The sequence below is a fragment of the Scyliorhinus canicula genome, chromosome 6 (genome assembly GCF_902713615.1).
Source record: "Scyliorhinus canicula chromosome 6, sScyCan1.1, whole genome shotgun sequence".
Lineage (NCBI taxonomy): Eukaryota > Metazoa > Chordata > Chondrichthyes > Carcharhiniformes > Scyliorhinidae > Scyliorhinus > Scyliorhinus canicula.
Genome location: NC_052151.1, coordinates 20,616,732 through 20,688,820, shown reverse-complemented (window position 1 = coordinate 20,688,820; position 72,089 = coordinate 20,616,732). Strand labels below are relative to the sequence as shown.

Genomic DNA, 72,089 nt, shown 5'->3' with positions numbered 1-72,089 from the left:
ACCAGCCCCCCACACAAACCACCCCCACACCCAAACCACCCCCACACCCAAACCACCCCCACAATCAAACCACCCCCACACCCAAACCAGCCTCACACCCAAACCAGCCTCACACCCAAACCAGCCTCACACCCAAACCACCCCCACACCCAAACCAGCCTCACACCCAAACCACACTCACACCCAAACCACCCTCACACCCAAACCACCCCCACACCCAACCACCCCCACACCCAAACCTCCCTAACACCCAACCAGCCCCACACCCAAACCACCCCCACACCCCAAACCAGCCTCACACCTAAATCAGCCCCACGCCCAAACCACCCCCACACCCAAACCACCCCCACACCCAAAACACCCCCACACCCAAACCACCCCACACCCAAACCAGCCTCACACCCAATTCTCCCTCACACCCAAACCAGCCCCACACCCAAACCACCCTCACACCCAAACCACCCCCACCCCAACCACCCCCACACCCAAACCTCCCTAACACCCAAACCAGCCCACACCCAAACCACACTCACACCCAAACCACCCTCACACCCCAAACCACCCCCACACCCAAACCACCCCCACACCCAAACCTCCCTAACACCCAAAACCAGCCCCCACACCCAAACCAGCCCCACACCCAAACCACACTCACACCCAAACCACCCTCACAACCAAACCACCCTCACACCCAAACCACCCTCACACCTAAACCAGCCCCACACCCAAACCACCCTCAAACACAAACCAGCCTCACACCCAAACCACCCTCACACCCAAACCACACTCACACCCAAACCACCCTCACACCCAAACAGCCTCACACCCAAACCAGCCTCACACCCAAACCTGCCTCACACCCAAACCAGCCTCACACCTAAATCAGCCCCACGCCCAAACCACCCCCACACCCAAACCACCCCCTCACCCAAAACACCCCCCACACCCAAACCACCCCCACCCAAAACCCACCCCCTCACCCAAAACACCCCCACACCCAAAACCACCCCACACCCAAACCACCCCCACACCCAAACCAGCCTCACACCCAAACCAGCCCCACTCCCAAACCACCCCCCCACCCCAAACCAGCCCCACACCCAAACCACCCCCACACCCAAACCAGCCTCACACCCAAACCACCCCCACACCCAAACCAGCCCCACACCCAAACCACCCCCACACCCCAAACCACCCTCACACCCAAACCAGCCTCACACCCAAACCTCCCTCACACCCAAACCACCCCCACACCCAAACCAGCCCCACACCCAAACCAGCCCCACACCCAAACCACCCTCACACCCAAACCAGCCTCACACCCAATTCTCCTCACACCCAAACCACCCCCACACCCAAACCAGCCCCACACCCAAACCACCCCCCACACCCAAACCACCCCCACATCCAAACCACCCCCACACCCAAACCAGACCCACCACCCAAACCAGCCCCACACCCAAACCACCCCCACATCCAAACCACCCCCACACCCAAACCAGACCCACACCCAAACCACCCTCTCACCCAAAACCTGCCCCACACCCAAACCACACCCCACACCCAAACAACCCCCACAATCAAACCACCCCCACAATCAAACCACCCCCACAAGCAAACCACCCTCAAACACAAACCAGCCTCACACCCAAACCAGCCACACACCCAAACCAGCCCCACACCCAAACCACACCCACACCCAAACAAACCCACACCCACAACAGCCCCACACGCACCACCCTCCCCCCCGCCACCCCCACACCCAAACCACCCTCTCACCCAAACCACCCTCTCACCAAAACCACCCGCACACCCAAACCAGCCCCACACCCAAACCACCCCCACACCCAAACCACCCCCACACCCAAACCACCCCCACACCCAAACCACACCCACACCCAAACCAGCCCCACACCCAAACCACCCTCACACCCAAACCACCCCCACACCCAAACCACCCCCACACCCAAACCACCCCCACACCCAAAACCACCCCCACACCCAAACCACCCCCACACCCAAACCACCCTCACACCCAAACCAGCCCCACACCCAAACCACCCTCACACCCAAACCACCCTCACACCCAAACCACCCTCACACCCAAACCAGCCCCACACCCAAACCAGCCCCACACCCAAACCACCCCCACACCCAAACCAGCCCCACACCCAAACCACCCCCACACCCAAACCAGCCCCACACCCAAACTACCCTCACACTTACCATAACCATCCCCACTCCACAGCCCCTCTCCACCAACATCCCGCTCCTCAAGACACCCCCACCACCCCCCTCCTCCCCGGCCCACGATGCAATCATACGTCTTTTCTTGTGTCTTGTCTTGAGCAGATGGAGTTGAGACAGGTCCTTCTGGTGACCCTGCCCGCGACCCCAACCACAACCACTTCCCAGGTTTCGACCGCTGACAAAGATGAGACCGACACAGATGGGAGCCATCGACTCGCATCCCGCGGCATCCCGGAGCTCGAGTCCGGGGAAGACACCAACATCCGACACAGCTGCCTCCAGCACCCTCCACTACCCAGAGACACTCACCTCGGTTGGGCACTTCAGTGAAGAGGCTCCTGGGACGCTATCTGGTGCGCACCACATACATGCTGCAGTCTAATAGGTGGAGGTAGGAACTCCTGAGGGGGCAGATGGTCGGAGGGAGGGCTGACCCCAGGGACCAGCTGCCATCCAGATGGGAGTTCGGACTTCTGGAACGGCCGGTCATCGATTGTACAGATGCAGTCACAGAGCCAGGGACTACATGACGGGTTGGCGGTGAGCATCCAGGTCCAGGTGCAGTTTGAGGAGTCCAGGAGCAGGTAATGCAGTCCATACGTGCCACCCAGGCCTATACCACTCGGGTGGCGTCCGCGGTGGAGGCCTTGGGGGGGTGGGGGGGGGAGGTGGGCAAGACTTTTCGGCTATGGATCAGAATGTCCAAGGTCTGGGGCATTCTGCCAAGGCACAGGATAAGCTGCCCAATCACAGGCAGTCATGTCCCAGAACCCCTGAACATCGCAGCTGCACTCCTGAGTGTGACCCAGTCACAGCGAGTCATGGCTGAGAAAGTCGATGGCATTTCCCAAGCACTGGCCAATGTAGCACAGACACAGAGAGAGCTTGCTCAGTCACAGAGGTGGATGGCGCAGTCACTGGCTGATGTGGTGTAGTCCCACATGGAGATGGACCACTCCCCGTGCTCCATGGCTGCGAGCATGGAGACCCTGGTGGAGATGAGAGAGGGCCTCCAGGACTGGCAGAGCAATGTGGTAGGGGGGGACTCAGGGGGTGGCTCCGCTCACACCCGCATCACATGGAGTAGCTCAGGGGCCATCGGGGACCCTGAGGGAGGAGGAGGTGATGGAGCCCGTGCCGGTGACTCCGGCAAGAGTGGTGCAGGAACACCAAAGCACATCGGATTCTACCCCCTCCTGTCCGCGCACATAACATAGCAGTGAGCAAAACACGGTGGCACCATGCCACCTGGAACACCCAAGCAGCCAGGGCCATCCAGGCTGAAGTGCTGAGGTGACCGTCCTTGATGGAGATGAGTGTGTCCAAGAATGCAACCGATTCTGGAGAGTAGTCCATGGTGAGTCTGATAGTGGGATGGAACTTATTGATGTCATCGTGTAGTCGTTTCAGTGATTCTTCACCATGGGTCCAATGGAAAAACATGTCATCGATGTATCTGGTGTACAACATCGGTTGAATGTCCTGTGCGGTGAAGAGGTCTTGTTCAAACTTGTGCATGAAGATGTTGGCAAATTGAGGTGAAGATTTGGTCCCCATGGTTGTTCCGTGTGCCTGGATGAAGAACTTGTTGTTGAAGGTGAAGACGTTGTGATCCAGAATGAAGTGCAGCCAGGCCCATCCAGATCTAGTCGTCCCAGAAAATGGCCGCCAACGGCGACCCAGATGACAGGGAGGGAATCACAGCAGGTAGCCACCACTCCTGATGTACCATCTAGGGATCCACCTAAACGTAGCGTTAGGACCCCTAAGCCCAGAAAGGTAAACACCAGTTAAGTTATGATGTGGAGATGCCGGCGTTGGACTGGGGTGAGCACAGTAAGAAGTCTTACAGCATCAGGTGAAAGTCCAACAGGTTTGTTTCAAATCACTAGCTTTCGGAGCACTGCTCCTTCCTCAGATAACGGAAGAGGTATGTTTGGCAATGTCTGCGGAACTTGGCTATAAGTTTCTGCTCGGCGATTCTGCGTTGTCGCGCATCCTGAGGGCTGCCTTGGAGAACGCTTACCCGGAGATCGGAGGCTGAATGCCCTTGACTGCTGAAGTGTTCCCAACTGGAAGGGAACATTCCTGCCTGGTGATTGTCGCGCGAAGCCCGTTCATTCGTTGTCACAGCGTCTGCATGGTCTCGCCAATGTACCACGCTTTGGGACATCCTTTCCTGCAGCGTATGAGGTAGACAACCTTGGCCGAGTCACGCGGTTCCAACGCACCACAGGAACAAAATGCACCGACCTCCTCAGAAGACAAACATGGCACACAACCGCCACAGTATCCTTTGTCGTCCAGTACTTCCCCGGAGCGGAGAAACTACGGCATCTTCTTCGCAGCCTTCAACACGTCATTGCTGAAGATGAACACCTTGCCAAGGTCATCCCCACACCCCCACTACTTGCCTTCAAGCAATCACTCAATTTCAAACAAACCATTGTTTGTAGCAAACTACCCAGCCTTCAAAACAGCAACCCCGACACCACACAAATCTGCCATGGCAATCTCTGCAAGACGTGCCAGAACATCAACATAGATACCACCATTACACGTGAGAACACCACCCACCAGGTATGTGGTACATAATGCGTGTGACTTGGCCAACGTTGTCTATCTCATAAGGAAAGGATGTCCTGAAGCGTGGTACATTGGTGAGACCATCCAGACGCTGCGACAACGAATGAACGGACATCGCGCGACAATCACCAGGCAGGAATGTTCCCTTCCAGTCGGGGAACACTTCAGCAGTTAAGGGCATTCAGCCTGTGGTCTCCGGGTAAGCGTTCTCCAAGGCAGCCCTCAGGACGCGCGACAACGCAAAATCGCCGAGCAGAAACTTATAGCCAAGTTCCGCAGATATTGCTGACATGCGTGCGGCCTCAACCGGGACCTTGGATTCATGCCACATTGCATTCACCCCTCACCATCAGGCCTGGGCTTGCGAAATCCTACCAACTGTCCTGGCTTGAGACAATTCACACCTCTTTAACCTGTGATTGTCCCTCTCTCCAGTTGCTCCATTTGGACCTGCAAAGACTTAATTACCTGCAAAGAATCGCATTCAAAGTATCGCCTTACATCATTGACTTTGTCTATAGATATGTTTCTGGAACCCACCTCTTCATTCACCTGAGGAAGGAGCAGTGCTCCAAAAGCTAGTGATTCGAAACATACCTGTTGGGCTTTAACCTGGTGTTGTCAGAGTTCAGTTGACATGGGTTCAGGGCACAAACCTATATATATTTGTTCACAGTAATAAATCTGTGCACAATGTCACAACCTGCCTCGGAGCTCTGACAGAAGGGTGTGAGGGCTGGGCTGGGCTGGCAGCAGAGGGAATGGGCTGATGTTATGGGTAGGCTTGGCTCAGGGACCACAATTCAGTCAGCACTTACAGCTCTGGGAGCTTGCAAGGGCGGGGGTGTGGTGCAGGAAGAGTGTTCATGGGAGAGTGGCCAGGGGTGGAGGGGGGGGGGGGGGGTGCCTTTGGTGTGGGGCAGGGATGTGATGTCTGAGCCTCTGGCCAGTCTCCCTTGTCGGTGAATGTGGAGGTGATCTTAGCGTCCTGTAGTCGTTGGCCCAGAGGCACACGTTGTGTGGCTTCCCATGTCCGGCCCTCCTCCCCCTCCCCCGCATCCTCCATGTTGGCTAAGGCCTGACATTCATCTTCTTCCTCCTGCAGCACATCTCCCCCTCTGTTGCACGATGTTGTGGAGGATGCAACAGGCCACCACGATGTGGGAGATCCTTCCAGCATTACACTAGAAAGCCTGAACCGCATCTTCAGGATGTCGAAGCAATGCTCGATCACACCACTGGTCGCACATTGGCATCGTTGTAGCGGGTTTCCATATCGGTCTGCGGCCTCTAAATAATTGTCATCAGCCACGGCAGCAGTGGTTAACCCCTGCCACCCAGGAGCCAATCCCCCGGCCGGTGTAGGCACCTTAAAGAGGCCAGGAACTGTTGAGTGTGCCAGGGTGAAGGTGTCGTGCACACTGCCTGGGTATCTGGCGTAGATGCGAATGATACACATCTGATGGTCACACACCAGCTGTATGCTCATTGAGTGGAACTCCTTTCAGTTGGTTAAGCCTGGCCTGTCATCTGCAGTTGCTCAAAGGGCGACATGGACGTTGATGGTGGCAAACCCTGTTGCGCAGTCATCCTAGTGGGCTCGGTCCACATTGAGCCACCTGCACACATAGGGCCTTTGTGACAGCTGCAGGTACACATGAGGCCTCATGTGGCGCTCCCTTTGCACATCCTCCTCCCACATCATCGGCCTGTTGGATGGCCGGCTCTCCATCCTCACCGGCTGCCTCCTGTTCCTCTGGGGCTGGCTCTGCTGCTGTATAGTCCTCCTCCTCAAGCAGCTCCAGTTCGTACAGCCTCAGTGCATCTCCCAGGGCTGCGGTGACTCGGAGAAAGGCCACCATTGCTGCTTGTATTCCAATATCCATTGTCAGCAGCTGGTGAACTACAGAAATGTTAGCGCGGTGCATACCCCTGTGCCCAACCAGGTCCAACAGGTTACCTGGTGGCCCCAGTTGGCACTGCGGGCTCTGCCACCGCATGTCCCCCCTCCTTCCCCCCCTCATCCACATCTCTGCACCACTGACCCTGTCAGTGCCCACTCGGCACCGTGGGAACCTCTGGACCTGGCACCCAGAAATACCGTCGGCTGGGGCTACCCATTCCAGCTGTTCACTCCATGCCCCCTCGACACCCCCCGTAGGAGCTACTGGGGCCATTACCCTTGGGTGGGGCACGTTATGCCCCACGGGGGTGGGGGGGTGTCGGCCGGTTGGGAGGGGGGTGGTATGGCAGGGGCTGCATACGGGTGTGTTGGGGTGGGCTCACCCATACGGCTGGTGTCACTCTGCACAACCAGGGGCCATGGTCGGTGGTCAATGGCGTGTGCAATAAGATGGCTACCTTGCAGCCTGCGGCAATGGCAGTCCGTGCCTGGACACCACAGTCACGTGGGGGTGGTCACCCTGGCCTCTTGACCCTTCCCGTGGTCACCCCTGGTTACCCCCCACTGCCCCCAGCCAGCCTAGCCAGTGTCAGGACCAGTAACCCACGGTCATGCCTCTTAATCTCCTACCTCCTCTGTCTTTATCATCATCCATGGTGCCTGCTTCCCGATTTTTAAAAGCTGGAGTGAACCTCATCATTGGGAATTCCCCCGGTGGAGGTGGAGGATCCCAGAGGCCACGGAGAATACCAGGGCAGGTCCGCCAATGATATGGCAACGGTGTTTACTGAACATGCGGAGTGGTACGCATTGATGCTGCTATTGAGGCATCGAAGAATTGCAAAGAGGCTTGAACCCAGTGCCCACCACGATTTTGGCGCCAAGTCTGATTCTCCGCCCCACCGTGTTTCGTGATTCCGGTGTCGGCCGACGGAGAATCCCACCCCTGGTGTCTGCAACTCATTGGAGCAGTTGAGGGTTAATGCCAGGGAAACATGAATTATTGGTTAATTCACTTATGTAGGGACTCCAGGATCTGTGGGACTGGAACTGACCGTGCACTCATCCAGAGTGTCATAACAATTGATCAAAATTAATAAGAAAAGAGATGAGAGTCAGAGGATGAGTAGAAACTGAATGTAACCCCTATATTTAAAACAGTTATTTTAATGTCGGCGAGGAAAGTCCCTGGAATCTCAGCAGGCGCCTCGCTGAAGTGGGTAGTGGGGTTCTGGTGTGATGGTTACAACCACATTAAGGATCTTGTGGTGATTAATGAAGTCCAGTGACAGGCAATGATTATTGACACTCGGTAAGCTGTTCCAATTACAAACATGTTGTTACCCTGAGCTCCATCTTCTGGTCACAAAGAAGGTTATTTCTTTCAGGAGGCAGAACTTTGTAAAAAATGAAGCATCAGGTTCTGACTTGGAAGGATCCTCTTGTTAATCCCTGTTTGTCCCTTGTTTATTCACTTTACTTTCTTTTGTTTTGACATTTATAATTTTTTTACCTGGAAAATTTCTGGGGCCTACACCTTTAAGATGGACTTCACCTTGAATTTTTTAATAAAGGAATCCAGCAGAATGTAATGCAATTTGGAAGGTGTAATGGAGGTAGGGAATATACAGTGAATGGTAGAACCCTCAAGAGTATTGAAAGTCAGAGAGATCTAGGTGTACAGGTCCACCGGTCAATGAAAGGGGCAACACAGATGGAGAAGGTAGTCAAGAAGGCATATGGCATGCTTGCCTTCATTGGCCTGTGCTGCACTTTTCTTTGTTCTTTGTTCTTTTGTGATGGCATCGTTGATGGCTCATCTTTATGGACTTGGCTGTCGGTCAATGTATTCGTTTACTTTGACGGGCTCTTGGCTGATGGTTTGTGCTGATTGGTGCTGACCGTTCCAGAATGTCGTGCCAGAGAGGGGAAGGTTTAAACTAGTTTTCAGTTTCAGTTTGATCAAGAGGCTGGAAGGCCACAGCCCTGATTTTACTCTCTCCTACCCAATGGACTCTGTACAAAGATTCAAAGTAAAGACCTTTCTGTCTAAACAATCAGATTGAGTTGCAAGGAGGTTCAGTTTAGCAACAGCTGCAGGCAGGGTCAGTTGTCTAAAAAAACCTCTTTAAAATCTCATAAGGGGAACTCAGCTTTTCCTCAGTAAGTCCAGAGGACATTTTGGAGGAGTTGGAAGCAAATAAAGATTACACAGGCCTGAGGCGGATCTTCTAAGTGAAGGCCCAAGTCAGTAAAAGTGAAACTGACTCCCCAGAGGAAAATGCACAGTCTGGGGATTTGAACTGAATGTTTCAGCCAGAAGATCCTTGTTGGCCATCCAACCGGTGGTTCTCAATCACTTTACATCCTGGAAGGACAGTCAGCTGAAAAACATATTTCAACAGCTGGGCACTCATTTTCCATCTCATTTGAATCTTCTTTTATTTTTCCCTTTCCCCTCCCTGTCCATGTGTATGTCTTGTGTGTGTTTAGGTAGAGGGTGGGAAGGTAAAAAGGTTTGGGAGGGGTGGGAGTAGTATATTAGCTGGCCAATATTCAAGTATAATTATTGCTGCCTTATCTCTAAATGGTTGTTGTGTTTGACTTACAAACCTGGTGCCTGTAAGTCATTGGAGTAGTCACGGGCAGAAGATCTCAGAAACTTTAAATTAATTATTGATTGATTTACTCGTGTTTGGACTCGGGGGCCTGTGGGGCTGCAATAGTCCTTGCGCTGGCCCAGGGTGTCAGAGCAGACTGAGAACCAACTTGTTCCTCTCCAGAAACACAGCCAGGTTTTGTGACCAAATTGTCTGACACATAAAATCGGGGGCACGGTTTGCGTTGTTACTCTGGTGAGGCGTGGCCTGATAAAGCCAGCAAACCCAGCTACACAGAGATCGGGGCGCCACCTTTAAAGGGTGCCCCAATCGGCGGAAAAACTAATATTTGGGTCAGAGTTTCTCAATAAATGCTGTGTGATTGGGTGAATAACCTGTTATAGTCTAGACAAAGGAAATTGTCATGTCAGAGCGTTGTTCGAAAAGCTGTTTCTGTGATTAAAACACCGAGACATGCGAGATGGTGGCACTAATGCTGTGATATGTTGGGGACCGGGTGGCTGGACAGGTGATTCATGATACACAGCAAGGCCAACAGCGTGGGTTCAATTCCCATAGCGGCTGAGGTTATTCATTGAGGCCCCGCCTCCTTAACCTTGCCCCTTGCCTGAGGTGGGGTGACTCTCAGGTTAAATCACCACCAGTCAGCTCTCCCTCTCAAAGGGGAAAGCAGCCTATGGTCATCTGGGACTGGCATTTTCATGTTACTTACGATATGCTGTACATGCACCCTTCTGGGTACGAATCTTAAATTACCGTTAATCATTATGACCACAACAGGATATGATGTGTAAGACCAATGACTTCATTTCAGTCTATAAGCAGCAGTGGTTGAGGGCAGTCATGTGCCTCACAGTTTCCCAGTGGAGACTTTCTTCAAGAGAATCCCAATCATCACCGCACTCTGAGTGAAGAAATGCCTCCGTATCTCTGTATTCAATGGCCATAAATGGCCAATCTGAGATTGTTCCCTGGTTTCAGTTTCCTCAATCTCTCCTGACAAGATTGACAGCAATCCCAATCAATGACATTACCCTGCTTTTGTCTCATTGATATCCCATTGACAGAGTTAGAAAGACTGTTCAGAGTGGAGTTTGACAGATTGAAGTGTCAGGCTGCACGGGGATGTGAGCTGTCACCTGACCAATATGGAGCTCACTCTCCAAGTGTCACATCTCTCAATAAATTACCCTCCATCTCTTCATTCTTATTCATTCTTTAATTTTACACCTCAATGTTTGAACAGAATTGTTTCACTGAAATGTGGAGAGTTTATCTAATATGAAACTAGTGATGTGATCTTTGACCCAGATTTATTTCTGAGGAAGAATCTAACACGAGACCAAATGTGTAAATGCATCACCCTCTTTATTTCACAGTGAGAATACATTCCCAGCAGTTTGAAAAACAAAAGACAAACAAAGACGAGAAGTCGATGGCTTATTTACTCCACAAGAGAAACCTGTGAATGGGACACCTGTTAACAGGAGTCAGATCTGAATAGATCATTTTCTCAATCACAGATTCAGTCTGTCGATATTCCCAATGTCAGCTCCCAGTGTGGGTTTGAGTAGATCTGAATTGAAACTTTATTCCATCTTCAGTCTCTGGATTCTAATTTTAGATTCTTTCTCCAGTTTAAGGACCAGTTTTAAGCTGCTTCACACCTGAGTCACAAAACTCCCACTTCACTTTCCTGACCTGGGCCCATCTGTTTCCTGAACCTGGACTGGTCTGAGTCAGACCAAACTGGATTGAGAAACAACCTTTTTAATCATCCCCAACACAATGTCCAGTGTTTGATTATCAGGAATGACAGGAACAGGGAATACTTTACTCCCCACACAGGGAGTCCCCATTAGCAGGTTTCTCCAGTGAGTGTTGTGTTCTTCCGACCATGTACAGTGTCTATTCCACACAGTCTGTTTAGAATTTAGAATTTAGAATATAGAACAGTACAGCACAGAACAGGCCCTTCGGCCCTCGATGTTGTGCCGAGCAATGATCACCCTACTCAAACTCACGTATCCATCCTATACCCGTAACCCAACAATTCCCCCTTAACCTTACTTTTTAGGACACTACGGGCAATTTAGCATGGCCAATCCACCTAACCCGCACATCTTTGGACTGTGGGAGGAAACCGGAGCACCCGGAGGAAACCCACGCACACACGGGGAGGACGTGCAGACTCCACACAGACAGTGACCCAGCCGGGAATCGAACCTGGGACCCTGGAGCTGTGAAGCATTGATGCTAACCACCATGCTACCGTGCTAACCACCATGCTACCATCTGTTATATGGTCCATTCCCATTATATTTCACAGCACAGGAGACAGGACTATTCAAACATTGAAGGAAATTCTTCCAGATTATTTGATGAAATCTCAGTATTTTACAAATGGTGAACACACTGTATCTTTACAGTTTAAACATTCCCTTGTAATTAAATAATTCCATCTGGAACTAACTCCGAGCGAGAGAGCCCAGGAACAATCCCACATCTGATCACTCCATGATTTCACATTTAACAGCTTCAATACTCTGTGCTCTGTTAAAAAATCCCAATTTCAATTCACTCGTTTCACATCAACTTTAAACAGTCTGGTCAGTATGATGGATAAACGTAAATATAATCCATCGCTGTGTGAAGATAGAAAATTCTGGAACTGTATCTGTCACTCGGACCATCTCAGTCTCAGTCTGTGCACAATTTATTTAAAGCAAGATGACAGAAAAAGCGAATTATTGCAGTGATTAATCCTCGTTACCCAACAGGGGGCCCACCATCCTGTACAATTGAGGTTAGCCCTGTATCTATGCACTGTGGTGACGTTTTCAGCAATGAATTTTAGACATTGAGGGGAAACATAATTCGAAACAATATTAAAGGAAAAAGAGCAGCCAGGTCTCAGGGACAATGAAATATGTCAGGGCTGGAGTCACATGGATGGATTACATGTGGCCAGGATTCTCCGATCCCGCACCTGGTCGGAGAATCGCCGGGAGGGCGGGGGCAAGAGAATCACGCCACGCCACTCCGACGCCGGGCTACCGATTCTCGGCGACTGGAGAATCAACGGCAATCGCGCCTGTGGGGTCGTGGCCACTCCGTTAAAAGCGCCCCCCACCCCGGCAATTTTCCACGCCTCGGCCTGGCCGAGTGCCTGCCGAATTCAGCCGAGTCCTGCCGGCGTGGGTTACATATGGTCCTACCGGGCGGGACCTTGGAGTCCTGGCTGCAGGGGCACACTGGTGGGGCGATGGGAGGACCCGACTCTGGAAGGGGGCCTCCACGGTGGCCAGGCCTGTGATCGGGGCCTACCGATTGGCGGGCGGGCTAATTCCAGTGGGAGCCTATGTTCCTAAGCGCCGGGCCCCTGTAGTGCTCTGCCATATTTCCCAGGGGCCGGCACGGAGACAGCAACCCGGCCCACGTGTTTGCTTCATATTTGGTTGGTTAAGTGAGTGGTTAAGAACATGGCAGGTAGATTATGATGTAGTGATGTTAGTTAAGGATGGATGAGCGAGTTTAGTGGGGGTGCTTTATCTGTTTATGAGACAGATTACACACTCAAGGGACAGTATGGGAAAGTGGACTTAAGGTCGAAGATCAGCCATGATCTTACTGAATGGTGAAGTGGACTTGAAGAGTCTCTGTTTTTAGTTAATTTTGGGAAATAAAAAAATTCTGCGATGAGAACCAAGATCTGTCAGTCACAGGATAATGTGGGGACAAACTGAAGTGGACAATGAGAAAAAAACATTGTTTTGAATCATTCAGCTAAACAATCAATGGGAACAGTGTATGTAACTGAAGAAGAAATGTTCACTGTTGATATTAATGTCGCTGAATAATTTTCAATCTAGAATAAATGCTGCAGTGTGTGCAGTTACTAACTGCCAGTAGAGGGCAATATTTATAAACAGGGTCACAGGGATTTGGAGATGGGACATTGGTGGGATTGTCCAAAATCCCAATGTTGACACATATACGTAATCTGTCCGATGAACAGACATTGCGTTCCTCAAAGGTAAATATATCCTTCATGGGGTAAAGAGATTAAAACTATGCTCAATATTCCAGATTAAACCCAATGGAAAGTTAAACAGTTTTAGAATAGAGTTAAGCACATCTCACTGTTCGATGTTTAGAAAGGTAACAGAACCTTCCAGAAAACATTCATTCTCCTATCTTTAGAAAAGCTATTCCCATTAACCCCTGTGTGTTAGTAAAAGCGATGGCAAAAATTTTTCTATTGAAGGGTTGATTGTCTTGTTCCAAGTCCTTCAGTAATTGAATCACACGTTCTTCAATTTGTTCATCATCAACTTTATTGTCAAAACCCCTGTAACAGAATTAAGAACAGAGGGATTTAATTTTTATTCCTCCTGACAAAACGTGTTTGGAAACCAAGTCGGTTGTCAGGACAACAGGAACAGGAATTGACCATTCAGCCCATTGAGCTGCCCCCACCATTCAGTTAGTCCACAGCTGTAGTGACATCAGAGAGAAGCTCGCCAAATGGACAGACAAGTGACAGAAAGAGTTTAATACAGAGAAATGTGAGGTGATGTATTTTGCAGAAAGGATGGAGAGATACAGACTTAATGACAGAGTTCCAGAGAGTGTGCGATAGCAGAGGGACCTCGGGGTGCCCAACATAACTGGAAGGAAACAAGAGACCGATGTAAACATCATTTCCATCCGGTAATGGATATAGAGGGAGAACTGAACCCCTCGGGTTAGATTCTCTGCCGTTCTGGCGGGAAAATACACCAGTGTGAGAAACATATTTCACAATGTAGTGTGCCAAAGCCGGGATGCGTGACGCTGCCTCCAGAGTTCAGGATGGAGACCACCCACAACCCTGGACCCTGGAACACCCCAGCAATGGGTTAGGGGAATATGTGAACTTGGACCTTCCAGATTTGGTGTCCTGGAGGGAGTCCATCTTCCGGCCTCATAATGTTCCTGGAGATCGATCTTCACTTTCAGGAGGTCCACCTTCTTTTCAATGGTGGAATATAGAGTTTAATTCTGGTCGCCACACTACCAGAAGGATGTAAAGGCTTTAGAGAGGGTGCAGAAGAGATTTACCAGAATGTTGCCTGGTATGGAGGGCATTAGCTACGAGACGAGAAGTGGTTGAATAAACTTGATTTGTTGTCACTGGGATGAAGACAGTTGAGGGGCGACCTGATAGAGGTCTACAAAATTATGAGGGGCATAGACAGAGTGAATCATCAGAGACTTTTTCCCAGGGTAGAGGGGTCAATTAATCGGGGGTTTAAGGTGCGAGGGGCAAGGTTTAAAGGAGATGTACAAGGTAAGTTTTTTACACAGAGGGTAGTGGGTGCCTGGAACTCGCTGCCGGAGGAGGTGGTGGAAGCAGGGACGATTGTGACTTTTAAGGGGCATCTTGACAAATACATGAATAGGATGGGAATAGGGGGATACGGACTCCGGAAGTGTAGAACATTTTAGTTTAGACGCAGACTTGGAGGGCCAAAGGGCCTGTTCCTGTGCTGTACATTTCTTTGTTCTTTGTTGTTGGACATCTTTCCAATATGACACCCGAACACAACGGCGGACTACACACCTTCCAGGCCTGACCCACTGTTGAAAACAGCGTAAAACACCCAGGTGAATAATTAATAAGGATGAGTGGGAATATTCGGAGTGTTTTACGACAAGCCGCCACAGCAGAAAACACTCCACGTTCCCGCCCACACCATGGCACTTAGTCTCAATATGGGAGAATTCTGTCCAGGTTGATACAAGAGCTGACAGAAAGAAACATCAATCACAGTATATCAGTCACTAAACTCACCTGGCATAGTACCAAACATGAGGTACATTTACTATTTTAACTGTCGGATCTTTTGGTTCAGGTGGATTCATGACTTCAGGAACAATCTCAACAAATACTCCGAATTCCTGTTGTATTTTGCCATTTTCAAAGTATCCAAAAACTCCCCAGGGGGAGGAGATAGGAATAATGGTACCTATATGTAATGATATGTAAACAGACAAGTTAGTGAAGGGTTAATCATTACATCTCAGTGAAATCAAACACCAGAGGGAGCCACCACTTCTCTGTATTTAAGTCAGACCCTGAGGGAATTCTGGGCATAGTGTAAGGAGTAGCTGAAGGAGGAAGCATAGTGACAGCAATTAGGAGAAGATTAGATTCGACAGAGTTAACACGAGGTTAGATCATCGTGTAGTTAGTGACTATTTAGATTATTGAGTACTGCTAGACAGATTCAATATTACTTAATTATTAACTGTAGCTCAGTGGAGTGTGTGAACTTCATTTAATCAATAGTTATGTAATAAATTTGTTTTGTTTCAATCTTTTGATCGGTGGATTTTTTGTCAACAATATATCAGATCATTCTGGAAGAAAACACAAATACAAATAACACAACAGATTACCATAACACTATAGACAGAGAAACACACTGTTACAGCATTTAACTAGGTGATCAACTGATGGGGAGTCAAAGGTTCCAGGTGAGGGGTCAGAGTGACTTTGCTGAGTTGTGGAAAATGTTGTGATATCACTTTAAGGGAATATGCAAATTAACAAGTAGCCAGGATGTAGAGCAGCATGTGACCAGCATAACACCATATTTAAATACCAGTCCAGCAGACTCATATCACTCTCTGCGGCCCACCTCTCTCCACCAGGCTGTGCGGCATGTTCACAACACAGTTGGAAAAGTCTAGCAGCCTCAAGAGAAAGTCTGTTCCTCAATTCAACCACCCTCTCCCCGAGCCCATCACCTGTGAGGTGCCCATGCCCCACATGGCTCTCCACCCACAGCCTCTGGCATCTTTGGGCATCGTCTTCCAGTAAATTGTGTGGTATCCCTTTGACCCCATTGTTTGTCAGCTTCTCAGGCAGCCTGGTCAGGCTTCAAGTTCCCTCCCCTTGGTCTTCCCTCCGCCTTCCAATGTTCATTTTCTTCATCCACCTCCTTTCCCCTCCGCCTGATATCCTCAGCCCTCCCCCTACCCCCCCCCCCATCTCTTGCACAACCCTCCTTCCCCTCTCGTCTTCGTCAAGCCATCAGAACACCCCCCCTGACCCCATAACTCACCTCGCTTCAGCCCTGGGCAAACCTTGTACCTTTGTTGCGTTGGCTGCATGAGTCCCGCAGCACAGAGCTGTCCAGATAGACACTGGTGTGTGGCACCGGCGGAAGTGGGGTAAGGAGAGAAGGAGACCCTGTACTCGCTAAGCCCAGGCACAGTACTGAACTGGAAATGGTGACACAGGAGTGCCGATGGGTCAGCAGCACGGTGCTGTCCATGGAGACCATGGAGATGGAGGGCAGGAACTGGTCTGACCCGGCAGAGTGGTGAACAGTGCAGTCAGGGGCAGTACAGACCTATGGCAGTGTTCCAGTCATCTCAAAATCTCTAGTGACCTGAGGGTCATCTTGAACCAGCCTTCATCACTCGGATTTGACATCAATGTGATTTCCCACTGATGTGACGCAAGATTGGAAAGCCTGATGGGATATCGGTGGCAGCTGTTTTAAGGAGCATTCATGAGATGCAAATGAGTGTATCTGAAATTTACGCCACCTGCCAGCGGGATGACCAAGCCGCCATTAACCCGCCATTGGGAGAATTACAACGTAATTTTACACCAGAGGGTGTTCGACCTTTTGGCTCCCTCCAGATTCACCGCATCCGCCCGGCACTAAGAGAATTGGGAGAATTGCACTCCAAGGTGGTGATCCACCGGCTCTCCCTTGAGTGCGATGCGGCGGGAGAATGCCGGATGAGCTCTCTCGCGGGCATTGTGACAGCCTTCACACTTTGCGGGATTCACCCAAGTTCCATGAGGCATCTATGTCCGAATCACAAGAGGCGGGACAAAGCAGTGCGCTGGCTTCGCCGAACCTATGCTGCATCCATCGGCCTCCCTCGATTCTCCGGCCACCTGAGTGAGTCCGAACAGGGCGCCGTTCAGCACTGGTACAGACAAACATGGATGGTCAGGGTCAGTGCACGGTGTCCCTCTGTCTATCCTCCTGGAATACGGGAACCTTGGATCTGCTGGAGTGACGCTTCTTCCTCTGAACATCAAGGCCATTCCCTATCATCTCCATCAGCTCTGGGAAACTCTATGCCAGGGGCGCAGCATCAGGCTGGGACCCAGCTGATCCAGGGATCCAGCAGACCTCCAACTGCTGTCTCACCAGATGTACATCAGTGGCAGTGTGGTGCTCACTCTGGCTGCACGGTGTTGGTCATTGACCTTTGACACTAGAGGCCAGTCCTCCTGGTCACACTGCCTGAGCTGACAGCCACCTCATCCCAGGCAGGACTGGCTGCCTTGTGACTCATACTCTGGGACCCTCGGGGGACATGCCTCCTGGCCTCCACTGCGTCCAGGAACCCCCCCCGAGGTCAGCATCCTCGAATCTTGGGGCCGGTCTCCTCGTCGCCAATGATGTGAGCTGGCTGGGGTTGGCTGAGCAAGTGCAGCCCATGTACTGCTCGACGTTGTGAGCAGGTGGCTGGCGAGCGCGGTGAATCAGCTGGCGAGCCGACATTCGGGGCGGGAAGCCCGTGAGGTCTCGTTAAGTGGACGAATTAACGTTGAATAGTGTTGCCGGCCTTGCCGGGCTGAGCGCCAGGATACTCCCGGCAGTTCCCGCTCACTACAGCAGTCGGAAATTTTGCTGGAGAATCGTGTCCCATGTGCCATTGAATAGCGGTGGGGCACGAACCTACGGCAGAACCGAAGGGCACTAATATCCTGGCAGGGAAATGTGCTACGGTTCTTCGGGGGGGGGTTTAAACTAATTTGTCAGGGGACTGGGAAAACGAGCTGTAGTCCAGAAGCCAGTGTTGAGAGTAGTGAGGTACTGAGGAGGATATCAAGGTCGCAGGAGTGTACCAGCAGGCAGGAAGGTGGGTTGAAGTGTGTCTACTTCAATGCAAGGAGCATCCGGAATAAGGTAGGTGAACTTGGAGCGTGGATTGGTACTTGGGACTACGATGTTGTGGCCATTACAGAGAGATGGTTAGAACAGGGACAGGAATGGTTGTTGGAAGTTCCGGGGTATAGATGTTCCAGTAAGAGTAGGGAAGGTGGTAAAAGAGGTGGAGGAGTAGCATTATTAATCAAGGATAGTTTAACGGCTGCTTAAAGGCAGTTCGAAGGGGATCTGCCGACTGAGGTAATATGGGCCAAAGTTAGAAATAGGAAAGAAGCGGTCACGTTGTTCGGAGTTTTCTATAGGCCCCCAAATAGTAATACAGATGTGGAGGAAGAAATTGTCCTGTCTGTACAGGCCCCACCCTCCCCAGAATGTGCTCCAATTATCCACGTACCTGAAACCCTCCCTCCTACACCATCCCTGCAGCCACGTGTTTATCTGCAGTCTCTCCCTGTTCCTCAACTCGCTAGCACATGGCACCGGCAACAAACCAGAGATCACAACATGGTTTGTCCTGGCTCTCAGCTTCCACCCTAGCTCCCTAAATTGCTGTTTTAAATCCCTGTCCCTTCTCTTACCTATGTCATTGGTACCAATGTGTATCACGACTTGTGACTATTCCCCCTCCCCCTTAAGGATTCTGAAAACACGGTCCGAGACGTCACGGACCCTGGCACCCGAGAGGCAACACACCATCCGTGAGTCTCTTTTGTTGCCACAGAACCGTCTATATGTCCCTCTAACTATCGAGTCCCCAATAACTATTGCTCTCCTGCTCTCCCTCCTTCCCTTCTGAGCCACAGGGACGGACTCAGTGCTGGAGATCCGTTCACCGTGGCTTACCCCTGGTAGGTCGTCCCCCTCAACAGTATCCAAAACGGTATACTTGTTACTGAGGGAAACAACCACAGAGGATCCCCTGCACTGGCTGCTTCCTCCCAGCCCCTCTCACCGTCACCCATCCATCTTGATTCTTCGGAGTAACTACATCCCTGAAGCTACTATCTGTGACCACCTCTGCCTCCTGAATGGTCCGAAGTTCACCCAGCTCCAGCTCCAGTTCCCTAACGCGGTTTTTGCGGAGCTGGAGATGGGTGCACATCCCACGGGTGAAATCAGCAGGGACACTGACGGCGTCCCTCACCTCAAACATTCTGCAGGAGGAACATTGTACTGCCTTCCCTGCCATCCCCTTTAGATAAAAAACAAGAAAAAGAGAGAAAGAGCTTACCTGTTATTCACTCTACCCCTTAGGTTAGAGGAGGTGGAAGGGTGAGGGAAACTACAAGTGTAGTGTCTCGGGTTTAGGAACCGCCCAACTTAAATCAGCTGTTATGGGCTGGCGCAATCAATTAAAATCTTTTCTACTTACTCAGCAGTCACTCTGTCCTCACTCCGGCCGGATTCAGCTGGAAACGCCCAACAGTAAGTTTTAAAAAAATTTACTCCCCTTCTCAGCAAGCACTCACTCAGCAACCACTGTGCCCAGCACGAGAACAGCAATCAGCTAGAATGTCCATCTAGAAGGACATGATCAGCAGATACCTGGGAACTCCACCTCCTGGAGGTTCCCGTCCAAGTGACTCACCACCCTGACTTGGAAATATATCACCAAATATATCATCAAATATATGTCACTAACTGTCACGAGAGCAATTTCCTGAAACTGCCTCCCTAACAGCACAGTGGGTGTACCTACACGTCTAGGACTGCAGCGGTTGAAGAAGGCAACTCACCACCACCTTCTGAAGGGCAGCTAGGGATGGGCAGTAAATGTTGGCCTAACCAGCGACACCCACATCCCGTAAATTAGTTTAAAAACAACAATTTTAAGAATTCTATCCTCTCTAAGCCTTTCACACTTTTACTCTGCCAATTAATATTGGGAAAGTTGAAATCCCCTGCTAATATTGCACTTTTATTTTTACACTTCTCTAAGAACTGCCTACATAGCTGCTCGTCTATCTTTCCCTGACAGCTGGGCCCAAAGTGCACTCCCAGCTAAGTGATTGCTCCCTTTTTATTTTTAAGTTCTCCCCATTTGACCTCAATTGAGGAGCCGACTAAGACACTGTAGCCAAACCGAAGTGCATGCTGGAGGAAGGTGGCCAACTCTGAGGCTCGAACCAAATATGGGCATAACCATCGACTGGCTCAACAAACAATATGTCATCGCAAATGATTAAAACATTGAAAATAGAAGTAGGAGGAGGCTATTTGGCCCTTCAAGGCTGTTCTACAATTGCAGCTGCATCAGAAGTTAACCTAACAACTGAAGTAACAAGATCTTGGGCACGATCCAGCAGCCACGTTGCACTCTCCCTCGGGCGCAATGCGGCCGGAGAATGCCAGGAGAATCCTCTCGCGAGCTTCACGACAGTTGTCACGCCACGTGGGGTCTGAGTCCAAATCCAGCCCACAGGTGCGGGACCAAATGGCGCACGCCGAAGCCAGTTTTAAACCAGCTTCGGAGAACTTACTCAGTATCCACTAGCAATGCAGGATCCACCAACCTCCTTAGTGAGGCCGCAGCCCGGCGCCGTTTAGCACTGGTCCACACAAATGAAGACCAGGCGGGACGGCACCCGGCAGGTCTGCTGGGCCATCGGAGACTCCAGCATGGTCAGGGTAAGTGCAAGGTGGCCCCCTGTACCTCCCCCTGGAAAGTGGGCACCTTGGCACTGCCAATCTGGCAGGAGCACTGCCAGGGGGCTAGGGTGGCACTGCTTGTGGCCAGGGGGCCTATGCCCATGAAAGGAGAGTGGAGGGAGGGTTTCAAAGGTAGGGGTGTGCAGGGCAGATAAGGCAGGGCCTCTGGGAGGTTGGAGGGGTGATGGGTGGGGGTCTCAGGAGGGAAGGGATGCTGTATGGGGGGTTGGGGATGTTTGAATAGGGGGGCCCCAGGGACCCCCTAGCGGGGTGTCCTCACTTAGGGGTGTGAGCAATGTCCAAATGTGTATGTGGGGGGTGACATTGCCCTTGGTTGCGGGGACCCACAAGCTCACTTAGAGATCAGGGGCGGCATTCTCCCCTACCCGGCGTGACGGAGGGTCCCGGAGTAGGGGAGTGGCGCCAACCACTCAGGGGTCGCGCCTCCCCAAAGGTGGGGAATTCTCCCCACCTTTGGGGGCCAACCCGCGCCGGAGCGGTTTGCACCAGAAGACTGGCGCAACAAACCGGCGCCCCCGGCAGCGGAGCTGGCCGAAAGGCTTTCGCCGGTCCGCGCATGCGCCGGCAGTGATGTCAGCGGCAGCTGGCCACCGACGTCACTGCCGGCGCGTGCGCAATGTGGGGTTCTCTTCCGCTTCCGCCATGGCGGAGGCCGTGGCGGTCGCGGAGGAATATAGTGCACCCAGGGCACTGGCCTGGAGTCTGAGCGGGGGGCCCCGATCGCGGGCCAGGCCAACGTGGGGGCACCCCCCGGGGTTCGATCGCCCCCCGCCCCCCCAGGACCCCAGGGGCCTGCTCGCGCCACTGAGCCCGCCGTTCCAGAGGTGGTTTAAACCTCGGCGGCGGGAGAGGCCTCCCAGCGGCGGGACTTCGGCCCATCCGGGCCAGAGAATCGCCGCAGGGGCCTCTCCGATTGGAGTGGCGAGATTCCTGCCCCCGCCACTTCCCGGGTGGCGGAGAATCTCTGCCACGGCGGGGGCGGGATTTTAGGCACCCCCAGGCGATTCTCCGACCCTGCTGGGGGTCGGAGAATTTCGCCCCAGAGCACCCTTTCAACATGGCGGCCCGATCTCTGAATTCAGCTCCCAGTGCTAAAAAAAATTCTTCGGGCGTGATTCTCTAGAAACATTTCTAAATGTGGAAGCAAGCGGGAATATTGTCCCAATCTTCCCAGTGCTCGGCTAGCGAGGCGAGCAACACAGATCAACGTTAATTGATCCATGTAATAAGGCCTCAACGGCTTCTCATCGTAAATGGGGGCTTGCCAGCTGATTTGCCAGCACCGCACTCGCCAGCCCCCCGATAATAAGGTCAAGCAGCACTTAAGCTGCTCTTGCTCAGCCTATCACAGCCAGCTCACAATAATGGCGCTAAGGAGACCAGCCCCAAGATTCAGGGGTCCTGACATGGGGAGACTCCTAGACGCTGTGGAAGCCAGCAGGAATGTCCTGTTCACCCAAGGGTCCTGGAGAATCAGCCACAGGACAGCCAGTGGTGCCTGGGTGAGATGGCGGCAGCTGTCAGCTTGGGGAGTGTGATCAGGAGGGCTGGTCTCCAGAAGGTCAATGACCTACACCGGGCAGCGCGAGTGAGTAGACACCAACTCCCCCCAGCTCCTTCAGGGGAGCATCCACCCCTCCAACTCCCCATATGACCCCCAACCCTCCCTCCACCCCCTTTCCCTTCAACACCCCACAACCCTCCCTTCACACGGCCCCTCTCACCACTGTGAACCATGTGTGCGGCTAACTCTGCCCTTTCTGTTTCTCTTCAGAAGAAACTCTCCCATTATCGCCCGGAGAGGGCCCAGACTGGCGATGGGGTGCTAGACTTAAGAATCCTCCTTCGAGAAGCGTGCCCTGGAGGTGACCGGTGTGACCGAGGACAGAATGGTCACCCACGCGAAGGCGGGCAGAACCGCAGAGGTGAGGAACCACTGGGCTCCAGCCGGAAGACCTGTCAAACGTGAATTGTTGTTGCCTTACAGACTGACCCATCCCTCCCACTGAACACATGCCCATTCTCCCACAGTTCCTCTAGTGGAAGGCACCGGCTCATCCCGGGAGGTAGCCTCTCCAGCCTCCCAGGAGAACACCTCGGAGGAGAGCTCTGAGGATGCCACCATTATAGTCGCGGCACAGCCGTCATCCCCACCCCCCACCAGCGCAGAGACACACACCTCAGTGGGAAATGTTAGTGTTCAGGCTTCTGGGGCACAATCTGGAGAGCACCACACTGCTGCTGATGTACATCTGGTGGAGGCAGGAACCCCCAGGCGAGACAGCAATCCGGGGTCTGCTGGATCTTGGGACCAGCTGAGTCTCAGCCTGATGCTGAGCCTGTGGGACAGATAGGAAAGGAATAGGCTGCAGCCGGGACATTCAGAGGGAGATGGCAGCATCACTCCAGCAGATCCATAGCCATTTAGAGGAGTCCCAGAGGCTATAGGTCCAGGAGATGGCGGCAGCAATGAGTGGCAACGAGGCCAAAACTGCTGGGGTGGCGACCGCAATGGAAAGCCTTGTGTACGATGTCAGCACCATTAGTGAAGGTGTCCAAGACGTCGCACAGTTGGTGACGACCATGACTGAGGGCCTCGGTAGAATGAGAATCTCATTGGGGGATGTGACCCAGTACCAGGCTGGCCTTGTTGGGATTCTGCGGGACAAGTCCCGCTCTCAGTTGGGAATGGCCGAGGCGCTGTGGAATTTGTCCCAGTCGCAAGTGGGCATTGCCGTGGCACCCCAGATGTCCCAATCGCTGAGGAGCATTGTCGAGGGCATCGGCACATTGGTGCAGACATTGGAGAACCGCCAGGGCTGCCAAAGCCAGATGATGCAAGGGCAGCCAGGACTCGAAACAGCTGCCCCCTTCTCCCATGGTGAACTCCTAGGGTACCGACCAGGAAGAGGGGGCACTGGGTGCTGTCACAATATGTATATTGACTAGGATGTAAAGAGTTAACAAGTTAACGATAATGCTTCTTACCACCAGAGGGAACCACAGAACAGTCAAGTATATATAATGTGACTTCTGGGATTCTGGGTGAAGATGCATTAGAGAGAGAAGTTGTGTATTTGAGAGTTCTGTAGTAGAAGATAGCATAGTTTAATATAGAAACCTATTACTTTCGGAATGTGAACGAATCAGAGTAGTAGTGTTGATAAATTTATGGTTTTGTTCGTTAACAAAGCTTGTTGTTCTTTGTTCAACACTACGCATCCAGGTAAAGGATAGTCAGCATGGTTTTGTCCAAGGGAAATTGGGTTTTACAAACTTGGTTGAATTTTTTGAGATGACTACGTGTGTTGATGAGGGTAGTGCAGTTAATGTAGTCCATATGGACTTTCGTAATCATCATGGAGTCATACATGTTTGCAGCATGTAAACAGGCCCTTCGGCCCAGCTTGCCCATGCCGTCCAGTTTCTATCACTAAGCTAGTCTCACTTGCCCGCATTTGGCCCATATCCCTCTATACCCACCCTACCCATGTAACTGTCTAACTGTGTTTTAAAGGAAAAAAATGTACCCACCTCTACCACTGCCTCTGGCAGTTCATTCCAGATGTTCACCGCCCTCTGTGAAGAAATTTCCTCTCTGGTCTCTTTTGTATCTCTCCCCTCTCACCTTAAAACTATGGCCTCTAGTTCTAGACTCCTCTACCTTTGAGAAAATATATCGACTATCTACCTTATCTATGCCCCTCATTATCCTATAAACCTCTACAAGATCACCCCTCAGCCTCCTACGCTCCAGGGAAAAATGATCCCAGCCTATCGAGCCTCTCCTTATAACTCTGACCATCAAGTCCTGGTAGCATCCTCGTAAATCTCTTCTACACTCTTTCTAGTTTAACAATATCCTTCCTATAATAGGGTGACCGGAACTGAACACAGTATTCCATGTATGGTCTGACTAATGTCCTGTTCAACTTTAACAAGACGTCCCAACTTCTGTTTTTAATATTTTGACCAATAAAACCTGGCATGCTGAATGCCTTCTTCACCACCCTGTCCACCTGCAACTCCACCTTCAAGGAGCTATGAATCTGTATTCCTAGATCGCTTTGTTCCCTCCCCACTCCCTACCATTAACTGAGTCGGTCCTGCCCTGATTTGATCAACCAAAATGCATCACTTCACATTTATCCAAATTAAACTCCATCTGCCATTCATCATCCCACTGGCCCAATTGGCCAAGATCCTGTTGATCTTGGAAGTAAGGTTTTGATAAGGTCCGACATGGGAGGCTGATGAAGAAGGTAAGTGCCCATGGGATCCAGGGCCTTTTGGCAAACTGGACCCAAAGCTGGCTTAGTGGTAGGAGGCAGATGGTGATAGTTGAAGGTTGTTTTTGTGACTGTCTGTAAGCCTGGGTCCTGTGGTGTTCCGCAGGGATCATAGAACATTACAGCGCAGTACAGGCCCTTCGGCCTTCGATGTTGCGCCGACCTGTGAAACCCCTCTAACGCCCATCTACACTATTCCCTTAACATCCATATGTCTATTCAATGACCATTTGAATGCCCTTAGAGTTGGTGAGTCCACTACTGTTGCAGCCAGGGCATTCCACGCCCTTACTACCTACCTCTGACATCTGTCCTATATCTATCCCCCCTCAATTTAAAGCTATGTCCCCTCGTGCTGGACATCACCATCTGAGGAAAAAGGCACTCACTGTCCAGCCTCATACTCCCTCATTCTACCAATGTCATTGGTACCTACTTGGACCAAGTCAATTTGATTCTCCTTCTCCCATTGCAGGTTCCTCTCCAACCCTGAGCAGATATCACAAACTCTGTCACTCTTTCTGATTACATTTCTGATGATGTACATAAGAAGAAACTTTTTCCAGTGTTCGAAATGTCAGTAAACAGAGAACATAAGTGTTTGGCAAAAAAACAACTAGCGGCGACTTGAGGTGACAGTATAATGTGGATAAATGTAAGTCAAAAGACGTGCTGTGAGGCAAATTGGATATTCTGAATTCTCCCTCAGTGTACCCGAACAGGTGCCGGAACGTGGCGGGGGCTTTTCACAGTAACTTCACTGATCGGTGCTGGGTCCCTTGTTATTTGCAGTATACATTAAAAATCTAGATGTGAAAGTAGGAGGTATGATAAGTAAGTGTGCAGATGACACAAAAATTGGTGGCGTAGTAAATAGTGGGGAGCAAGGCCTTAGATTACAGGACGATATAGATGGGCTGGGTACATGGGCAGCAGAGTGGCAGATAGAATTTAAGGTAAGCTGGTTAAGAAGGCCTGTGGGATTCTTGCCTTTATTAACTGAGGCACTGAATATAAGAGCAGGGAGATTATGCTGGAGCTGTATAAAATGCTGTTTAGATCCCAGCTGGAGTACTGTGTATAATCCTGGTCACCACAATATAGAAATGAAGTGACTGCACTGGAGAGGGTGCAGAGGAGGTTCACCAGGATGTTGTCTGGGCTGGATTGCTTCAGGTTGGAAAGTCTGGGGTGTCTGGAGCAGAAAAGGCTTAAGGGGACTAGGGACATAAATAGAATGAACAGGAAGGTAACTTTTACTCGTAGTGTCGGGGTCAATAACCAGGGGGCTTGGATTTATGTCTCGAGGGTGGTTGCAATCAGGAACACTCGCCTGAAATGGTGGGAACCTTCACAACTTCAAAGAAGTATTTAGATGAGCTCATAAAATGCCACAGCATACAAGGCTGCACTGCCTCATGGGGCCCAGGACCCGGGTTCGATCCCGGCCCAGGGTTATTGTCCATGTAGAGTTTTCACATTCTCTCCCTGTCTGCATTGGCCTCATTCTCACAACCCACAAATGTACAGGGTAGGTGGATTGGCCACGCTAAATTGCCCCTTAATTGAGAAGAAGAATAATTGGGCATGTTAAATTTTTTTTAAAAAAGCATTCAAGGCTACGACCAATGGGATTAGAATAGCGAGGTGCTTGATGATCACCATGGACATGATCAGCCAAAGGGCCTCTTTCCGTAAATCTCTATGATTCGATGACTAAACTTTTATAAAACACGTGTTTGGTCTAAAGTAGAGTAAGGGGCACGATTCTCCGCTCCCCACGCCGGGTGGGAGAATCGCGGGAGGGCCACTCTGGTACCCCCCGCGATTCTCCCACCCCCCCAAAATGGTGTGTCGCATTTTGCGACAGGCCGCTCGGAGAATCGCCGTTCGCCGTTTTTCCCGGCGACCGGCGATTCTCCGAGCGGCCTGAGGACCCCAATGGGTTCACGCCGGCGGCAACCACACCTGGTCGCTGCCGGCGTGAACAGTGCGCGACAGGTAAGTGTGGGGCCTGTGGGGGGCGGAGAGGGGATCGAGCACCACGGGCTTGCTCAGGAGGTGACTGGCCCGCGATCGGTGCCCACCGATGGTCGGGCCGGCGTCTGTAAACGACGCACTCTTTCCCCTCCACCGCCCCGCAAGATCAAGCTGCAACGTCTTGCGGGGCAGCGGAGAGGAAGACAGCAACCGCGCATGCGCGGGTTGGAGCCGGCCAACCTGCGCATGCACGGCTGACGTCACTTAGGCGCCGCAGGCCGTGTCATTCTCGGCGCGCGACTTTGACGCAAACGTCAAGGCCCGGCGGCCGAGTTTCCCGCAACGCCGCTCCTAGCCCCCCGGGGGGGGAGAATAGGGGGCGAGGAGCGGCCTCTGACGCCGGAGTGAAACACTCCAGGTTTCACTCTGGCGTCGGCCGTTGCGGAGAATTTCGCTAATTGTGTCCAGTTCTGGTCACAGCACTTCCGGAAGAATATGACGGCATTAGGGAGAGTGCAAAAAAAGATTCATGAGGACAGGCCCAGGGATGAGAAACTTCAGTAATATCGATAGATTGGAGAAGTTGGGACTCTACTCCATGTCAAAGAGAAGGTTGAAAGATGAATTGATAGAGGTATTTTCAATCATGTGGGGTCCGGTCAAAGCAGAGAGGGAGAAATCGTTACCACTGGAGGAAGGATCGAGAACAAGAGAGCACAGATTTAAACGGTTCAATTCCCATACCAGCCTCCCCGAACAGGCGCCGGAATGTGGCAATAGGGGTTTTTTCACAGTAACTTCATTTGAAGCCTACTTGTGACAATAAGCGATTTTCATTCATTTTATTTCATGAAGCAATGGTGACATGAGGAAAAATATTTTCCCAAAGCGAGTAATTAGGACCTGGAATACACTATCTGAGGACTGTGCTGAAGGCAGGTTCAATTGAGGCATTCAAGTGGGAATTGGATCATTGTCTGAAAAGGACGAATGTGTAGGGTTCAGGGAAGAAGGCAGAGGAGGGCACTATGTCAGTTGTTCCTTCAGGGAGCCAGCACAGACACTGTGGGCTGAATGGCCTCCTCTGTGCTGTTACTGTTTAATGATTTGATGGTCCTATTTGTGTTTGTTCTCTGCAGTGTAGAGAAGAAACACGGTGAGCGAAAAAGGATATCCCGATTCACAATTCACACCTCTTTAACCTGTGATTATCCCTCTCTCCAGTTGCACCGTCTGGACCTGTACAGACTTAATTACCTGCAAAGACTCGCATTCAAAGTATCATCTTGTATCATTGGCTTTGTCTTTATATGCTGTGTTTGTCTAACCTTCCTCTTCACTCACCTGATGAAGGAGCTGCGCTCCGAAACCTAGTGATTCCAACGAACCTGTTGGCTTTACACTCGTATTGTAAGACTTCTTAAAGAAAAGTACAGCACAGAAACAGGCCCTTCGGCCCTCGAAGTCTGCACCGACCATGCTGCCCGTCTAACCTAAAACCTTCCAGTGTCTGCATCCCTCTATTTCAATCCTATTCATGTATTTGTTAAGACACCCCTTAAACGTCATTATCATACCTGCTTTCAGCACCTCCTCCAGCAGCGGGTTCCAGGCACCCACTACCCTCTGTGTAAAATAAGTCCCTCATACAATCTCCCTAGAATGTGAGTTTGGAATCTCACTCCCAGCACACATGGGAAACCTTCCCAGATTCCTGGAGCATAAATTCTGCAGGTATCAAAGAAGTAGCACAAATGGCCCTTCAACCCACTAGTCACATGTGAACGAGGAACACTCTGGGATTGACAATTGTGGAATTCTTTGGTCAGTGTGTCAGTCTGTACAGAAAGTTTCAAACGTGTCAGGTTAAAGAGTGAATTGTTGTTTTATATTCTGTTGTTACTTTGAAGGAACATCTGACATACCTGCAGCATTACCACAACGTGAATAATTGAAAAGCTTCTCCAGGCCGATCTCCATCGCACTTTGAAAATTCACTGCATGAACCTCAGTTTCAACCCTTCGGTGAAATCCGACTTCCAACTCATTATAATTCTAAAACAAGAAAATAAAATCTATCACCTAATGACACAACTGAACGAGCACCAAAACACATCAGTGTTGAGAGGACTGTCCTGGGTTCCCAGGTGTGGGAGCAGCATTCATGTCCTGGATGGACTGACCTTGTGAAAGGGTTTAGAGTTTTTGATGGAAGTCTAGGCATCACCACTTCCAGATTCATTTTTCCTTAACCCCTCATGCACCCTTTCAACTTTAGAGATGTCCTGCACAATGGGCCTCACTCCTTCCCATGGTTTTCAATTAAAATAAATATAAAGAATTTATTGAAGGCCATCTACACTAAATCATGTCCAGTAATTGTGTTTCCCTTTGGGTGTTTTACCGCGTTATGTAATCAGAGAGGTTTCAATGGGTTCGAAATTGGTCCTCGTATCCAGGCACTAATCCAGGATGAAAAGAAACAAATGTCATTAGACCATAAGAAACAAGAACTGGAATAGGCCTGACAGCTCCTCAAGCCTGCTCCACCAATCAACAAGATCATGCCTCACCTTTAACCCCAACTCTACTTGCCCCACACAATCCCCAGCTGTTACATTGTGTTGTTGGGTTAGAGAAGTTTCCATAACTCCCAAAGACTGCTGGCTGCAGACATTCTAACTCTATTGTAACACATTTACAGTTATCAGAACATTCCCTGACATGAGCTTCTTTTCATGCTGCTTTCTGCTAGACTCTCAGATCAGGAGTATATGTCACTTCCTTCCAATAACATCACAGGGTTAACTATTCACAGGACTTATCCTAATATTCCCCATATACTACACCTGTGATGGACCTAGAATCCTAAATTCTAGCTATCTGAGCCTTCAATATACTAATGATGAAGCATCCGTAATGGGCTAGAAAATTTCCAAGATTCACAAATTTCTCCCCATCTCAGTCCTATTTGATTTGCTCTTTCTCCTGAATCTGTGCTGCCCTGTTCTCGATGTCTCAGCCAGGGGGAAACAATCTTCCTACCTTGTCAGCTTGTACGTTTCAATGAGATCGCTCTCATTCTCCTAAATTTCAGAGAGTACCCAACAATATGATTCCTTTCAGCATTGGGCAACTCTGTAACCCAGGAATCAATCCAGTGAATCTTCACCGCATCATCTCCAAGGAATGGACATCCTTAGATCAGGTGTGGAATTCTCCGTTTGGGAGATTAATGTTGACTCTGGGACTGAATTGCGTCCGATTTACGTTCCTGTTGGGGGCGCTATTCAGAAAGAAAGTCAGGATATGCTAATGTGTCAGCACTCTGTCCACGTGAATCTGAATCAATTCTCATTCCCGCCCACATCAGATTCACTGAGTCCGGTTTTGGCATTGGAGCTGCTTATAAGGGCTTCACTCTCCACACCATCTCATTCCAACCAAATGGATCCATGAAGAGCAGCACCAGCTCGCGAATGCGGAGCTTGATGGAATGTTGGATGCGGTGCATGAAAGACGGGACACCCTCTTCCCCAGGGTGTGCAAGAGCCTACCGTCTGCAGTTATCAACAGGGCCTGAGCAGAGATGTCAGAGGTGGTTAGCGCTGTGACCCTCACCAGGGGCACAGGCACACAGTGCCACAAGAAAAAGAATGACCCCCTTAGGGCAGCTCTGGTGAGTCACCACCTCGGTGCCTCTGGCATAACTCCTGCCCCTCACTCCTCACATCACACCCCCACTCCCATTGAGCACAACCAATACCCACCTGCCTGCATCTCCCTCACATCCCACCCTGCACTAAACCCCACACACTTGCCACCAGCTACACAGCACCCCCCCCACCCCTCACCCCCCACACACCCCAGCCATGTAACACACCTCCATGCATCTCACCATGTCCTTTATGTTTCCCCCAGGAAAAGACGGCCCACAAAAGAAAGGAGCGGGAGAAGACCAAAGGGGGGTGTTCCGAATCTCACCCCGATCATGAAGAGGGTGGTGACATTACCCAGGAAGGAGCAGGAGAGCGCTATCTGTGAGTGCGGAGATCGGCATGCGACAACCAAGTGAGCCCCTAATGTAGAATGATGTCCTGATAGCAAGTGAGTCTCTCCTTTCCCCCAGACCACTCCTTCTCAAGATCTCACCCTGTGTCTTGTCTTTTGTCTTGCAGGATCACACACCATGCCAACCTGTCTGGGGTACCTGTCCCCCAGCCACATCCCCACATACCCTGGAGGACCAGTCCAGGGACGATGTCTCGGCCCTAAATTGACCTGCACCCTCCACCATCACAGAAACTATCACCTCGATGCGACATTTTAGTGAAGAGGCTCCTGGGTCACCTCCTGGTGGGGTCAGGGCAGAATAATGCATGTAAGACCATAAGACATAGGAGCAGAATTTGTCCACTCTGCTGATTGGGTCTGCTCCACCATTCAATCATAGCTGATATGTTTCTCATCCCCATTCTCTGGCCTTCTCCCCATAACCGCTGACCCCCTTATTAATCAAGAAATTATCGATCTCTGTCTTAAAGACGCTCAGTGATTTGGCCTCCACAGACATCTGCAGCCAAGAGTTCCACAGATTCACCACCCTCTGGCTGAAGAAATTTCTTCTCATCTCTGTTTTGAAGGATCGTCCCTTCAGTCTGAGACTAAGGTTCTAGCTTTTCCTACTCTTGGAATCATCCTCTCCACGTCCACTCTGTCCAGGCCTTGCAGTATCCTGTAAGTTTCAATAAGATCCCACCTCATCCTTCTAAAATCCAACGAGTACAGGCCCAGAGTCTTCAATTGCTTTTCACATGACAAGCTCTTCATTCCAGGGATCATTCTTGTGAACCCCCTCTGGAGCCTTCCCAAGGCCAGCAAATCCGTGATAATCTAGTCCACTCCTCCACCGTACCCAACACCTCTCCCATCACCCATGGCACCTTCCCAACCAATCTCAGAAGGTGTAACATCTGCCCCTTTACCTCTTCCATGCTCAACATCCCAGGCCCAAAACACTCATTCCAGGTTAAGCAGCGTTTCACTTGCATCTCTTTCAATCTGGTCCATTGCATTCGCTGCTCCCAATGTGGCCTCCTCTATATTGGAGAGACCAAACGCAGACTGGGTGATCGCTTTGCTGAGCATCTTCGGGCTGTGCGCAAAAGGGGCTGGTTTAGCTCACTGGGCTAAATCGCTGGCTTTTAAAGCAGACCAAGGCAGGCCAGCAGCACGGTTCGATTCCCGTACCAGCCTCCCCGGACAGGCGCCGGAATGTGGCGACTAGGGGCTTTTCACAGTAACTTCATTGAAGCCTACTCGGGACAATAAGCGATTTTCATTTTTCATTTTCATTTCATTCAGAACCCTGACATTCCTGTTGCTTGCCATTTTAACACAAGACCCTGCTCCCACGCCCACATGTCTGTCCTTGGCCTGCTGCAATGTTGCAGTGAAGCTCAACGTAAACTAGAGGAACAAGTGGGTCGGTGCAAACTTGATGGGCCGAATGGCCTCCTTCTGCACTGTATGTTCTACGTTTAACATCTCATTTTCCGGTTAGGCACGCTACAGCCTTCCGTTCTCAACATCGAATTCAACAACTTCAAATGATCAGCTCTACCCCACCTCAACTCATTTGTTTTCATTCCATTTCATTTTAACTGTCTTTTACCTTTTATTTCTTTCTTGTCTTTCTTTATATATATGCCCCACCTCTTTCCCCCTATCTTATCCCCCCTTTCCTTACCTTTTCTCCGTTTTGCTTCCTCCTTTCTCCCCCTTTCTCATCTCTCCCACCCATGTGCCCCCCTCCCCCCACATCTACATCTGTCACAGTTTATCTTCTGATTTTAGTTTTTCTGCCGTTTGGCCTTTCACACCTTTTATTCTTTTTGGGGACTGCCATCACCACACTCTTACCTTGGTTTCTGTGGCTATGACTCATCTTTCATTCACTCACCCTACAGTATAAACATCTCCAACTTTCTATGCCTTTTAGGTTTGACAAAGGGTCATCTGGACTCGAAATGTTAGCTCTTTTCTCTCCTTGCAGATGCTGCCAGACCTTCGGCAATTTTCCTGCATTTCTCTTTTGGTTCCAGCACATCCTTCCTCCAGATGCAGGACCCAAGTACTGGAAATTGGGTCTGAACAGATCACAGAATTTGCAGTGCAGAAGGAGGCCATTTCCCTTGGATAGAGCACCCCACTTAAGCCCACGCCTTCACCCCATCCCTGTACCCAGTAACCCCACCCAACCTATTGGACACTATGGGGCAATTTAGCATGGCCAATCCACCTACCCTGGACTGTGGGAGGAAACCGGGGCAGCCGGAGGAAACACATGCAGACATGGGGAGGAAGTGCAAACTCCACACAGTTACTCGAGGCCAAAATTGAGCCCGGGTCCCTGGTGGTGTGAGGCAGCAGTGCTAACCACATTAGTGATCACCTTTTTTAGTCATTTAATTCCAGAATTTTATTCATTGAGTTCAACTTTCACCATCTGCCATGGCAGGATTGGAACCTATGCTTGCAGAACATGACACTGGATCTCTGGTCCAGTGATAATACCACTACGCCACTGCATCCCCAAATATACAGCCTCAGAAGTACAAACCGGTTCTTATGTTATAGCTGTCTCGACATGAATGCTACCATTGCATTTGCCTTCCTAACTGCCGACTGAACCTGCACATTAACCTTAAGAGAATCCTGAACTAAGATTCCTCAGTCCCTTTGTGCTTCTGTTTTCCGAAGTATTTCCCCATTTAGAGAATAGTCGATGCCTCCATTTTTCCTACCAAAGTGCAGAAACTCACACTTATCCACATTGTTTTCCATTTACCACTTCCTTGCCAGCTCTCCTAGGTGGTCCAAGTCCTTCTGCAGCAACCCCATGTTTTCTCAATACTACCTGTCCCTCTGCAAATCTTTGTATCATCGGCAAATTTATCAAATGTGCCTTTAGTTCCTTCTTCCAGATCATTAATGTATATTGTCAAAGGTTGAGGTCCCAGCACTGACCCCTGAGGCACACCACTAGTCACCGGCTGCCATCCTGAACAAGACCCCTTTATCCCCACTCTATGTCTTCTGCCAGTCAGCCAATCCTCCATCCATGCCAGGATCTTACCCTTAACACAATGGGCTCTTATCTAACACTCTCCTATACGGCACTTTGTCAAAGGCCTTCTGGAAATTTAAATGGATCATGGCCACTGGTTCTCCTTTGTCTAACTTCCTTGTTACCTCCTCAAAGAACAGATTTGTCAGACATGACCTCCCCTTGACGAAGCCGAGCTGACTCTGTCCTATTTTATCATGCACTTCCAAGTACTCCGCAATCTCATCTTTAATAATGGACTCTAAAATCTTACCAATGACTGAAGTCAGGCTAACAGGCCTGTAATTTCCCGTCTTCTGCCTCCTTCCCTTCTTAAACAGTGGTGTTACATTAGCCACTTCCAGTCCTCTGGGACCCTTCCTGCCTCCAGTGATTCCTGAAAGATCACCACCAATGCCTCCACAATCTCCTCAGCTCTCTCTTCTGGAACCCTGGTGTGTAGTCCATCTGATCAAGGTGATTTATCCACGTTCAGACTTTTCAATTTCCCCAGAACCTCCTCCTCCAATTAAGTTAGTGATGGCTACACACTCACCTCTGCCCCCTGATCCTCCTGGCGCTATGGCAACCCATTGGTGTCCTCCACCTTGAAGACTGATCACCAAATCCAGAACTGCCTGTTCACAAGCTGCTACAAATAAATGTCAAATTCCTTTTCTTCTGATCCACTACCAACCTAATTTTCCCAGTCCACCTGTATATTGAAGTCCCCCATGATTATTGTAATGTTGCCTTTCTTATCTGCCTTTTCTATCTCTTGATTTATTTTCTGCCCCACATCCTGACTTCTGCTAGGGGGCCTGTATATAACTCTCATCAGGTTCTTTTTACCTTTGCGATTCCTCAACTCTATCCACAGAGATTCTATGCCTTCTGATCCTATATAACGCGTCTTGCTATCGATTTAACTTCATTCCTTACAAACAATGCAACTCCGCCCGCTCTGCCCATCCGCTTTTCGACAGGACACATACCCTTGTGTACTGAGATCCCAGTCCTGATCCACTTGCAGCCACGGCTCTGTGATGCCCACAACATCATACCGGATAATTTCAATGTCCGCAAGAAGGTCATTAACCTTGTTCTGTATACTGCGTGCATTAAAGTACAGCACCCTCAGTCCTGCAGTGACTGCCCCCTTCTCATACTTGTCCCTTTTTTTTGTTCTATCGAAGTTAAATTCCTGCCACCTTCTATACGCTCTGTTCTATTCAGGTTTCTGGAGATTTTACTGACAGATCTTGTGTCCTTGGCCCCTCTAACCCATGAGAAGTCCTTATCATTAACCTGCACTTCTAACTTCTTTAATTTAAATTTTCTAATTCTCCACACAAGTGAACCCTCCGCCCATTTTTTAGTTTAATCCCTATGCACAGCCCTACTTATGTCATTCAACAGGAATCTGGTCCCAGCATGATTCAGATGATCATCGTCCCATCAGAACACGTCCCCTCTTCCCCAGTATTGGTGCCAATGTCCCATGAATAAAGTCACTATTAAGCATCTTTTCACCAACATTTCGACTGCCTCACCCCTCTGTCTGAAGGGTGTGAGGGACGGGCTGGGCTGGGTGTAGAGGGTGTGCCGGCTGGGGAATGTGGGAGGTTGGTGGTGTGGGTGTTGGAGGATGGCATGGGGCAGGGCTCCCAGGACAACTGAACGTTCCACATGGGATCACCCTTAGAGGCGTCAGGGAAGAGGAGCCTTGTGAGACTGCTTGTAGGACAGCTTACCCAGTGATTAAAGCCAGCATTGCTCACCAAGGGCAGCATGGTAGCACAGTGATTAGCACAGTTACTTCACAGCTCCAGGGTCCCAGGTTCAATTCCCAGCTTGGGTCACTGTCTGTGCGGAGTCTGCATGTTCTCCCCGTGACTGCGTGGGTTTCTTCCGGGTGCTCCGGTTTCCTCCCACAGTCAAAAGACGTGCAGGTGAGTGCATTGGCCATGATAAATTGCCCTTAGTGTCCAATAAAGGTTAGGTTGGATTATGGGGACAGGGTTGAGGTGTGGGGATAGGGTGGAGGTGTAGGCTATAATAGGGTGCTCTTTCCCAGGACCGGTGCAGAGTCTATGGGCCAAATGGCCTCTTTCTGCACTGTAAATTCTATGATCTCCATAACTGCACCCATTGCTCCACCCCGAAGAATATATTGGCCCGTGAGATGAAATGGCTGTCATGTTCTGTAGACTGGCTGAAGTGAATGATCATCTACAAAAACATGTAGTTTAAAATAATTTATTGTAGAACACCAGTGTGACAAGATAATGAGGATAAATTAAATAATAAACAACTAACGCTAAACAACTATTGTGGAATTACTGCAAATACGTCAATCTGTCAGCATGACCTATTCCCAACCTCCAATCACAGGGTCACTGAAAGGGGTTTACAATGCTACGTAATGGTCAGAGGTCATGTATAACAAACTTGCCTTATGCACATCATCACAATGGCCAGCATACAGGCAAGGAAGGGAACATCCGGATGGACAGTAGAATGTGATTCTCAAGGTGGAAGTCAGGCTTTGTCAATCAATGAGGAGCACCGGAGCTCACCTCACAGCGAATCGTCATCATCCTCCGTCCTGTGGACAAGACCCACTGATACTGCCTGACCAGGGCCAACACCCTATAGTGATGCTGGTTGGACATTCGGAGGGGGGAGGGGCAGGGGCAGGGGACAATGTGAATAGCTGTGGGGAAGGGAGCACCACTTGGAAGAGGTAGTTGGGGGTGCGTGGGGAGAGTACGAAGAGGTGGGACAAGGCAGCGGAGTTGTCGTAGCCATCCGCATCCTCCTCGTCAGTTGAGGCCTGGTATTCTTCCCCCTCCTCCAGCTTGTCCCTGCTCTGCTGCACAATGTTGTGCAGGACACAGCAAGCCAGCACAATGTTCCTGGGGCTATATTGCAGAGCCCCTCCTAATTGGTCCAGACATAAGACCATAAGATCATAAGACATTGGAGCAGAATTAGGCCATTCGGCCCATTGAGTCTGCTCCGCCATTCAATCATGGCTGATATTTTTCTCATCGCCCTTCTCCTGCCTTCTCCCCATAACCCCTGAGCCTCATATTAATCAAGAAACTATCTATCTCTGTTTTAAAGACACTCAGTGATTTGGCCTCCACAGCCTTCTGTGGCAAAGAGAGTTCCACAGATTCACCACCCACTGGCTGAAGAAATTCCTCCTCATCTCTGTTTTAAAGGATCGTCCCTTTAGTCTGGAAACATTCTCTCCACGTCCACTCTATCCAGGCCTCGCAGTATCCTGTAAGTTTCAATAAGATCTCCACTCATCCTTCTAAACTACAATGAGTACAGACCCAGAATCCTCAAACGTTCCTCATACGACAAGCTCTTCATTCCAGGGATCATTCTTGTGAACCTCTCCTGGACCCTTTCCAAGGCCAGCAGATCCTTAGATACGGGTTTTAGATTTCTAAAACCGCTCACAATACTCCAAATGGGGTCTAACCAGAGCCTTCTATAGCCTCAGAAGTACATCCCTGGTCTTGTATTTTAGCCCTCTCGACATGAATGCAAACATTGCTGACTGAACCTGCGCGTTAACCTTAAAAGAATCGTGAACAAGGACGTCCAAATCCTTTTGTGCTTTTGATTTCCTAAGTATCTTCCCATTTATGTAAGAGTAAGCTTTGCACAAGTGAAGTGGGAGACAGCCTGACTGAGGCAGCCAGAGTGTGATTGAAAAGTGTTAATTTGGAGCAGTGTGGTAATTCGGTGCAGAGGTGGATGAGGCACTTTTCCTCTTTTTGTTTTGTTTTCTTTCTTCTTGCTTTGTAACTGTTAATCTGCATGGAGGGATCTGGAGAGCATCCTGGGAAGGTAAGTGATATAAAGACCTACCTCGGGTATCTGCAGTGATAAGTGAAGGTAAGAGTTTAATACATTTTCTTAGAAAATTTAATTGGTGATAAAAATGCCGGTCAGTGGGGTTAAGTGCTGCACTTGTGACATGTGGGAGATCCTTCACATTTCCAGCATCTCAGACGACTACATCTGCAGGAAATGCATCCAATTGCAGGTCGCCAAAGATGCATGGATAGGTTGGAGCAGCAGTTGGATGCACTTAGGAGCATGAAGGTGGTGGAAAGTGTCATAGAGTTGCAGAGACATGGTGACACCCAAGGTGCAGGCAGATAAATGGGTGACCACTGGAAAGGGCAGGCACAGTACAGGGATACCCTGTGGTTGTCCCTCTCTCTAACAAGTATACCATTTTGGAGACTATTGGGGAGGCTGATCTATCAGGGATAACAGCAGCAGCAGCCAATGCAGTGGCACCATGGCTGGCTATGTTATTTAGCATCGTGGGACTAAGAACAATAGAGCAATAATTATAGATGTACTAGTTAGTCTGGGGTTACTGGGTTACGGGGATAGGGTGGAGGTGTGTGCTTAATTAGGGTGCTCCTTCCAAGGGCCGGTGCAGACTTGATGGGCCGAATGGCTTCCTTCTGCACTGTAAACTCTATGATCTATGATCTATGTAAGGCTGCATGATAGCACAGTGGTTAGCACTGTTGTTTCACAACGCCAGAGCCCTGGATTCAATTCCCTGTTTGGGTCTGTGCGGAGTCTGCACGCTCTCCCTGTGTCTATGTGGGTTTCCTCCTGGTGATCCGTTTTCCTCCCACAAATTCCAGAAGACGTGCAGGTTAGGTGAATTGGACATTCTGAATTCTCCCTCAGTGTAGCCGAACAGGCAGTGGAATGGGGTGACTTGGGGATTTTCACAGTAACTTCATTGCAGTGTTAATGTAAGCCTACTTGTGACAATAATAAAAATTATTATTACTAAAGACGAGGTCCTGCAGCAGCTGTGTAGGGAGTTAGGTAGAAAGTTAAAAAAACAGGACCTCAAGGATTGTAATCTCAGGATTACCCCCTGTGCCACGTACCAGTGAGGCTATAAATAGAAAGATAATGCAGCTCAACGCATGGCTAAACAGCTGGTGCAGGAGGGAGGGTTTTGGATATCTGGACCATTGGGATTTCTTCTAGGGAAGGTGTACAAGAAGGACGGGTTGCATCTAAACTGGAGTGGCATATTCTAGCCAGGATATTTGCTAGTGTCACACGGGAGAATTTAAACTAGTTTGGCAGAACCAAAGCAAAGGTGAATTAACTGAAGGGGAACTAGAGAGTTGGGCCAGTAAGACTCAGAGGAAGAGCAGGCAGGGTGTGGTTGCTTAGCAAAGAGAGTCTGGTGGACTGAAGTGCATTTGTTTCAATACGAGAAGTATAACAGGTAAGGCAGATGAACTTAGAGTTTGGATTAGTACTTGGAGCAATGATGCTGTTGCCATTACAGAGACTTGGTTAAGGGAAAGACAGGATTGGCAGCTTAACGTTCCAGGATACAGATATTTGAGGCAGGATAGAGGGGGATCTAAAAGGGGTGGGGGAGTGCACTGCTGGTTAAGCAGAATATCACAGCTGTACTTCAGGAGGACACCTCAGAGGGCTCATGTAGTGAGGCAATATGCGTAGAGCCCAGGAATAGGAAGGGTGTAGTCACAATGTTGGGTGTTTACTATAGGCCTCCCAATAGCCAGCGAGAGATAGAGCAACAGATATATCGGCATATTGTGGCAAGCTGGAAAAGTAACACGGTTGTTCTGGTCGGTGATTTTAACTTCCCCTGGGACTCACATAGTGCTGGGGGCATGGATGGGGCAGAGTTTGTAAGGAACATCCAGGAGGGTTTCCTGAAACAGTGTGTAGAATGTCCAAATAGTGAAGGGATCATACTGGACTTGGAATTGGGGAATGAGTCCGCACAGGTGGTCGAGTTTCATTAGTGACCACAATTCAGTCAGCTTTAAGTACTATGGTTAAAGATAAGTGTAGTCTTCATGTGAAGGTACTAATTTGGGGGAAAGCTAATTACAACAACGTTAGGCAGGAACTGAAGAATGTAGATTGGCGGCGGATGTTTGACGGCAAATCAACATCTGACATGTGGGAGGCTTTCAAATGTAAGTTGATATGAATTCAGAACCGGCACGTTCCTGGAAAGATAAAGGATCAGTATGGCAAGTTTCGGGAACCTAGGATAAAGAGAGATATTGTGAGCCTAGTTAAAAAGAAAAAGGAAACATTTGTCAAGGCTAGGAAGCTGGGAACACACAAAGCAAGTGCGAAATACAAGGAGAGTAGAAAGAAACTTTATAAAGAGTCGGTAGGCCAAAAAGTGGTCATGAAAAGTCATTGGCCAGCAGGATTAAGGAGAATCACAAGGCTTTTTATGCATATGATGGACACAGAACTGACACGGTCAAAGAAGGCAGAGAGTAGCAATGGAAGGGTGTTTTTCTGATTGGAGATCTGTGACTAGTGGTGTTCCACAGGGATCAGTGCTGGGACCTTTGCTGTTCATATAAATGATTTGGAGGAAAATGTAACTGGTCTGATTAGTAAGTTTGCGGACGACACAAAGGTTGGTGGATTTGCAGATAGCAATGAGGACTGTCCGAGGATACAGCAGGATTTAGATCGTTTGGAGACCTGGGCGGAGAGATGGCAGATGGAATTTAATCCAGACAAATGTGAGGTAATGCATTTTGGAAGGTCTAATGCGGGGAGGGAATATACAGTGAATGGTAGAACCCTCAAGAGTATTGACAGTCAGAGAGATCTAGGTGTACAGGTCCACAGGTCACTGAAAGGGGCAACACAGATGGAGAAGGTAGTCAAGAAGACATACGGCATGCTTGCCTTCATTGGCCGGGGCATTGAGTATGAAAATTGGCAAGTCATGTTGCAGCTGTATAGAACCTTAGTTTGGCCACACTTGGAGTATAGTGTTCAATTCTGGTCGCCACACTACCAGAAGGATGTGGAGGCTTTAGAGAGGGTGCAGAAGAGATTTACCAGGATGTTGCCTGGTATGGAGGGCATTAGCTAATGGCGAGGTTGAATAAACTTGGTTTGTTCTCACTGGAACGACGGAGGTTGAGGGGCGACCTGATAGAGGTCTGCAAAATTATGAGGGGCATAGACAGGGTGGGTAGTCAGAGACTTTTTCCCATGGTAGAGGGGTCCATTACTAGGTGGCATAGGTTTAAGGTAGGAGGGACAAGGTTTAAAGGAGATGTACGAAGCAGGTTTTTTACACAGAGGGTGGCGGGAGCCTGGAACTCGCTGCCGGGGAAGGTAGTGGAAGCAGATACGACAGTGACTTTTAAGGTGCGCCTTGAACAGGATGGGAACAGAGGGAAAGGGTCTGCAGAAGGGTCTTAATGCAGACGGGCAGCATGGTCGGTGCTTAGAGGGCCGAAGGGCCTATTCCTGTGCTGGAATTCTTTTTGTTCTTTGTTCTAATCAAAGAATCCTTACAGTGCTGAAGGAAGCCATTCGGCCCATCGAGTACCACCATCCCTTGGAAAGAACACCCCACCTAAGCCCATGCCCCCACTCTATCCCAATGACCCTGTAAACCCACCTATCCTTTTGTGCACTAAGGGGCACCTAACCTGCACATCTTTGGGCTGTGGGAGGAAACTGGAGCACCCGGAGGAAACCCACGCAGACACGGGGATAAAGTGCCGACTCTGTACAGGCAGTGACCCAAACCGGGAATAGAACCTGAAACACTGCAGCTGTGAGGCAGCAGTGCTAATGACTGTGCCACCGTACCACCCTGCAGCCTCTCCAGTGTCCCCGTGTGTGTGGTGTCACCCTACTCTGTCCGCTGCCCATCGGATGCACCACGGACAGGACTGGGGGTGGGGAGTCTGAGGCGCTGTGGTGTTCCAGCACCTTCCTTGTAGGGGTCATCAGTATGAGCCCCATGACCTCCTCCTCCTGAGGGATGCCGTATGGCCCCCGGGCTAATCCTCGGTATTGGAGTGTGGCTTGACTAAGCTCCGGGGGCTTCTTCCCACCTGGAGGCCTGCTCTCATCTCGACCAAAGTCTCCATGCTTGGGGACATGGAGCACAAGGACTGGGCCACCTCTATTTGGGGCTATGCTATGTCCCTCTGTCACTGGCTCCGGTCAGTTAGCGCCAGGGCAATGCCGTTGACGGCCGCAGCCATGACCTGATGTGATTGGGCCAAGCTCTGGAGTGCCGCTGCAATGCCCAGGAGGCCCTGCTACATAGCTGCCCCTGACAGGACCCGCCCACCATGAACCTCAGCCACTGCCCACACCCGGCCATGGAGGGTGATATGGGTTTTGGTATGTGGTGCAGGGTGGAGTACGAGCAAACTACTGGCATTCGGTCGCCCTCTTGCTGGGGTGTACGGGGGTGTGGGATGGGGGTTAGATAGATAGATAGAGAAATACAGCACAGGACAGGCCCTTCAGCTCACGATGTTGTGCCGAACTTTTGTCCTAGGTTAATCATAGAATTTTGGACACTAAGGGCAATTTATCATGGCCAATCCACCCAACCTGCACATCTTTGGACTCCTTTGAGTTCCTGCGGGGCATCTCACTAGTTCAGGGGTCCTTGTGGAGTTTCTCCCTATGACAGGGGTTCCTTTGGGGGTCCCTTTAATACATCGGTCCCTGGAGGGGAGTGGAGGCGGGTGTGGGGGGGCTCTATTACAGGTGTCCCTGGGGGCGGGGCGGGGCCATATTACAGGGAGCCCTGAGGGTTTCCCCTTTCACAAGGATCCCTGTGGGAGTTCCCTACCATAGGATCTGCAGTGGATGGATTCCCTATTATAGGGCTCCCAGGGGGGTCGTGTGATCTCTGACATCATGGCCATGGGCCAAGGGGGCAATGTCTTCACCTTACCCCGCGGTGAGGTCCACCATACCAAGGCCACGATGGCAGAGACCACATGATTCCCGGCTGTGGGATCAGTGAATCATGGGAGGGCAGAGCATAGGAGAACACATTCCATGCATCCCGGGATGGAGAATCCAGCCCTTCCAGTCACAGAATCATCCCTCTCCCATCACCCTCAGCCTCCTGCCTCTCAGCCAGTTTTGGATCCAATGTGTCACTTTGCCTTGGATCCCATGGCCCCTGACTTTCTTGATCAGTCTGCCACGAGGGACCTTATCAAAAGCCTTGCTAAAGTCCATATCGACCACTTCAAATGTATTATCCTCATCAACACACCTGGTTACTTCCTCAAAATATTCAATTGTATTTGTCAAGAAAGACCTTCCCTTAACAAATCCATGCTGACTATCCCTGATTAATCCGTGTCTAAAGTGCATATATATTCTGTCCCTCAGAATTCTTTCTTGGTCCCAACCTTGATTTTGGAAATCATTAACTCTGTGAGTGCCGGTTCCCGGGATGTCTGAACAGCCCAGGGCAGCTATTTCACTATTTATTCCAGTTCACACACTCAGGATTGACAACCTTCCCTGCCTGCGTTAGACAGATTTTTGACAGTAAAGAGAGTAAAGGATTTTCAACCCAAAAATACAGGCATTAAATAATTTCCACTGGTACAAACATTACAGAATGCAGTAAACTCTGAAGGGCAGCACGGTAGCACAGTGGTTAGCATTGTTGCTTTATAGCGCAAGGGACCCAGGTTCAATTCCCGCTTGGGTCACTGTCTGTGTGGAATCTGAACGTTGTCCTTGTGTCTGTGTGGGTTTCCTCCAGATGCTCCCGTTTCCTCCCACAAGTCCGGAAAGATGTGCTTGTTAGGTAATTTGGACATTCTGAATTCTCCCTCAGTGTACCTGAACAGGCGCCGGAGTGTGGCAACTGGGGGCTTTTCACAGTAACTTCATTACAGTGTTATTGTAAGCCCACTAGTGACACTGATAGAGATAATAATAGAGATTGTTGTTGTTAGAACTATACTGACCTTGTCCTTAATGATTTCTATGGGTTTAAGGCAGTCAGTTTCTCCACAGATGTCGAGCGCTTCTTCTACCGCTTTCTCTGCAGCGAGTTGGTTCCAGAAGAGGACAGACACGGTTAAGAAGATTCTCAGCATCTTGGTGTCGGCTCAGATCACTGGTGAATCCACTGAATGACTCTCAGCACCTTCAGCTCGATCTGCAGTTTGAGCAGAGAGCTCAGAGATTTTTATACTGTTTTATGGAGATGATTTTGAATAAAGTTTAGCTACAGGAACATCATGTGTTGAAGAAATGCTAATTAACTATGGAAATGTTTTTTTTGAATTTAGAAATCATTAACTCTGTGAGTGCTGGTTGCTGGGCAATCTGAACAGCCCGGGCAGCCATTCCACTACTGATTCCAGTTCACACACTCAGGATTGACCTCCCTGCCTGAGGTTGAGAGGTTTGGTGGGAAAGGGAGTCGCGGGTGATGGGGACAGGGAGGAAAGTGGAGTTAAGGCCACAATCAGCTCAGTCATGATCTAATCGAATGATGGAGCAGGTTTGAGAGGCTGATTGATCTATTCCAGCTCCAATCTTTTTTTCATTTGTTCTTGGCTGTGGCTGTCGCTGGCTGGGCCAGCATTTGTTACCCATCACTAATTGCCTTTGAGCTGAGTGGTTGCTGGGTCACGATTGCTAGTTCACTGCAGGGCAGTTAAGACTCAATGACATAGCTGTCTGGAGTCACATGTAGGCCAAACCGGGTAAGGACGGCCGATTTCCTTTCCTGAAAGACATTAGTAAACCGAATGGATTTTAAGACAATTGTTTCATGGTTATCATTCGACTTTTGATTCCAGATTTTTTTATTGAATTCAAATTTGACCCTCTGTCAGGGTGGGATTCGAACCCAGGACCCCAGAGCATTACCCTGGGTCTCTGTAATACTAGTCCAGTGATAACACCACTACGCCACCTCCTCCCCATCTCCTATGATTGTATGACACCTGATGTTGTAATGCATCATCCTCTTTTTTTAACAGTGAGAATCCATTCCCAGCCATTTGAAAAACAAAAGACTGGTAAAGGCGAGAAGACATTGTTTAATTTACTCCACAAGATAAACCTGTTAATGGGCTACCTGTTAATAGGAGCAATGACCATACATAGAATCCCTACAGTGCAGAAGAAGGCCAGTCGGCCCATTGAATCTCTACGAACCCTTTGAAAGAGCAGTCTACCTAGGCCCTTGGCCTACTCTTCCACCTCAATCCCATAACCTCACCTAACCTTTGGACACAAAGGGACAATTTAACATGACCAATCCACCTAACCTGTACATCTTTGGACTGTGGAAGAAACCAGAGCGCCCAGAGGAAACCCACGTAGAGAAAGGGAGAATGTGCAAACTCCACACTGATAGTCACCCAAGGCTGGAATTGAACCCGGTCCCTAGCGCTTTGAGGCAGCAGTGCTAACCACTGTGCCGCCCCAGGTTGGTTCTCCACTGAATGTAGAGCTGCTTGTACAATGCACAGCACAGTTGGCACCATCTCTTATACAGTCCATTCCCATTGGATTTCAGAGGACAGGAGACAGAATAATTTAAACCTGGAACATAATTGTTCAGGATGATAAAAGTACCAACATTTTAATAAAGGTGAATACACTGAGCAGAATTTTACATTCCCCACAATGCAGGTTCTGAGGTGGGAAGAGTGGGAAGCATAAAAGTGAGAGGATGAGAGTCCCCTCTCGGAAACCTACCTGCCCAAACCCAGACACAACTGCACGTTTGGGTGGGAAACCGACACATTCACCTATTAAGACACTTACTGGTTATTTAAGGGCTCTTTCCTGCCCAGCCTCAGTTTCTAGGAAGGTGCGTGTGGGTATGGGGAGAGTGTGAAACAACAAGAAAAACTGTTCCCCATTTCGGACAGGAAGGGAGGGTAATGCTTCAACCTGAAGGCCCCCTCCTGGGTCCTTGGAGCTCCAGGCCTCCGTCCCCCAAGTGGCATACACACCGATGCCATTATTGCCCCCCTCCTAACTGCCCAGGGTGCCCCCTCCCACCCCCGGGACCAGTCCAGTCATTGTGACAATTCCACTATGCCACCACTTCCCCTTATTGAAGTCCCATATTGCTATTTGTTGAGTGATGTTGGTCAGGTGTAGATATAGTCTCAATGCCACTGGACTTGGCGTGAGAGGCATTGTGGAATTTTGAATTAATGTCGAGCAGTCGCATGACTTCCTCCATCACTTGGCCAGTGAACTCCTTGAACATAACTTCCTGCATTACTTGGCAAGTGAACTTCTTGAACATAACTTCCTCCATCACTTGGCAAGTGAACTCCTTGAACATAACTTCCTGCATCACTTGGCCAGTGAGCTCCTTGAACATAACTTCCTCCATCACTTGGCCAGTGAGCTCCTTGAACATAACTTCCTGCATCACTTGGCCAGTGAGCTCCTTGAACATAACTTCCTTCATCACTTGGCCAGTGAGCTCCTTGAACATAACTTCCTCCATCACTTGGCCAGTGAGCTCCTTGAACATAACTTCCTGCATCACTTGGCCAGTGAGCTCCTTGAACATGACTTTCTCCATCACTTGGCCAGTGAGCTCCTTGAACATAACTTCCTGCATCACTTGGCCAGTGAGCTCCTTGAACATGACTTTCTCCATCACTTGGCCAGTGAGCTCCTTGAACATGACTTTCTCCATCACTTGGCCAGTAAAGTCCTTGAACATGACTTCCTCCATCACTTGGCCAGTGAAGTCCTTGAACATGACTTCCTCCATCACTTGGTCAGTGAAGTCCTTGAACATGACTTTCTCCATCACTTGGCTAGTAAAGTCCTTGAACATGACTTCCTGCATCACTTGGTCTGACTCCATAATCCGGGACAGGCCCCATCGGGTAAAAACCTGCTGGACCAGGAGTAATTTACCTGTATTTTTTTCGAGTGGGAAAATATCTACCCATTTGGCGAAGGTATCTATGATAACCACAATGTATTTAAATCTGCCCAGATGGGTGGGCAGAAACCGAAAATAGTCAATTTGGAGATTTGTCCAGGGGCCCTCGACTTGTCGAGTATGCCTCAGCTCACCATTTGGGTCTATTTATGTGGGTCATTGTTGAAGGAGGTGTCCAGAGACCTCTCAAAACTGAATAGCTAGGATAATATTAGAATAGTTCTACATAAGTTAGTTTATTAAGGATTGAGATTAATCATAGAAACTATACCCAGTAATTATTATTAACCATGAAACCTGTATTTTTAGGACATAGTAGTAGTAAGCATTTAAACTCTTGCTACAAGCCTTGGCCACGATGCATGATGGAATTTAAGCCAGCTAACGTGTTCATGTTTTGAGGCAAATGGGATTGTGTGGTCAGTAAATTAAAGTCAACTCAGTAAACAGATCTTATCGGTGCCCCCAATATCCTGTCTCAAAGAATTCATGGAGTAAAGAGGAAACCAGCTTTGGCATCCTGCCCCTGGATGAATAATGAGGTGGACAGGAACTGACTGTGACATGTAGGATGGGAATGTCAGAGAAACAACTTTAGAATGGACACAAGATCCTGGTAAACAACAAGTGACCGGATGGGGGTTAAATCATGAGCTGATCACGTGATCATTTTGCTAAAAGTAAATTTTAGTGAATAATATGGAAGTGATAGCTCCAAAGATTGGATCAAGCCCAACTGGGGTGGGCTATTGATTTTTGGAAAATCCTATAATTGGTGTGTTTTTATCAGTGTTAGCCAGATTGATCTTAGCATTTATCCAGATCTCTCTCTCATGTGCATAAAACCAAGCTTGGAATGATAAATCCGTCTTAACCAGGTTGATGTGTGTCTGCTGAGCTGTGTATTAAGCTAAGCCAGAACTATGAGGGAGGAGCTGGCTCAATACTCAGGCCTTGGAAACGCTCCTACAATTTTTGGCACTCTGAGCAGGGTTGTCAACAGGATTCCTGCAGAATGATGCGTCTCCTATGCGGGTGAGTGTATTTTAAGTTACCACCCGGTAGAGAGAGGAGTTGCGTTTCAGTCGGCTGGATCCACAAGTTCTGCAACCCGAACAAGGGGTGAAAGTTGCGAGTCGGTAGCGCAGACACATGCAACACAGAGAACGTGCTAATGTTGGGTGGGCAAAGATGGACTGTTGTACCACGTCAATGAGGAGTGCAGGATGAGCCGCCACCTGTTAAAAATACTTGAAAGGGTAGGGCTCGTCGACGATTTGATGGAGCCCAAAACAGGGTATTCCAGAGGGGACCCGATGGCAGTATGATACAAACCATTTTTATTGAGCATAAGAAGTTATTCAAAAAGATGGTTGAGAGAGGATATGATTCAGAAGTGCCTGAGACCGAGCAGAAGGCTTGGTGGGCAGGGCAGTTTAAAGCAATTGCAGCTGACATGCTTGCTGCTATGATGACAAACAGTGTCAGAACAGTAAGCCATGGAGGTAGGCTCAGACTAAGTGACAAGTCAGACAAAGCTGCTGTCTAGATGTACAGCAAGATTTAAAACCCCACTGCTTGGGGTAGTTGTGGAGAAAAGTGAACGGATAAGGTTTCTTTCAAACTTGGCGAAATAACAGAATTTGAATTGGTTTGAAGGACAAATGTAAATGAATTGGAGCACAAAGGTTAACTATTTCAGCATGCTATTGATTGTTTTTTAAATTGCATTTAAACATGTGTGTAAGTTACTTGATACAGATTAAATTGTGGATTTATGGAAATTCAATAACATCAGATAAAAGTAGAAATTTTAAGCATGGTCAATAGGTATTTAGAAAAAATGTGAAAATTCTATTGTGCTATCCCATCACCCCCATTAGGGAACAAAGGTTTTGTAGCTCATAATGTGTTTGAGTGAAATGCCTTTAAGATTTGAATTTACTAAAGGATACATGAGATCAGGTGTTGAGGATTGGCTTTAATGAAAAGAAAAAGATAAATGAATCAAATAAATAATAAAAAAGAGTAGTGAACCTTCTTTATTATTTTAGCCAAAAGAGTGTCAGCTTGCAGTGCAGCAAGAGGCGGCTGATGATTATCCGTGAACTTTACGAACAAAGTAAGAAGTCTTACAACACCAGGTTAAAGTCCAACAGTTTTGTTTCAAACACTAGCTTTCGGAGCACTGCTCCTTCCTCAGGTGAATGGAGAGGTTCACCTGAGGAAGGAGCAGTGCTCCGAAAGTTAGTGTTTGAAACAAAACTGTTGGACTTTAACCTGGTGTTGTAAGGCTTTTTACTGTGCTCAACCCAGTCCAACACCGGCATCTCCACATCATGGCTTTACGAACAAAAGTATTGTGTTTAGTTTGTTTTGGGGAGATTCATAATGTTATCATTAAGGTTTATCTTTTTAGGGAATTAACCTTGAGTTTTTTAAAATTACAAATGGCAGAAGTATAGAGAAGAAAATGCAAGGACATTTATGTAATTCACGTTGGTTATTTTTGTTTCAAAACACTTGCTGTCTGAAGTTACGATTTTTGAAGTTTAATCATTTCGTCCAAACAGTTGACAAAAACCTGCAGTCATCTTTTCTGGCCAGAGGCATGGGGATATTTTCGAACAACATACGGGAATTTTAATCCGGATACAAATTCACAAATGTAAGAATGAGACCATTTTAATTTAATAGGATTGATTGGAGTTTGGGATATCTAAAATGATTATGGCTGATCCTGTGTTGGATTGATTTTGTGTTAAAACTTTGGGTCAGGTTGAAAAATAATTATTCCTGACACAAGTGATACAACTAGGAAGAAAATAAACTAATTTTGAGGGGGGGGGGGGGGGAATGTGTGGAAACTAGAGATTAATGAAGGTCCCTCTTTGTGTTTCTGGTCAAACAAAGGAGGGTGGTGACGTAATGACGTCCAGTTGAAAATTTTTACCTCACCTCTTTTCACACAGCAGAGAATTAACCCTTACCTTTTAACAGCTGAAGATGCTTTTTTTTTAACAGGAATTGAGAATTTAAACTTTGAATTGTCAGATATGTCCAGACTAATTAACCCATTTTGCCCCAAGCAGAATGGATCTTTTGTGTCTTACTTTCTAAGTAACTAAGTGGAACAAGATTTGCAAAGGGAGGGGGGGGGGGGGGGGGGGGGGGGGAGGGGAAGGTCAAGCAAAGACAAGATGAACTTGGGGGAGGAGGAGACGCAGGCTTTTTGCAATCAAAAACAAGCAAAGGTGGAGGCGCCCACCCTGGGGTTGCTGGAGCTCAGTGAGCCATTCCACATCTTCTTCCAAGAGGATAGTGGAATGCAGGCTGCTGTAGTAGCCCAGAGGCATAAGGATAAATTAAGACCTGTAGGATATTACTCCTCCCAGATGGATGCAGTAGCCACAGGCATGCACCGATGTGTACGGGACTTGGCGGCGCTTCATGGTCAATAAATGCATCAGAACCCATCACCCTGATAGGTAGGATAATCTTCCATAGCCCTCATACTATTGTTCAAATCTTAGAGGCTGGAATACAGAAGGGTATCTTGGATAGTAGACGCTCAAAGTGGGAAGCCAATATTTTACCTGGGGGCAGACATGTGGAAATCTGTAAAGACAAATCCCTTTTATTGTTAACAATACAAGGAACGGAGCATGAATGCATTGTAGAAGTAGGGGAGGACACTAGTGGAGGCTTGGCAGAAGAGCCACTAGTGGGAGAGGGAGTGAGCGACTTTCCTGTGGATGGAGCAAGTAAGTATATAAGAGGGGAGCCCTATACGGCATGGGCTGTAGTGTATAGTGAAGGTGAGTTGATTGCAGGAGAACAGATCCCCGGGAACCACTCAGCACAGATAGCTGAATTAATAGCTGTGTTGTTCCTCGTGTCTTAATAAAGCTCGCAGTCTCAAGTGTGGAGAAGATGCTTTATTGTGGGTTCGTTCAGTTTCCAGAGCTCGACCTAGAACTACCTTCCAGTGCTAACTACCAGCTTTGCTTGCTGTGTGTCCTGCTTACCAGCCCGCCTGCTGTGAAGAGTGTGTCCTCACTTCCTGTCCTGATCTATTTATATGGCTCTCCCGTGCTCCCTCTAGTGGTCGCTCAGTTGTGTTGCATCTGGTTAACTTGTGATCACCACATCCCCCTTTTTCTCTTAACATATTTTCTGAACTCGTTAAAGAAAATTGTACATCCTGTCCCAGTGTATTTATAGCTCTCCCGCTCGTGTTTGCTCTGTTGTTTTTGTATCTGGTCAATCTACGATCACCACATCCCCCTCTTTCTCATTACATAGTTTCTGTACATCATTAAGGAAAATTATACAAAACAGTAACTTATGATATGCGTATCTATACAAGTGATGATGCTATTGCTTTAGTTAACAAAGCCAATGTATTTATATGTCCAAACTTAATAAACACATTTATGAGTCCAAACTTGATGAATTTGTTCAGAGCTTTTTTTTTTTCTTTTTGTTGTTGATGACGTGGTGATATTGATATTGCAAGTCCGCTGTGAATGTTGTTGGTGTTCCTTGTTATCTTAAGTACCCAATGCGTCATCCCGAGGTGTTTGCATGGTCACATCACTGATGTTGACTGGCATGGACTATTTTTTTTGTGCTTGTGGTGTTGATTTATTGTCTCATCCGCCTTGGATGCTGGTGTGCTTGCTTGTTCTGGAGCAGACGTGAGTTTGTGCGATTCGTTGTCATCCCATGACATGTTTGTAGTCTTGTTATCGTTTTGCAGTGTGCTGTGGCATCGTCCATCATGTGCCAAGTAGTGCCATTGTGTACAAGTCGTTGTTTCATTGCTGTTGTTTCTGTCATTCCTGTTTTTGTTGTTTCCGTTGCCGTACTTGTCGCTGTTTTTGTCGTTTCCGTCTTTGTTGTTGTCGCTATCTTTGCTCCTGACTTTGTTGTGTTTGTTGCCATTCTTGTTGTTTCTGCCTCTGTCGTTGTCGCTATCTTTGTGCCTGACGTTGTTGTTTGTCTTGTTGCGCTTCATGTTGCTTTTATTCTTGCTGTTGTCGTTCTCGTTTCTGCTGTGCTTCTTGCTATCGTTGTTTGTCTTGTCGCGCTTCATGTTGCTTTTCTTCTTGCTGTTGTCGTTCTCGTTTCTGCTGTGCTTCTTGCTATTGTTGTTTGTCTTGTCGCGCTTCATGTTGCTTTTCTTCTTGCTGTTGTCGTTCTCGTTTCTGCTGTGCTTCTTGCTATTGTTGTTGGTCTTGTCGCGCTTCATGTTGTTTTTGTTCTTGCTGTGTTTCTTTTGACTTTTGTTTTTCTTGTTATACTCTGTGAGTGTCCCGAGTGGATAATTTGAGTCATTGAGCATTCCGTCTTGCGAGTGGTGCGAATGATCTGATGTTGCATCGGTGCAGGTGACATCAATCAGTTGTGGAGAATTGGATTCCGCATCTTTGCTTTCTTGGTGCTCGTCTTCCGGAGTCAAAGTCTTCTTGATTACATTTGACGCGGTGTCTGTGGACTCTCGGCGCTCCTCTTCTGGAGTCCAAATCTGCATGATTTCAGCTGACGTGGTTTCTCTAGACTCTTGGTGCTCCGCTTCTGGAGTTAAAATCTTCATGATTTCTGTTGATGTTATCTCACTGGACTCCAGGTGCTCCTCTTCTGGAGTCAAAATCTGCATGGTGTCTTTTTGTTTGATGTCTCTGGACTCCAGGTGCTCCTCTTCTGGAGTCAGAATCTGCATGGTTTCTTTCGGCATTGTCTCTGTGGACTCCAGGTGCTCCTCTTCTGGAGTCAAAATCTGCATGTTTTCTTTTGGCGTTGTCTCTCTGGGCTACAGGTGCTCCTCTTCTGGAGTCAAAATCTGCATGTTTTCTTTCGGCATCGTCTCTCTGGACTGTTGGGTGGCCCGACTCTGTGCTTCTGTACAGACAAGCTGAGAACTGTCAGTCTCACTGTGATCCTGTATGTCGAGTGCGAGCACCTTGTCACTGTTTTCGCTCTGTGCTTCGGTACAGACAAGCTGAGAACTGTCAGTCTCACTGTGATCCTGTACGTTGAGTGTGATCACCTTGTCACTGTCTTCGCATGCAGTGGGCAGAGGTGCATTGTCTTCTTCTTGTTCCTGTGAGCGTGTTGGACTTTCATAGTCCGCTCTTTCTTCTTGTTCCTGTGAGCGTGTTGGACTTTCATAGTCTGCTTTTTTTTCTTGTTCCTGTGAGCGTGTTGGACTTTCATAGTCCGCTCTTTCTTCTTGTTCCTGTGAGCTTGGTAGACTTTCATAGTCTGCTTGCGGTTGCTCAGGTACAGCGGGTTTACCTTCATGGTCTTGTTCATGCTTGGTGTCCGCCCGGGAGTGTTTGCTTGCATCCCTGTTGGCGTCTTTCATCACTCGCACTGTGGAGCCTGTCATCGCTCGCTCCGTGGAGTCTTCCTGTGCTCTCTGTGTGGCGTCGTCTTCGTCTTGGGTATTGCTGTCATCCAATGTATCGACGAGCTGCCATGGCACCATGGTGTTGGATTCATCCACCATGAGTAGAGTCGTGTTGAGCTTTGCAACGGTGTCGCTGATGCTGTGATCAGCATGTCCAAATAACTCCTCCATGTCTGAGTAGTATTCTTTGAAACCCATTTCATCTTCGTTGGCTTCTTCTACCACGAGTTGATTCGTGTTGAACTTTGCGACCGTGTCGCTGATGCTGTGATAAGCATATCCGACTGACTCAGCTGTGTCTGAGTAGTATTCTCCGAAAACCAAATCATCCTGGTTGGATTCTTCTACCACGAGTTGATTCGTGTTGAACTTTGCGACCGTGTCGCTGATGCTGTGATAAGCATATCCGACTGACTCAGCCATGTCTGAGTAGTATTCTTTGAAAACCAAATCATCTTGGTTGGATTCATCTACCACGAGTTGGTTCGTGTTGTGCTTTGCGACCGTGTCGCTGATGCTGTGATAAGCATATCCGACTGACTCAGTCAGGTCTGAGAGGTAATCGTCGAAAAACAAATCATCTTTTGTTGTTTCGGAATTCTTTTTGTTCGCTTCACTGTGTGTGGTGAAGGCAGCTTTTTCCAAGGTTTTGTGCAAGTTGTTTTTCACTGTTGGTTTAAGTTCAGGCGTTTTTCTGTGTTCTGAGGCAAGAAAATTTGGTTTTACCACTTTAAGTGTCTTGGTTTCAATTTTCGGGCATTTCCCTTTTAAGTGGGCGTGGTCAGGATTCTCAGACGTCATGACGTCACGCGTTGGCATGACTTGCGCATGCGCAAATCGGCTTTCTTGCCTTGTGCGGTTCGGTGTCCATCGCGCATGCGCGGCTTGCGCATGCGCATGACGGTCCGCGACGAAGACTTTTTTTGATTGCGCATGCGCGGCTTGCGCATGCGCATAACGATCGGCGCCGCGATCTTTTGTAAACTGCGCATGCGCGACTTCCGGTTCCGGCGCATGCCCGACTTCCGGTTCCGGCGCATGCGCGACTTCCGGTTCCGGCGCATGCGCAGACGCGATTTGTAGTTCTTTGCTTACCAGAGACTGCAAAATGTGCTCCGACGCCATTTTATCGCGGATTTCAGCGTTTTTTCTTTCTAAAAGTTGTAAGTTACCTTTTCTTTCCGATCTGGACTGGATTTCAGCGTTTTGGCTTTGTGAGAAATTCTTTTTATTTCTTCTTTTTGATCTGTACTTTTCATTCGCGATTTCTTGCTCTTTTCGTGATTTTTTAAGTTTTGCATCACTCAGTCTCTGCAGTTTGGACTCTGAGTATGTCTTGCTGTTCAAATTTCTCACAGTACTCTTCAAATTTGTTTAGTAACGTTTGTAAGCTGTTTTTGTCTTCACCTTTTGAGTATTTAAATCCATTATAAACTTTCCTAGCTTCATGTCCTTCGATGAGGATTGCTATTTTAATTTCGTCTGAGGCTGCTGCTGCATCATATGCTATGATACCGAAATCGAACATTTGTTTAAACCTTTCCCAGACACTTCTTACTTTTCCAGTCGTGTCCAGGTGAAGTGGGTATCCAAGGCACATCCTCTCATCAGCAATGTCTTCCCAAGTCGAATGTCCAGCAGGAGATCTCCATGCCATTCTTGGTTGAGATTTCCATGCCATTTTTTTTTGTTTTCTGTATCTGCAGCTGAGTTGTCCTGTTATAAGCGTCTGAAATCACTCCTGGGTACCATGTGTTGTTCCTCGTGTCTTAATAAAGCTCGCAGTCTCAAGTGTGGAGAAGATGCTTTATTGTGGGTTCGTTCAGTTTCCAGAGCTCGACCTAGAACTACCTTCCAGTGCTAACTACCAGCTTTGCTTGCTGTGTGTCCTGCTTACCAGCCCGCCTGCTGTGAAGAGTGTGTCCTCACTTCCTGTCCTGATCTATTTATATGGCTCTCCCGTGCTCCCTCTAGTGGTCGCTCAGTTGTGTTGCATCTGGTTAACTTGTGATCACCACAATAGCTTTAACAAGGACCCTAGAATGGGGCAAGGGAAAGCGAATCAATGTGAACACTGACAGTCGGGACACTCCTGGCATAGTCCATCATTATATGATAGCTTGGAGTAGGCGGGGGTTTGTGACCTCCAGTGGAGGATACATACAGCATGAGAATTTAATCAAGGACTTGATCCTGGCCGCCCGACAGCCCTTAGAAGCAGCCGTGATTAAGGTCCAGGCCCATTGGAGAATTGAGAATTCTGCGCAGTAAGGTAACAGTTGGGCCGGTCAGGCAGCGGAAGACCTATTAGAGCAGGAATGGGTGGGGATGCAAACTCCAGGAATAGCAGCCGTGAAGGCCACAGGCAATGCTGATATTGATATACGGCAGGTGCAAGAACGAACACTAGTGGAGGAAAAGGAGGGGTGGAGAAAGAACCGGGGATGGATAGGCCATGATGGAATATGGAGGAGAGAGGGAACGATAATAGCCCCCCAAGGCCGTGCAACAATCCCTGTTAGACATATATCATGGACAAGCGCACACAGGGAGAGACAATATGATCAAACTATTGAAGGAATGTTGGTGGTGGAAGGGCAGGGATGTGACCAAATTCTGCCAGCGATGCAAACAGTGAGCCCTGGTGGAACCAGGCTGTCCCTGCAGGATAAAAATGGGAAGTCAGCCCCGGCCCAAGGGACCATGGGAAAATTTGCAACTAGATTTTACTGGGCCTTTGCCTTGAGTACAGGGTAGAACATACTGTTTGGTGATTGTAGTGGATAGAAGCATTCCGGTGTAAGGAAGCCACCTCATGGCTTTGATATTGGCGAATTAGATAATATCAAGGTGGGGGTACACCTCCAACTGGATTATGACAAAGGGGCCCATTCCACAGGAAGAGTCATGAAGGAGGCTTGTAAGGTAAGATTCCACATCCCATACCATCCTCAAAGCTCGGGAATCGGAGAGCGGATGAACCGGACCTTAAAAAAACAGTCTGGCCAAAGCTATATTGCAGGAAGGGAATAATTGGGTCCGGGCCCTGCCGGCAATATTGTTGTGATAACGAGCCACCCCTGGCCAGGGAACGGGTCTATCCCCTTTTGAGTTAATGACAGGAAGAGCAATGCGCCTCCCGTAGGAGGTGATAACTGGAGGGGCGGAACTTGAGATAAGCAAAGGCACTGTGCTCCAATGCATGCACGATCTGGTGAACCGCCTGCATGCCCTTAAGGGTCAGGTAATTGCACAGCAACAGCAGAGAGATTGGACCAAACTGACTGGAAAGGATACCCCAAAACTACCAACACCAGGGGATAGGGTAATGGTCAAACTCACGACTGGTAAAAAGGGACCAGGGGTTCGATGGGAGGGAACCTTTGCAGTAATCATTGCTGAACAAACATGTGCCCTAATAGACGAGAAACCCCAGTCTGCAGTGGCAGCTCTGGACGCAGTTGAAACCATATCCTGATGAGTAGTCCCATAATCACAAGGTTTGAGAGCTCCCTCCGGTGGGTCGGCGAACCCAAGGAGCGGGGGGTAGGGGGGTAGCCATGGCATTGGCAGCTGCGGCACTTGTAATAGGAATCAGAATTTTTGATGGGCCACCAGAGTGGCTCAGGATATTGGACAAAGGCACAGAGAGGATGTATACGAGGAAGAAGTGGAGATGATGCGAATGGTATAATACTAATTGAGCGCCGGAAGGCATTGTTTATACCCACAGGATTCTATCGCTAGCACACATTGGGATCCCACATAATCTCTGGTTGCAACCATCAACATCGACCGTCTCACCATGGAAGGAGCCGGACATTGCTGAAAATAAAACCAATGATGGCATGTATATGAATGTCATGTAGGTGCGGCGGGATGCTGTAAATATTATGAGACGTGCAAAAGAGTGGTATAGGTTTTTATTATGATGGGACTCATATTATTAAACGGGACTCTATACGTTCCTGCAGGGCAGCTTGTACAAATTACTTGCAATTCCGAAATACCCGGACCCTATATCATTGGGAACCCAGGATCAAGGGAATTGCAGGTGATACACAGGCAAGATGATATTGTTTTTTTAAAATGACCGATCAAAAATGCCCTCGATGGCCCGAATCGCCCTATTGTGAAATATAAAGTTATAGGGGACCATGTGGAGACTCACTGTATAGATCCCTGCCAGGCACCTAACCGTACTAAAGATCATGAGATGGTATGTGATAGATTAACAGTTTCGTATCAGGTAAGTGCGGTCAGCAGCCAGTCGGCACAGGAGCCCGAGAATCGGGTGAGATGTTGTCAGAAGCAAGGACCCCACTGGATAAGGGTGGAGGCCAGGCAGAAGCCTACTACCACCACCGCTGTAACACCAGCGAGCTCCGGCTCGGTTACAACCACAAGCCCAAGGACAGCCCCCAGGCCCGAATGTGATGAGCATATCAGCAGTCACACTGTGGGAAAGGGGTTAGTCCTGACCCCCACTGATGAATCAATGACATTAGTACCTGGATATGAACATGTAAAAGTTATGATTAATCGCGCCAGCCTACACTTACCAGCCCATTGCTATGGTCAGGGATTATTTGTAGCCCTGGAGAGGGAGATTTTGGATGGGAGTGGATTGAAAACACATAAGAGCCAACAGTGCGAGATAATGGAATTATATTGGAGGACATGGGGCAGGAGTTTCACCTGTCAGCGCCCTTCAAATTGCAGAGATGAGTGAAGAGATTGAGGTTATGAAAGGGCAAAAGAGAGCTGCAGTTAAGGACATATACCAGGATGCCAGAACGGCTGCAGATCTTAGCCAGCAAGTCAATCAGCTCATGTGGAAGGAACTTAAACAGTTGCAGCCAGACCAGACCACAATTAATGAGATAATTGATAGACAGAGTGCTATCTCGCAGGAAGTGCACGGAGTGCAGGTATGTAATAGGTATGCAACACACTTATTACAAAGCCTTCAGGCCAACCTACCCCAGCTGGATGCACACCGAGTACCTGATTGGGTGAGCAATGATCAATTGAAGGCTTGGATAAAAACGACCCATCAAGCTCCTGAACACCTGAGGGAGTTGACATTGACCAGCCACGTTTCCATTGCCAATGACAACCACATCCTCCTAGTGGGAATGTTGTTGCATATTCCCAGGGCAGGGGAGAACAGTACTCATCAACCTCTTCAGATGAACAACTTGGGACACGAAGGGAATGGTGTGTTAGTTAAACTAAAAGATGCCCCTGAACATGCAATCCAAAAGGCAGATAGGATATATTCTATCAACCTCCGGGTATGCAAAGGAGGGGAAAATAACTAATTATGCCTAGAGAAAGTCATTAGTATGGAAGATTACTACGGGTACACTACATATGAGACCTGCACATTAGCCGTCGAAGTAAACAACCAGACTGTGTTCAATATTGCTCAGTACTTGACCAATTGCTACATTGTGACGTTGTATAACAACTCCACCAAACGAGGCATTGTGTGTGAATTGCCTGGGCATAATGTTGTTCTAACCAATTTATCTGAGTCTATTACCATTGGCCGTCATGAACTTACTCCATACAGGAATGTGTCCATCGTGGATGCAGATGACCTTGAGCGAACTGACGATGACCAACGGATTCACTGATACACCCAGAAGCGACTTCCATGGCCGACTGGGAAGGATTTAAGAAGGAGCCAACACAGATTGACCACCTTTGGAACAAGGAGCAGTGGGAGCTCATTATTCCTCACGCTGGGAAGACTGAGGAACTGTTTAAATCACAAAACTTTTTCTCTGAAATATGGAATTGGAGAATGAACACCAATATCCACAGATACGCATTATATCGCATGTTGTTATAATTCAGCAGCTGTTTATATTGCCCGTCTATTAGGTTAGAGCAACTCATCAGTGGAACAAACTGAACTGGACAAAGTTGGAAAGGATATATTCCATTTTAAAAGGACATGCGTACAGGAATACAGAATGCTTGTCTACAGCCAGACAGCAGAAGATACATCCTGAAGACTCATCTCAGGGCCAACAGAAAATTATACGGGAAGATTAAATGGCCCAAACTCACTCCAAGAGAAACAGTGGAATGTAAATCAGTTCTGCCCTGACCAGACAAAATCACATTACCTTCATGGGAAAATGATTAAAGTTGTCCCTAGCATCCACTTGAACCATTGTCAAGAGATCAGCAGTATCCAGAGATACTATGGAATCTTTATAGGGACACTGATCAAATTAATTTCATTGTGTCAGCAATCAGCAGGCCTTTGTCCTGAAACTTCCCTGCAGGAGGGGTCAGTCAGCTCCCTTCAGGTCTTTGCTTTAAAAATAAGGGACTCAGGAACTCTCGCTCTCTGTCCTGCTTGGCGCACACTTCACTTGCTGCGAGCAGACCACGAAGACCGGAGGGACACCAGGCTCACGGCCCAGCAGCCACACGGACCAGCCAGTTTCGAGGAATAGCCAGAGACATCCGTGTCAGTTTAACTATTTCTCCTGAGAACGTTGACTATACTCCCTCAGCCCCCAGGAATTCCCAATCAGTGTAGATTGTTGAGGTTGGAGTGGCTGAGTGGATATCTATGTATCTATGTTTGCGGGCGTTAAAGTCAATTTGTGTAAAAGTAAGAATTTTTGATGAGCCTTTTAATCTCTTGCTTCATAGATAGTATTTTATAACCAGTGTTTTTGTGTTATTGTCTGAGTTGTGGAGGACCTAATTCTCGTGAATAAATTATTTAATTTTAAATCTACCATTGTTGTCGTCTCACCTTTCTTTCACTGTCCGCTCTGGTTGAGTCACAATAATTGCCACAACATAATTCCGTAGTTGAAGATCCCAAAGGAATCTGAGTGCTTTGAACACACTGACTCACAAGAAGCTACTGGTTAGGAATAAAGAGGTCCCTCTTCCTCTCTGTCTTGTGAAGTTGCACTAGTGGGGCACTTCCAGGTGACATTTCGCCATCAACAGGAGAGAGACTCACAAAGGCGTAGGTGGCAGTCTAGAATAATCCCACTGGTTAAGTATAAACAGTGAAACATGTTCCCTCTCTCTTCGAAACTGTCCCAATGCAACACTTCTGAGTTGTGGTTTCAACACCTTCAGGAGAGAGACACCCACTGTTATCTGTGACACCCGATACCAGCCTATTGTGGAGTAAAGGAAACCTTTTTGTTTACAGTCTTTTTCATTGCACCCTGTTGCCTCAGACGACACATTAGGAAATGGCGGAAAGACAGTCGCCCACTAGCCCTTACCTGTTGATCGTCCCACACCCTAGGCCTGAATTCAACAAATTCAGTATGTCTATTTATTGGCCTATTCTTGGGCTGGGCAATGGCTAAAAGGGGGATGGGTGGGACTGAAGGGGGTATCCAGAAATGAGACCTCTTAAAATTGAATACCTAGGATAACTCTAGACTGGTTCTACATTAGTTAGTTTATTAAGGATTGAGATTTTTGGGAAATCCTATAATTGGTGTGTTTTTATCAGTGTTAGCCAGATTGATCTTGACATTTATCCAGATCTCTCTTGTATGTACATAAAACCAAGCTTGGAATAATAAAGCCGTCTTCATAGAATCATAGAATTTACAGTGCAGAAGGAGGCTATTCAGCCCATCGAGTCTGCACCGGCCCTTGGAAAGAGCACCCTACTCAAGACCACGTATTTACCCTATCCCTCTGACCCCCACTTCTCCTTTTTTGGTCACTAAGGGCAATTTAGCATGGCCACTCCACCTAACCCACACATCTTTTGACTGTGGGAGGAAACCAGAGCACCCAGAGATAACCCACGCAGACATGGGGAGAACGTGCAGACAGTGACCCAGCCAGGAATCGAATCTGGGTCCCAGGAGCTGTGAAGCAATTGTGATAACCACTATGCTATCGTGCTGCCCGGTCTTAACCAGGTTGATGTTTCTGCTGAGCCGTGCATTAGCTAAGCTATATCTATGAAGGAGGAACCCCACAAAAAAGCTGGCTCAATACTCAGGCCTTGGAAACGCTCCTGCAGTTTTGTGCACAGATTAGTCAGTGACGTGTCTGAGATCTTTAACAAGACCAGGCCTGTGGCTTCTATCCTCCGATGCCCATGGACATCATGGTAGATTATTTGATTGTGGTCTTGGGCCTGTACTATGTACAGCCACCCTTTTTATTGAATTGTGGTTTTGGGTCGGTTTTATGTCGAGCATACTGGCTCTTACCAATTTTTACTGGTGCACTGTAGAAAGTATCTTGTCTGGCTGCATCACAGCCTGGTATGGCAACTGCTTGGCCCAAGATCGTAATGTCCATCCTTTTCCTAGTGATAAAGGAGAGTATAAGCAATGTGGTTAGAGCTGTAGACCCTCCCCAGCCTCTCTGGAGTCGCCGAGCAAGAAACAAATGAACTGTCTCTTTGGAGGCTTGACTATCAGAGTTCCTGTATAACCCCACTACAGTTACTCCGACTCGTACCGTTGATCGCCTCAGTCTTAGAACGCCTGGTTTATGGCCCAATTTATCAGTCGGTCCTGGGTTTTCATTCGCTCACGTTGATCCTTGCCTTTCCGTGCAGCACCTGCCTTATTAACAACTGGCTCACGCTGAACATTCAAGAACACGAGGCGGGGTTGATGGAGTTGGGGTTCGGGGTGCTATGACCATTTCTAATTGAACAGCACCCAGGGACACCAATGTAGACCGTGGCAAATCGCCTGCAGTCACACACTTCAACCGATAAGTTGCTGAAAGACGTTTAGCCAGGAACTGTGCCATATTGAAACCAACAAGAAACCACACATGTCAGATTCCGATGAAACAGTCACAACTTTATGAATCAAATAGCTAAAGCATGTAAATTCATTTAACATTAACTACAATACTTCTGTCTCTCTGCCCGAGACCTTCCCAGTCACACTTTGTGCACAAACTTGTTTGGTTCTGGCAAAGTTGGCAGGATGTAGAAGTTTCTCTCTCTCTCTCTCTCTCTCTCTACTGTTGTGTTCAGTGATCTTAACTTTGCAATGATTTGACCGAACTGCTGGTGACTTAACTAGAATGATGATTTATTGATGCACATGTGGTAAGGTAACAATCAGAATTCTGTCCAGTCTAAGCTACTGATTGAGTTGCTTAGACTCTCCTGGAACTGCCCTTGTGTGCAACTGTCCTGGTGTAAGCCTTACATCTTTCTGCCTCTAGCCGGATGTCACATGACTGATGGCTGACACCACCTGCTGGTGGGAGGTCGCATTGGTGAGTGTATACAATATTATTCACAGGCATTTCACTACATCTACCTCAGCCAACTTTCTAGGTAGAGTGTCCCTCATTCTTCGGTGTATGTTTCTTGGTTGATAGAATGAAAAAAGAACAGTACAGCACAGGAACGAACAGGCTCTTTGGCCCACCAAGCCTGTACTGGTCATGATACCAACCTTTCCCAAAACCTTCAGCACTTCCTTGTGCCGTATCCCTCTGTACACATCCTATCCATGTGTATGTCAAGATGCCTTTTGAAGCTGTTAATGTGTCTGCTTCCACAACCTCCCCGGCAACACTTTCCAGGCACTCACCCCCAATGCGTCAAAAAAACTGCCTCGCACATCTCCTCTAAAGTTTGCCCCACAGACCTTAAACCTATGCCCCCTGGTGACTGACCCCTCCACATTGGGAAAGTGTGCCTGCCCATCCATTCTATCCATGCCCCTCATAATCTTGTAGACCTCCATCAGGTCATCCCTCAACCTCCGTCTTCCTAATGAAAACAGTCTGAGTCTATTCAGCCTCTCCACATAGCTAACACCAGGCAATATCCTGGTAAACCTCCTCTACACCCTCTCCAAAGCCTCCACATCCTTCTGGTACTGTGGCGACCAGAATTGTGAGCAATATTGCAAGTGTAGCCTGACCAAGGTTCTATTCAACTGTAGCATGACTTGCCAGTTTTTATACTCAATGCCCGCCCAATGAACATGGAACATAGAACAGTACAGCGCAGTACAGGCCCTTCAGCCCTCGATGTTGCGTCAACCTATGAAACCACTCTAAAACCACTCTAAAGCCCATCTACACTATTCCCTTATCATCCATATGTTTATCCAATGACCATTTAAATTTCCTTAATGTTGGCGAGTCCACTACTGTTGCAGGCAGGGCATTCCACGCCCTTACTACTCTCTGAGTAACGAACCTAGCTCTGACATCTGTCCGATATCTATCTCACCTCAATTTAATGAAGGCAAGCATTCCATATGCTTTCTTGACTACCTTGTCCACTTGTGTTGCCACCATCAAAGATCTGTGGAACTGCACGCCCAGATCTCTCTGACTTTCAATGTTCCCAAGAGGTTTACCATTTACTGTATAGTTCCCCTCTTTGTCAGAATGGATGAGAGAGAGAGAGATTCAAGGTCAGTCTCCAGCATATGTACCTCTCTTGTATTTTCCAGAAAGTTCTGTCGTGTCCTCCTATCAGCCCCTAATTGGCTTTGATATCCCCCGGGACTTTGGCCTATCCCTCCGCCCAGCTGTTGTTATGTCTGGAGAGAGGGCTCAGAAACAAATGCCTCCTTTGTCGCTGCTAATATTACGGATGTCTCGTGCCCATTCGGGCTCATTCGTTATGATCTTTCCAGTTTGCACCTGATTGCTGAGGTGCAGTGGGGCTGCGCTCTATCTGCTTTTGTAAATTATGTATTTCAGCAGACTTTGGACAAGTCTGCTTTTAAATCCCATCATCCACCTGCATTGGCCAACTTTTAGATTAAATGTTCTGGCAGCCATTTGGCTACATATGCAACACATCCTCATTTCAATGACCTCTTTAGACCATAAGACTACAAGAGACAGGAGCAGAATTAGGCCACTTGGCCAATCGAGTCTGCTCCGCCATTCAATCATGGCTGATATTTTTCTCATCCCCATTCTCCTGCCTTCTCCCCATTTCCTTTGGGCACTGGATACTGCAAAGGATAAAAGCAAATTACTGCGGATGCTGGAATCTGAAACGAAAGAGAAAATGCTGGAAAATCTCAGCAAGTCTGGCAGCATCTGTAGGGAGAGAAACGAGCTAACGTTTCGAATCCGATGACTCTTTGTCAAAGCTAACAGACAGAGAGTGGGAAATATTTATACTGTGGAGTGAGAATGAAAGATGAGTCATAGCCACAGAAACCCAGGGAAACCGGGTGCTAATGGCCACAGAAACCAAGGGGAAAGAGTGTTAATGGCAGTCCCCAGAGAGGACAAAAGATGTCAAAGGTCAAACAGCAGTGAAATTGACATCAGAGGATGAACTGTAGATGTGGGAGGAGGGGAAGCAAAGAGGAGAAAGGTTAAGGAAAGGTGGATAAGATTGGGGGTGGGGTTTAAATATATATTAAGAAATAAAGAAATGATAAAAGACAGTTAAAATGTAATGAAAACAAATGGGTCGAGGTGGGGTAGAGCTGAAGTTGTTGAATTCGATGTTCAGGCCGGAAGGCTGTGTGCCTAACCGGAAGATGAGATGTTGTTCCTCCAGTTTGCGTTGCGCTTCACTGGAACATTACAGCAGGCCAAGAACAGACATGTGGGCATGGGAGCAGGGTCTTTTGCTAAAATGGCAAGTAACAGGAAGGTCAGGGTCCTGAATGCGCACAGACCGAAGATGCTCAGCAAAGTGATCACCCAGCCTGTGTTTTGTCTCTCCGATATAGAGGAGACCACATTGGGAGCACCGAATGCAGTCGACCAAATTTGAAGAGATGCAAGTCTTAACCTGGAATGAGTGTTTTGGGCCTGGGATGTTAAGCATGGAATAGGTAAAGGGACAGGTTTTACACCTTCTGCGATTGCATGGGAAGGTACCATGGGTGACGGAAGAGGTACTGGATATGGTGGAGGAGTGGACTAGATTATCTCAGAGGGAACGGTCTCTGTGGAATGCTGACAGAGGGTACTGCAAAGGCTTTGGGCCCTGACAATATTCTGGCAATAATACTGATGACATGTGTTCCAGAACTTGTCGCACCCCGAGCCAAGCTGTTCCAGTACAGCTACAACACTGACATCTATCCGGCAATGTGGAAAATTGTCTCGGTATGTCCTGTAAAACAAAATGCAGGACAAATTCAACCGGCCAATTATCGCCCTATCAGTCTATTCTCAATCATCAGAAAAGTTATGAAAATGGTCATAAATAGTGCTAGCAAGCGGCACTTCCTTAGGAATAACCTGCTCACTGACGCTCAGTTTGGGTTCCACAAGGGTCACTCGGCTCCTGATCTCAATACAGCCTTGGTTCAAACATGGACCAAAGAGCTGAACTCCTGAGGTGAGGTGAGAGGAACTGCTCTTGACATCAAGGCAGCATTTGACCGAGTGTGGCATCAAGGAGCCCAAGCTAAACTTGAGTCAATGGGAATCAAGGGGAAAGCTCTCCACTGGTTGGAGTCATACCTGGAACAAATTAAGATGGTTGTGGTGGTTGGAGGTCAGTCATCTCAGTCCCGGGAAATCACTGCAGGAGTTCCTCAGGGTAGAGTCCCAGGCCCAACAATCTTCAGCTGCTTCATTAGTGACCATCCTTGTAACATGAGGTCAGATGTGCGGGTGTTCACTGATGTTTGCACAATGTTCAGCGCCATTCACAACTCCTCAGGCACTGAAGCAGTCAACGTGCAAATTCAACAAGACCAGGACAATATCCAGGCGTAGGCTGCCAAATGGCAAGTAACTATCGTGCCAGACAAGTGCAAGGCAATTCTCCAATAAGAGGAATCAAACCATTGCTCCTTGACATTCAATGGCATTGCCATTACTGAATCCCCAACAACAACATCCTGGGGGTTACACTGACAGGTAACAGATCTGAACTAACCATATAAATACCGGGGTGACAAGAGCAGGTCAGAGGTTGGGAATCCTGCAGCGAGTAATTCACCTCCTGACTTTGTCAAGCCTGTCCACCATCTCCAAGGCACAAGTCAGGAGTGTAATGAAATACTCTACATTTACCTGGATGGGTACATCTGCAGCAAGACTCAAGAAGCTCAACACCATCCAGGACCTAATATTTCTCAGCGTTTTGTTTAATTATTTAATCAGATGTGGGTGTTACTGGCCAGCCCAGCATTTCTTACCAATCCCTAATTGCCCTTGTGAAGGTGGTCTTCTTAAACAGCTGCAGCCCAATGGTGTAAGTACACCCACAGTGCTGTTAGGGATGCAGTCTGGGATTTTGACATCGCAACAGTGATGGAACATCAACTTATTTCCAAGTTAGGATGGTGGGTGGCTTGGATGGTGGTGGTGTTCCCATGGATCTGGTAGTGGTCGTGTGTTTGTAAGGTGCTTTCTGAGGCGCCTTGGTGAGTATGGTGATATAACCACTGTAGTTATGTGTACTTGCAGTAGGGGGATGTATGCCTGTACCTGTAATACAGGTTCCTCCGGTAAGCCCCTGCCGGCTAGCTCCGCCCACAGGGAGCTTGTGTATAAACATGCGTGTGATTCACTCAGACCCTAGTCTACAGTTGCAGATGGAGGAATAGCATTGCACAGCAATAAAGCCTCTATTGTACTACTCTCTAGTCTTTGAGTATAATTGTTAGCGCTACAATTTATTGGTGTGTGATTTTCCGTTCACCTTGGACATCAGAATCAAGCCTGACCGTCTGCAGCTGGATCCGCAGTCGCCTCACGCCAGAAAAGACTTTGTTCACTGGCTGGCAGTCTTTGAGGCCTACATCTCTTCAGCGGACCCTCCCCCGACGGAGGCTCAGAAAAAGCAACTCCTGTACTCCAGACTTAGCTCCAGTGTCTTTCCGCTAATTCGAGATGCGACTGTCTACACCACAGCTATGGAACTGCTCAAGGAGAACTATGCACAGTCGGCGAACACCCTGTTTGCGAGGCATCAACTCTCTACTCACGTCCAGCAGCCGGGTGAGTCGATTGAGGACTTCTGGAGGGCCCTTATATCTCTGGTACGAGACTGCAACTGCCGGGCCCTCACAGCCACGGAACATTCCGATTTACTCATGCGCGATGCCTTCGTTACAGGCATTGTATCGGATACCATCCGGCAACGACTGTTGAAAGGGGCCGCCCCCGACCTCGTGGCCGCAGAGGCCCTGGTGCTTTCCATGATGGCCGCCTCCCGTAGTGCGCGATCTTACTCCGCTAGCCAATCGGCCCACCCGTCCTACCCCTCGTGGACCCCGCAAACGGCCCCCCAAGCCTACCCCTCGTGGACCCCGCAAACGGCCCCCCCAGCAGCCGCCCTCGTGCACTACGCCTGCGCTGCTCGCCGCATTGCGCTCCCTGGGGGTCCCCACTGTTACTTCTGCGGTCAGCAGAAGCACCCCCGCCAGCACTGCCCGGCCCGCACCGCGACCTGCAAAGCTTGTGGCAAGAAAGGCCACTTTGCAGCGGTGTGTCAGTCCCGGACGGTTGCCGCTATCGCGCCCCGGTCCCCTCGCCTCAGCCGCTCGCTCAATGGGCCCCGCCGTCCGCTTCCCCGACCCCATGTGCGATCAGTGGGCGTCGCCATCTTTCGCCGGCCCCGCCATGTGCGTTCCATGGGCGCCGCCATTTTGCCCCGACCTCACAACGTGCGATCCATGGGCGCCGCCATTTTACCCACAGGTACTCCAGACGCCGCCATTTTGTCCTCCCGGGACGGGGCCACGGGACACGGGTCGCTACCGCTCCTCGCCGTACTCATCTGACTCGACCGCCGATTGCCTGCTACTCGCCTCCGTTACGCTCGACCAGCCGCGTCCTCGCAACCTGGCACACTCTTCCACATCGGTGCTGGTCAACGGCCACGTGACCGCGTGCCTCATCGACTCCGGGAGCACCGAGAGCTTCGTCCACCCGGACACGGTAAGGCGCTATTCCCTTGCTGTCTATCCCCCCAACCGGCAGATCTCCCTTGCCTCCGGTTCCCACTCTGTCCCGATCCGGGGTTCCTACCTGGTTAAACTTACTGTACAGGGCATGGAATTCGACCGTTTCCGTCTGTACATTCTCCCCAACCTCTGCGCGTCACTCTTACTAGGCCTGGATTTCCAGTGCAATCTCCAGAGCCTCACCCTCAAATTCGGCGGACCCCTACCTCCCCTCACCGTTTGTGGCTTCGCGACCCTCAAGGTCGAGCCTCCCTCACTCTTTGCCAATCTGACCGCAGACTGCAAGCCCGTTGCCACCAGGAGCAGACGGTAAAGCACCCAGGACAAGGCCTTCATCAGGTCCGAAGTCCAGCGGCTGCTTCGGGAGGGTATCATCGAGGCCAGCAACAGGCCTTGGAGAGCCCAGATGGTAGTGGTTAAGACCGGGGAGAAGCACAGGATGGTCGTGGACTACAGCCAGACCATCAACCGGTACACGCAGCTCGACGCGTACCCCCTCCCCCGCATTTCTGATATGGTCAATCAGATTGCACAGTACCGGGTCTTCTCTACTATTGACCTGAAATCCGCCTACCACCAGCTCCCCATCTGTAAATCGGACCGTCCCTACACTGCCTTCGAGGCAAACGGTCGCCTGTACCAATTTCTTAGGGTTCCCTTCGGCGTCACGAATGGAGTCTCGGTATTTCAACGAGAAATGGACCGAATGGTTGACCAGTACGGACTGCAGGCCACCTACTCGACAATGTCACCATCTGCAGCCACGACCAGCAGGACCATGATGCCATCCTTTCTAAATTCCTTCACACCGCATCGCTCCTTAATCTCATGTACAACAAGGAGAAGTGCGTGTTCCGCGCAGACCGCTTAGCCATCCTCGGCTACATAGTCCAAAACGGACTACTGGGGCCCGATCCCGACCGCATGCGCCCCCTCATGGAGCTCCCAATCCCCCACTGCCCCAAGGCCCTCAAACGCTGCCTTGGGTTCTTTTCTTATTACGCCCAGTGGGTTCCACAATTCGCAGACAAGCCCCGCCCACTTATCCAGTCCACACATTTTCCCCTCTCGGCCGAGGCACAACAGGCCTTCGCCCGCATTCGATCTGGCATAGCCAGGGCAGGGATGCACGCAGTAGACGAGACACTGCCTTTCCAAGTAGAAAGCGATGCTTCAGATGTCGCACTTGCCGCCACGCTGAATCAGGCAGGCAGACCCGTGGCATTCTTTTCACGCACCCTCCACGTCTCCGAAATTCGGCATTCCTCTGTTGAAAAGGAGGCCCAGGCAATCGTTGAAGCGGTGCGGCACTGGAGGCATTACCTGGCCGGCAGGAGATTCACTCTCCTCACTGACCAACGGTCGGTAGCCTTCATGTTCAACAACACGCAGCGGGGCAAGATCAAGAATGACAAAATCTTGCGGTGGAGAATCAAGCTCTCCACCTTCAACTACGAGATCTTGTATCGCCCCGGCAAGCTCAACGAGCCTCCAGACGCCCTCTCCCGAGGTACATGTGCCAGCGCACAAGTGAACCAGCTCCATGCCTTGCACGAGAGCCTTTGCCATCCGTGAGTCACTCGCTTGTGCCATCCAAAGCCCGCAATCTGCCCTACTCCGTCGAGGAAGTACGGACAGTCACCAGAGACTGCCAGATCTGTGCCGAGTGCAAGCCGCACTTCTACCGGCCAGATCGCGCGTGCCTGGCGAAAGCGTCCCGCCCCTTTGATCGCCTCAACGTGAACTTGAAAGGGCCCCTTCACTCCACCGACCGCAACACCTACATCCTTAGTGTGGTCGATGAATTTTCTAGGTTCCCCTTCGCCATCCCATGCCCGGATATGACGTCTGCCTCCGTCATCAAGGCCCTGGATTCCATTTTCCCCCTGTTCCGTTTCCCCGACTACATCCACAGTGACGGGGGATCATCGTTCATGAGCGATGAGCTGCGTCATTTCCTGCTCAGCAGAGGTATCTCCTCCAGCAGGACGACCAGCTACAACCCCCGGGGAAACGGGCAGGTAGAGAGGGAGAATGGGACGGTATGGAGGGCCGTCCAGCTGAACTATTCCTTTACTGCCTTCATCTCCATGCTCATTTTCCTGGGCTGGAGTGCTCCCCCATTCAACAGGTCCACGTCCCATGAGGAGAGGATGGGGTGAAGACCTCCCTGGCCCTCCGGGCATACCAGACCCTCTCCGCCACCGTCTGTACTCCATCCTCAGCCTACTCCCCGGGTCCTCCCTAAGCTCGCCATCCAGCCCTTCTTGGTCTGGCTCCTCCTCGTCCTTCTCCTCTGACAAGGCTGCATATTCCTACCCCCCACCTCCAGCACGTAGCACTGCTGCTGTGCCAGGCTGTGAAGGGCACAGCAGACCATCGCAAAGCTGATGACCCTTCGGGGAGTACTGCAGAGCACCACCAGAGCGGTCGTGGCATCGGACCCGCATTTTTAGCAGTCCGATGTACCCCTCAATGACAGCCCAAGGGCCACATGGGCTTTGTTATATTGGGGCTCCGCATCAGTCACCGGCTTCCACACTGGCATCATTAGTCAGGACATAAGTGGGTACCCATTATCCTCCAAAAGCCAACCGATCATCCTTGGGTTTCCATAGACGCTGGGGATCTCAGACTGCCACAGGATGTAGCAGTTGTGCATTCGGGGAAGTGTGCACACACGTGCATGATCTTGAGGTGGTGGTCGCACACAGGTTGGACATTCAGTGGAAACCCTCCCTGCCCAGTGCGCACAAGTGCGAACCACTGTGCTACATCTCCAATAAGAGGGAATCAAACCACGGTGCAGCTACCGTTTCCACTGGGTAATTTGGTTTCCTCCCACAGTCCAAATATGTGCAGGTTAGGTGGATTAGCCTTGCTAAATTGTCTTTAAGTGTCCAAAGGTTAGGTGGGTTGTGGGGTTTGGGTGGGGGCGTGGCCCTGGGTAGGGTGCTCTTTCAGAGTGTCAGTCCAGAGTTGATGGGCCAAGTGGCTTTCTTCTCCACTTGTTCAGAAATTAGCCTTTTTTTTCAATACTAAATTACTGTTTAAATGCCTGTCCCCTCAAAGGGCCTCTCAAGCTGGCCTCATAGAATTTACAGTGCAGAAAGAGGCCATTCGGCTCATCCAGTCTGCACTAGCCCTTACAAAGAGCACCCTACTGAACCCCACCTATCTACCCTATCCCCATTACCCAGTAACCCCATTTAACATTTTTTGGACACAAGGGGGAATTTATCATGGCCAATCCATCTAACCCGCACGTCTTTGGACTGTGGGAGGAAACCGGAGCACCCGGAGGAAACCCACGCAGACACGGGGGAGAACATGCAGACTCCGCACAGACAGTGACCCAAGCCGGGAATCGAACCTGGTACTCTGGAGCTGTGAAGTAACTATGCTAACCACTATGCTACCTGCCCTCAATAGGCATCCCATGCTGGCCTACCCTCAATGGGTATTCCCAAACTGGCCTGCCCTCAATGGGTATTCCCAAACTGGCCTGCCCTCAATGGGTATTCCCAAACTGGCCTGCCCTCAATGGGTATTCCCAAACTGGCCTGCCCTCAATGGGATTCCCAAGCTGGCCT

At 49.1% G+C, this 72,089-nt stretch overlaps 1 protein-coding gene across 1 annotated transcript; it reads right to left on the bottom strand.

The window, feature by feature from the left end:
- Nucleotides 1-13,446: 13,446 nt before the first annotated feature.
- LOC119966789 lies at nucleotides 13,447-44,440 on the bottom strand. Its single transcript, XM_038798768.1, has 4 exons — nucleotides 44,210-44,440; nucleotides 29,194-29,323; nucleotides 15,197-15,371; nucleotides 13,447-13,711 (listed from the first exon to the last, which is right to left on the bottom strand). The coding sequence occupies exons 1-4, from the start codon at nucleotides 44,339-44,341 to the stop codon at nucleotides 13,546-13,548; spliced, it is 603 nt and encodes a 200-aa protein (XP_038654696.1). The 5' UTR covers nucleotides 44,342-44,440; the 3' UTR covers nucleotides 13,447-13,545.
- Between the last annotated feature and the right edge of the window lie 27,649 nt (nucleotides 44,441-72,089).

Bases quoted from the DNA above. Each gene is read 5' to 3' on its own strand.
- LOC119966789 (XM_038798768.1), bottom strand. From the start codon at position 44,341: ATGCTGAGAATCTTCTTAACCGTGTCTGTCCTCTTCTGGAACCAACTC. The intron at 29,324-44,209 runs GTCAGTATAGTT...TTCTTGTTTTAG, and splicing joins TAGAAATCATTAAGGACAAG to AATTATAATGAGTTGGAAGT. The intron at 13,712-15,196 runs GTGAGTTTAGTG...ATTCTGTTACAG, and splicing joins CATGTTTGGTACTATGCCAG to GGGTTTTGACAATAAAGTTG.